The following is a 72,089-nucleotide window of genomic DNA, read 5'->3' on the forward strand; positions in this document are numbered from 1 at the left end:
GAAGAACATGATAACAGTAATTACCAATGAACCCTCACTTGCCATATGTATATTGTCCCACTTACCCGAATCTTTCTCTCTGTTTTTTTTTCGGGGGGGGGGGTATTAACGGCGTTTTGTTCTGAATCATTCAAATCATTTGTGGTCGTTATAAAAGGGAGGTTGATATTGGCAACTCTCTCAAATCATGTAACATTACATAAAGGCTATAAAAAATAACTCACATCTTTACATGTCATAAATTTTGTAGTGAAGGTAGGTTGGAAATCATTTTATGTCATCCACCAGAAAAATAAGCACTCCGGTTTAAGCGAAAGGATGAATACTCATCACTCACATTATCTATAGGCGTCTGTTTATTAAGTTCTCATTAATGAATTTAAAACCGATAAACTAAATACTTACAAATAATCCGTACATGCGCCATTATTTTTTCATAAATTATCATAATTTGTATTGGCTTACGATGAGGTTTAAGTTAGATTAAACTTTTAAACAAGTTAACATTCTGAACCCAATGTGACAATGATGTTATGGCCTAAGCCTTGGGGGGGGGGGGGCAATGGTTGTATTAGCTTTTATTAGGCAGGTGTTAAGTAATGTTAGCTCTCTGGTCGGGTAACGTTAATGGTAAGATTGAAGCTCATGAATGTTGATAGTTGCCTCTCTATCCTATCACAGTAGATCAGGCTTTGAAGATCTACAAATTCTACCGACTATATCAAGTTTAGATTAAAGTTATTGAAGTAGCAGGAGAGTGTATTATCACGTTTGTTTTGGTAAAGGTCTTTACATTATTTCACTGTGTGCTGCTGTGTAAAAAAATCAAACGACATGAGATCATCGACTGAATGGCATGAAATGTAGGATGTGCAAGGAAGAGTATAAACAAAATGCTATTTCCAAGAAGATTCGGCCATGAACTTAGCGAGCAGCACTGTGCAAAGAACATTTAAATTTCCAAACATGTTCTTATTTACGTTACTTTGTCATACTTATCAGCTTGGAGTGTTGTGAAGAAAAAGATACTGCACATCGGGAACAGTGTCCTCCGGAAAACGGTAAATAGTAAGGTCAATGATTATCAAGTTCTGATTTATAGAAGACTTCTTAAGTTAAATCTTATTTGAAGAAAAATGAAAAGACTTCGTCGAGATATTGGTGCGTTCAAAAGAATCTCATGAATGTATAATTTCGTTTTCAGGATTTGGTTTCATAATACTATTCTATTGCGAATTGCTTAAGGACTTGATCAATGATAGACCATCTGTCCCTTGTTAATCGGTTTTGTTGAACAAAAGTTAAATAAAATTATTTAGGTATTTGTAAAATACAAGAATATACACCATGAACTTTTTAAATGATAAGACGAAATAAACTGACTCAAACGCTTGACGATCTCAAAAAAAGTTTGCATTTAGCACTGAATCACAATTCAATTAGATCTTATTATTTGACTGTTCTTAGTAACAAAATAATGAGTTAATTAAGGGGGTGAATACCCTAGAGAGAGTTTCATCTATTGTCTTCATCCAAAATGATCATCAAAGTAGGGAAGATACCGTAGCCTTACTTTTTAATTGCTACTTATACTCTCTCCTTAACAGGGGCGGCGGAACGTATTTTCGTTTGGGGGGGCAAAGCAAAAAAGGGCATTTTGGTGCAAACGGATATTTTCACCATGAGATTATCATCTGTGGGAAGAAGTTGTGTGTTTTTTAGTAATTAAGTTGAGCAAACTTTTTTTAAAGTGATTTCTGATTGATATATATTTATGTTTTATTTTCATCGCCAGAGAGCAGTTTGAAAAAAATCTCAAATCTGAAGTTGCAGGACTCGCTTTTTGGTAAATCATGGACCTAATTACTGTTAAAAGCGCATCCTTGCGAGATGTTGCGAGCACGAATCACGAGCTCAAACTATTGGAAATTTTCATGTCGTAAGACATGAAAAGTAAACATTCCGAGCAGTTTTTGTAATCACGACAAAAGGATGTGAATATAACTAGAGAATTAAGGCGAGCGCAAAGCGCGAGCTGAGATTTTTGATGTACTGCAAAGAAAATGAACCTTTTTATTTAAAGACTGCATTTAGTGAATCATGAATAGTACGGGCTACATATCTAACCAATCGAATAATGCGAGAGCGAAGCTCGAGCTGAAAATTTGTGATATTCTAACCAGAAAACTGGACATTCAAGGCATTTTATCTAACCAGGAACAGAATAACTACATTAATAAACAATAATTAGTGCGAGCCAGAAAATGTGATTTTTTAAACCTAAAAACTGGATATTCCAAGCATTGTTTGTAACCAGGAATAGAATGAGTACCTATAAATCAACAATAGTGGGTTTTCGCCCAGCGTCGTACGACGTAGAACGTACGTGTGCAAAAATCGCCAACTTTCATGGAAACAGAGGCCCGAGCGTTCTTGAGCTCAAATCACGGACGGTTCTTCCGCAAATTAGCGGGCGTCCGCATTAGAACGTAGGATTTGTCAACAGCCGTCAACAGCCAATCAGATCGCTTGTAGAGCGAGCAAGCTGAGCCGATCGATGTAAACACATTCGCCCATCGCGTGCATGCACATGTTGTACTCTACTCTGACTACACTGATAGCTGAAAGCTTCAAAACATGGACTCGAATGCGAGTTTTTCGGTGAGTACCATTTCAATTATACTAAAATCAAGCTAAGTATAATTTCAAAATGTTACAGTAGAAGTTTAAACGAGTATGATTATTGAAATATGATTGAAAAGCCGTTGCATGGCTCGGTCGACGACGCGACTGCAAGACACATGGCACTGCCAGTTGTGTGCACATAGTAGGAACATATACAATGCACATGTTGGCGTGTCAACATTACATGCCAACCATGCCAGCCGGTCGATCCGGCCGCGTTCAGCGATTTGCGAAACTGCTTACAAGCGAGAGTTGAGCGCGACGGACGCACGAACAAAGAGATCGTTCTACGTCGTAGATAGCGTCGTACGACGCTGGGCGAAAACCCACTAATAATTGATGCGAGCGCGCCAACACGAGTAAAAAATGTGTGATATCCCAACCTGAAATCTGGACATTCTATGCATTTTTGTAACCATGAATAGGACGAATACCCTATACTGAACGATAATTGATGCGAAGCGCGAGCCAAAGATGTTGTGATTTTCTAACCTAAAATGTATTATCTTTTACTTTAGGGGGTGTATTTCATTTTGAAAAATAAGGCACACTTCATTTTAAAAAAAAAAGGCATTTTCCATTTTGAAAAAGGGCACATTTAATTTTGAAAAAAAGGGAATTTTTCATTTTAAAAAAAGTGATTTTTTTCCTACGGGGAATTTTGGGGGGCACTTGCCCCCCACCCCCGGTTCCGCCGCCCCTGCTCCTTAATGAGGTATGCAAAGAACGGCATCATACACCTGCGTCACTCGCTTCAAGGCAGTGATGAAGTCTGCTAGAAAGTGTGAAGACATGACTCTATGAAATTAATTACACTTCAACTTTATGCATTAAGTAGTTGGTATTTTTTGTGATGCACCGTTTCGTTCTGACCGAGACTATTTAAGTCAATCGCTTGCAGTATGTTTTTCAAATTCTAGAATAAACACAATTGTTTCTCTGAACAATAAGCGTGATATTTTTGTATATATATATAATATATATATATATATATATATATATATATATATATATATATATATATATATATATATATATATATATATTGTAAAGAAATGGATGAAGAGAACAATGCTAGGCGTAGCTTAAATCAAGGTTCCCCAGAGCTATCTACCCTATGGAAAAATTGGTGCTGCCGAAAAAATGTCTCTGCCGGGAATCGAACCCGGGCCCCCAGCTTTTTCCAATTTTTCCAAAGGGTAAATAGCTCTGGGGAAGCTTGATTTAAGCTACGCGTACCATTGTTCTCTTCATCCATTTCTTTACAATATTTAAATAAAAGAGTTGCCAAAGCTGTTGTACATGTATAACTTTACACATTTGTATACTTTCTCCCATACGTGTACTGTATCAAAGCAATAGATCCAGCTGAAGCATGGCGGCTTGTCATTGTTCGAAACCCACCTTCACCCGACAAAGGAAATTATAATTGGTATAGTGTCGAAAATCTGTCTATCTGACGGTCAATCGCATCGGGGTCGCCCTAGCCACTAACCCGTCTATGTGGTCTAGTGGTTAAGGCACCGGCGTTCAAAGCTGGGGGCCCGGGTTTGATTCCCGGCAGAGACATTTTTTCGGCATCACCAATTTTTCCAAAGGGTAGATAGCTCTGGGGAACCTTGATTTAAGCTACGCCTACAATTGTTCTCTTCATCCATTTCTTTACAATATTTAAATAAAAGAGTTGCCAAAGCTGTTGTACATGTATAACTTTAATACACACATATATATTACATAGCTTATGTAGGTTCGAATCAGTGATAGGTCAATACGCCATCACGTGATCATAGCTGCGAGGATCGCATTTGGTATATTCGTGGTTTTGACGTCACCTCAGTGAATATAACTGCGTTGTATTTTCAATTGCGGCGTTATATTCACTAAGGTGACGTCACTCGCTGCTTACAAGTTGCGTAATCATGTAATTTATTTGATGTACGCGCTATTGTTAATGCGTCGATTGCATGAAGAACGCGCTTGATGTATTTCCCATTTTTTTTATATTATGACGTAGACTCAGTGGCGTAACTACGGGGGCATGGGGGGCACGTGCCCCCCCCCCCCCCCCCCCAATCGGCTGGCAAAAAAAAAAAAAAAAAAAAACGGGGAAGAGGAGAAAAAGAGGGAGAAAGGAAAAAACGTAGTGGGAATGAAGAAATAATTGTTCATTATAATGTTATATTATAATCATGTTATGTTAAAATACATAAGAAACATTTTTTCATAACTTTATTTTGCTCAGGCCTAGATGTCTTCATTGTTCCCGGTACTCGCATTGTCTGTTTAACGTTTTTAAGTCAATATACACCAAATATATTTCCTCGCACTTCGACTTATTTTTGTTTTATGTAGTGACATATGGTTCTTTTTCATGAAAACTTAAAGTGATTGCCCCATTTTAAGGTGTTAATATAAAACATTTCCTGTCCGTGTTTACGTTCGCACTAGTAGATTGGTGAGATATGTCTGCTCTTCATGAATTCCTAAAAATCAGTCCTTAAAATGTCCCCTTTTCTGATCTGAATATCAAAAATTTTCAGCTCGCACTTCGCGCTCGCATCATTTGGTTAGTGAGATACGTATCGTATGGTCTTAGTGAATTCTTACAAACAGGCCTTAGAATGCCTCTCTTCAGGTCTAAATATTCTAAATTTTCAACTCGCGCTACGCGCTCGCAATATTTGATGAGTGAGATGCGTATTATCATGATTACAATGACTACAAAAAGTGATTCGTGTGTTTAGATGTAGCAAAATCAGCAAGCGCTTTGCACTCGCATTAGATGACTATGGTGAGATATGTATACTCTTAATGGATTCCTAATATAGTTCTTAACATGTCCTTGTTTGGGGTAAATATTTACACAAATTTCAGCTCGCGCTTCGCGCTCGCATTGTTTGTTTAGCGAGACAGGTATTTATCATGATTACAAAAATTTGCTTATAATGTCCTTTTTTTTGGTCTGCATATCAAAAATTTTCAGCTCGCGCTTCGCGCTCGCATTATTTGAGCAGTGAGATACATATCCGTTTAATGGCACTGTCCTTAAAATGTCCCTATTAGGTCAGTATACCTGGCTAGTGACTCAGTGACTCAAAAATTTTGCTGGTGCCCCCCCCCCCCCAATGCCGTGACTCACGGTACGCCACTGCGTAGACTGATCAGAGCTGTAGCAAGAATTTCGGGTTGGGGCCAGATGATGAAGGCAATATCTGATGGCGAATCCATATAGACTATATAATATAACAGATATTGCCTGGTCTATCGTTTTAATAAATAATATTTCAATTCCCCCCCCCCCCCCCCGAAGCTATATTTTTCCCTCGGGAGAATATTTTTCCCCAGCGCTGCGCGCTTCGGGCAAAATATAATCCCTTGGGAAAAATATAACTCCGTCGGGGAGAGGAAATGTTATATTCAAACTCTAGGTAGGCAATATCTGTATAATATATATTACATTACTAGTAATATACTCCTACCATTTTTCTTCCAACCCTACAGCCATCAAGGTAGTAATAAGAAATAATCCTAGTCAGCCTGAAAATGATTCAATTCTTCTTTCTTATCTACATGAAACCCGATATGTAACCTTCATCATGTTCACATATATTATGTTATGGTTCATTTGCACCCGAAATTCTATAAATGATTAGTGTCTTTATATTCTTCACTCTTTGACATATAGCGAGTGTAATTTTTCGCCCGAGATAGACAGTATTTTTTTAATGTTTATATAATGCTTGAAGACATGTCTTTTGTCGCAAATGAAGCATTAATCACTCAAGTCAGGTACATATCCCTAAGCATGATGTAATCAGGATAATGAAAATTCAGAAGAAGCATACTCTACCTGAAATTTGACAAGCCTTTGGACTTGTGAAATTGAAAAGAAAACCAAACGATAATAAAGACAGCAAGTAATTCAAGAACTAAGAAGATGACTTATATGTAGAAGGTGTTAAAACTCGTTTTATAGCCCCCATCGAGTTCCTTGTTTTTACATAATCTTATAGGTCTACTACTTTACAAGTCTGAGACATCTTCTAGTGTATGGTATCATAATAGGTATTGAGCATACCTAGACTTTCGAAACGCCCCTCAAGCAGATTATGATGCTTTGTATTTATTTTTTAATTTTTCGTTTGTATACAATAGGACTATAATATATAAATTAACAAATTAATTAAGGAATGATGAATATTACAGCAGTCTTAGTATCCAAAAATTCAAGTACGAAGGGGTTCGACAAATGTTTCTAACCTACTTTGTCAATTTATTAACCAATTTGATCAAACAAAACATTCATAACACCACCATATGGAACTGTAATAATGCAAAAACACATCTTACTAGGGTGAATACGTTATCTGAGTTCTATCAAAATATGATTCTCATGTAATGTCTGCTGTCTCATAGCTGATAAGTGTTAAATGAAAAGACAAATGTTACCGAGTAATCAAAGTTTGTACGATTATTATAATTTGAGTTAAGAAGAAACGATTGCTAAGGAAATTTGTCAATCGAGTGAAATATCAGCCACTAGATTTACGGACTCAGACAACGTTTCTTGAAACTCGCACTACATGGTAGAATGTTATTATCTCTCAAGGCAACCATTAAATATCACTTTCCAGAAACGTTAGATACGAATTCTAGATAACTGACCGACTTTGAATTGTGTAAATCACGAGCTACCCTGATTCCTTTCAATCTTTGCTTTGCATCACATCTTCTTCAATCGTCTTCAATTTACTGTATAACAGACATGCAATTGTTACCAATTTGATCGAGTTACGACTGAAACTGCACCTGATGAACAACTGATTTTGGGGTCATATCATCCTTGTGGTACATCATCCTATGTCAGAACTATGCAGTGAATTTGCCCCTGGCTTTCAGATATCAACCACATAGCAAACATGGAAAAGAGGTTGTCTGTCCCCATTATCATGCAATGTAGTATAATTCGCATTCAGTGTCTAATCTCGAGAGTCTCTTGACCATTATAAGATATTGACCATTTTAGGGGCGATTGTGCAATACAACTGCGATTATTACCATGACCACTAATAGAGTCCCTAGTTTTGGGGCGTAACGGAAAAATGAAAAAAAAAATATCTGAATGAAGGACTTTCACGGAAAAACACAGTTTTCAGAGCCAGCTGTTTGAATTACGAAAAATACAGTGAACATCATGAAAATCATAGCAAAATTCAATAAAATAAGACCGTGTGTAAGTGAGAACGTGTTTCCAAAGCATTAGCTGCATGGAATATCCGGTTATTTAAGATTTTAAATGTTATTTTGTTCATGTCACCAAAAGGGATAGAAAACGGAAAACTGGGTCTCTTTAATTTAGTATAATTTAAACCCAAATACTTGAAACCCAAAACTAAACTGCAACATTTGATACACATAACAAATTCTTTATCGAAATTGAGGCGCTGAACAATAATGCCTGGTAGATTGTTTGATTAGCATTCCCATTTTTTCATTGAAAGAATTTATCTGGGGAGCATTTCATGAAAGGACTTGTCGAAAGTTTTATCTGACATATACCATAGTAACAATGCCTCTCAGCCAATCAAAATAGGAAAGATGTCAGATCTGAAAACTTGTCGGACGAAAATTTTGATGAAACGCCCCCATATTTGTTTGTATTCATGTGAAGATAAGTTCTGAAAAAGAAACCTAAATCGATGGAAGCAAGATCTAATTTACTCCTCTCAATTCAATAAGCGTGTTTCTATTTTCTGGGGAGAATATCAAGCTCATTTTACCCAACCAAACAATATTTACAAAAGGTTTCAATAGATATGAATTAATTAGAAACGTTGTTTGTGTTACCTGATATTGCAATTCTAAGAAATGTGTTGATATGAAAGTTTATGATGATAACCAAATCCTTTTTTATTTTCATTTTAGATAAATCACCCATCAGAGTTGAAATCATTATATATGTACTTTGTGAAAATTACTATCATTATTATCATAATCATCGTCATCATCATTATCATGGGCATGATCATTCACATTATTTAGCATATTTTGAAGCATAGAGATGCATGATATACCCTGAAGAATATTGACATGCTGAATTTAACCGCCGACCAATTTTATAACACGTATATAGGCACATTTTTTCTTAATGAAATTGAGTTGAATATCATTTATCTGGAACATGAGTAAATTAGTCTCACTTGTCCACATTACGCCTATCATTATATTATCTCATAGACCTATAAGGTTTCATCTATCAGATGATGATACAACGAAATGGATCGAATCTAATCACCGAATCGCGCTTTTGCATTCCGCAACGAGAGAGCCGATCGAACATTGATTTTAAACCATCGACCATTTTTCAACTGAAGTTGAAAACAAACATTTCCACATTATGATAACAGCATTCTAACTTCTAAGGATATACCTCAGTTGAAATTATATCTTTCCAACACTGAGCATTATAGCTGCTTCTCGTATGGACTGCAATCCACGAGGGCCGTGCAACAGGGGGTAGGGGGCAATCGCCCCTATATGAAAGGGGAAAAGAGAAGGTTGTAGAATATTCAAAGTACAAGTCTGGACTATAATTATACACCTATAATTCAAGTAAAAAAAATGTGGTGGTGTCTCTTTTATATATCATCTTGCCCTCCCCCTTCTTTAAACTCTATTGGTGTCACCCCTGACATACTACAGAACATGTAAGAAAAACAAAATCGATCATGTCGATCTAGAGATCGAAGACCGCCAAGAAAGATCGAAATATTTTCTTATTTACGTATACATGTACTCTTTGTATAAAATATCAATAATTATAATTGGTCTGTGTATACATTTTAATTCAAATTTATTCGTTTATTTCATTTATTTATTAATTGTCAACATAAGAAATACAGCGACATGTAGTGCTCATCGTCATTTTTTTTCAGAATCAAGAAATAAGCAATTTCATATACGGTTGCTCTTATTTCGGAAGAACAAGAAATAACGTGATTTCAAAGTTAAATCAAAACTAGCTGGCCTATGTGGTTGGATTGTGAGGGGTTATGCGTTTATATATATTTTGTTCTCAATTATTTGGTTTCTTTGTTTAGAGGATGGAGAGAGATGGCTCCTGAAATCGTGGGGGGGGGGGGGAAGCCGGTGACACATTTTAAAAGGTCACTGAAAAAAAGACATACTCCTATTACATTTCAGCTGAATGTAGGTGTGATAATGCCCAGGGGATTTTCGGTAGCGTCCATATGAAGTTTTAATTCTTACCTGAGAATAAGAAAACATCACATTTAGCGTTATCTTAAAAAAAAAAAAAAGATATTACTAAATGTTTGTTTCAGCAATGGTTGGTCAATACAGGTGTTTCATGTTATGTATAGAACGATCAGACATGCATAAAACTGTATGCCGATGATTTTGATTGATTGCTATGTCATTTCCATATACAATTTTGTATTTAGCATTTCGGCTACTTTCAAGTATCGAAAATCAAATTGTAAAATAGTAGAATTTAGTACAAAAATATTGATTATTTGATGATAAGCAACATTCGCTCTGTCAATTTTCAGACAACATAATTATAGCCGTTTTATTGAATAAAGACGAATGAGGTATAATTATGTATCGGTTTAGGCATGGAAGAACTTCTTTTCAAGATGACTTGATTACAGTATTATCAGTTCGCTCTATTCTCATATTCCGTTTTCAATAATTATAATAACAAAACCTCTTCCAAATTCTATGACTAGTATTCTGAAAGTCAGTCTAACTTAGACAATGTCCTAACTCTGTGCTTAAATTATGAGAAGTCTAAAATATCACAGTTTTGTATAAAAAAAAATGTGTTTCTCTTTTTTCATCATACTTGGATGCCAAAGAAAACTAATTCAGTTATCATTTCAAGACAGTTATTAATGATCTGTGACTACAAATGAGGAGATAAATCGAACGTGTTCTGTTTAACATTTGCAGCATAATTGGCAATCCATATAGTTAAACCACAAATGCAGACCAGAGTTTAGATTTAACCCAATACAGAATACATTTCTATAATTTGTAGAACATATAAAATAATTATGACAATGTAATAACGAACAACTTTAACCACAACATCCATTTTACACGCTTGGATGTTTTCCTTTGAAAAAACAGCGATAAGGGTTACGCTTCGCGAAATTTATTCATAAAAAACGCAAAGCCATTAAGAGAAACCGGATGCTTAAATTTGCTATTGGAAAAATTAACTTGTCATTACAACGAGATAAATGAGGGCTTTGAAGTAGACGATGATCGGAATTCATAGAATTTTCATTATTGCTGTAATTGCATTGCTGGTATAATGTGTCATTCATTATAACAAGTATTAAATTGTATTATGCTATACGACACAGAGATGGGGCCAAGATATTTGATGGAAGGGCAAGATGAACTCTTATCAACGAAAGGTCACGTCATTTCTAAATCAATTAAATTCTTATAGTATTTGAAAAATAAGAAATGTGACCACAATACATGGGTCTATATACCCCCCCCCCCCCCCCACCCCTTAAAAGGTAAATACCTGTAGATTTCAAAGTTGTCGTGGTTCGAAAATACATCTTGCCAAAGCTTCTAGTACAGGATCATATACGTTCATGCCAATTATGCTTCTCCTGTTTTGATTTGAGAAGAAATGATGTTGATGTTGTTATGACCAATATTCTTAAAACCACTTTAAGAAATTCATGTACATTCATACACGGTAAACGCATGGTACCATGAATAGATTTGGCTGTGCGGTAGCCTTGTGCTGGTGGTTATTAAAATAACTCCTGGAGAAAAATCTTTGGTTGCCATGCAACAACAAAGATGGAATGTTTTCGCATTATGACATGACATGACAGTTGGACTTAAGCATTCAATAAGGCCTTAGGGATCGTAGGTCACTCCGTTCAGCTCTCCAATGATATTTAAAGTGTTTAACTTAAATATTACAATTTTTATTTGTGGCATAACGCACGCTATTAGAGAGGAAAACCAGGAAATTATTCTGGTAATCTAATTTTAGAAAGCAAATTGTAGTGAAACACTACTAAATCTCGCTTCCTTGTTGCAGATATAGTGATAGGAGTAACCATGTTTGTTGACTCGTAACATATCAGTAATTACTTTATATGTCATGTATAGTTTTAATGTTGGAATTAACGGGTGTATAAATTTCTTCCTACGAAAGATTTTGTCCCCCCTCCCTGTGTTTTCTTTCTATTTCTCTCTCTCTCTCTCTCTCTCTCTCTCTCTCTCTCTCTCTCATGCACACACCCACACGCATACATTTTATGATATAACTACAATTATTCTTTTTTTCGTTCTCTATAACGTGCATTTCTAGGGTTTTGTATGGTAACCCATTCACTCTTGAAGCATGTAGTACAATAGTTTATCATCAAACTATGAGAGTATATCCTTCCTGTGTTATCTAAGTAAGATGTTAAAGAAGGGGAGTATATGCTCCATAAAACCACAGTCTCCAAATCAATTACATATTGTTAGGTTATTTGCTGACAGTCCTGCATGAGGATATTCCTATATTCTAAATTGCCAATGCCTTTCAAGAAAGCACTAATTGATCACTTCTTTTTTTCCATGACATTTGCTCCCTCGATAATTTCTCTCCGATGGAAACTCTGCACGATAAGCCAAACATAAAACCCAACCTCTCAAACTTAATTAACCATAATGCTAATCATTTCATTAATCTTAACCAAGAACTTATTTCTAAACCTATATATATAACTCTAACCCTATATATACCCTCTGAGATATTACGACCAGAGCAAATGTAACAAGAGCATGTGTCGTGTCACCGTCTCGGTAAAATTTCTGTACAGCACTGTTGTTTTTCTTTCACCTTCTTTATTGATAGTGTCCTATCATTAATTTTCTAAGCGCGGTTGTTGATTGCAATGAACAATATAAACACGTTACCAAATTTCTAAGGTTTTTGGAGGATGAGACAATCAATATAGGTTGTTCACATGCACCAGCATTCTACTCGCATATGAAATTAACATGATTTCTATTAAAATAAATTTTGAAAATGAGTTTTGTCGAAAAATATTAATTTTTACTACAAATTCTATATTTTTTAATTAAAAATGTACAGGTGTTTGTGTACTTTAAACGTCTTAACGGTGCCATGCAATTAAATGTTTAATTTCAATGAATATGGTTAAAATCAGCATTCACTTTCGAAAGAAATATGGATGAGTTAAAGAAGACTCTTTCATGAGAGATATTATGTTGTTGTTCTATAATTTTTAATAACGCAATATCCAGAAATAGACACAAAGCGGATTCCACTGAGAGATTTTCAGTCTCTTCAAATACGACTCTCGAAATGGGGTGATTGCGAAATAAAACTCTTCTGATTGGAATGATGCCACTCAGTGCGCCTCAATGTGAACACCTGAATAAATGGAATATATCTATTTCTTTAATTTAATTTCTTCAAATCATATTTCTATTCGGTCATAATTGAATGAAAATTCACCTCACTTCTAGGAAAGTTTAACACCCCCCCCCCCAAAAAAAAAAAAAATCCAGACTTGTGTGAATTGAATCGTTATTATAAAAAAAAATATCCCTGTTTTATCGAACCGTCTATAGACAAGATTCTAACTCAGGCTTCTTTCCGGGGAAGCCAAAAAGTGGCAAGTAAAACATGAATACTACATATTATAAAAATATGAAACACCAATTTAAGGTAAGCCTATTCAATAAAATATCTGCAGTCATGATGCGCCATATGAATAAAATACTTAATTTGATCTAAAAGCCGTCAGCACAAAAGATCGATGGCGCCGCTAAGTATGTTAACCTACTTAGATAATAATAGAAAAGGATGCATATCTTAATATCACCCAACAGTATACATGGTATACCATAGACTGGAAGTCAACTGAAAATAAACACTCAGTACACATGATATTTTACAGAAAAAACGCGATCAGTCTAATACTCGTGGGTAGAAAAAAAAACACAAATATATTATTTTTTCATGCTTCATTCAACTAGTAATATCGAGAGGCTCTCATTAAAAAAAAAAACTTTTAGAAAAATCGAAACAGTACGTCAGTTATGCTGCCAAAATAAAACTCCAATCCTATATGATTTTCATACCCTAACTTATCCTTCATCTGATTTATTGTATATATTCGCATTTTTATGTATTTTTCTTTAGTTTTTGCTAGAGAACATTTTGAGAAGAAAACAAGTGTACAAATAATTTGCCATTGCTTGCCATTTAATTCCATACCAGGCATCAAAACACATAGGCAATATGCCTCAATAACATAAAAGGTAATGAACATCAACACAATCTGAATAATGTCGTGAGACATAACAAAAGACTACATATGCATTAGAACTGTGGCATACTGAAAGATATGGTCACGTGAACACCAGGAGGGTAGTAACTCCTCCCTGGGGCTGTTGATCACGTGACCCACCCGCAGGATAGTAGTTCCCACGGGTATTTCCCCTAAATCTTGGTAATCAACATCTTTGGAGCATATACTTTGATATTAATATTGGTGATCTGTCAGGTTTCAAACAATTTGTTTCTGAACACAAACCTTCTATATATTGTATAAGGCTATCCTTTCATGCTCCTTACCATTTACGTGTAACAACCAAAATTAGCCACATTATGTAATATGCTTCATTAAGTCTGAAAATACATATGACATGTATATCTATATATCCATACTATGGTTGTATCCGCAACTATCTGTGCACGCTTTCTTGATAAACGCTGTAATTGCCCGCCCAACCTTCCAACCTTATGCAGGCCAAAGAGCTACCTTCAGATTTCCTGTGCTCCTAATTACCAACATAAAATCAATATCTCTCCCAACCTCCCAACCAATGCTGACATAATTCTTCCCAACCTCCCAACCATGTCCTGTTTCACAGGAGTATCATAAATCTTGAAAGACAAAATTTCCTAAACATTTTCCATGTAGCTAATTCGCATCATAGAGCTCAAGGACTCAATGTCTCTCCCAACCTCCCAACCATGCTGACATAATTCACCCCAACCTCCCTACCATTAGGTGATGTCTCACATGAGCATCATAAATCGTGATACACAAATTTCCTAAACATTTTCCATACTCCTAATTTCCCTCATAGAGCTCAAGGACTCAAAGTCTCTCACAACCATGATGACACAATTCTGCCCAGCCTCCCAACCATAATGCAGAGCTGCCAACCTGAACAAGAACATTTCAGTACTGTATTTTCAAGGCCGAAAATCATTATTTTGGTGAGGAAATTGGTATTTTCACAGGAATACCATAGGACAACACATAAACTGACACTTAAGAAATCAGTATTTTGCAAGAAACCACCAGTATTCTTCTCTATTTTCAGTACTAAATACGGAAAATCAGTACTACTTGGCAGCTCTGATAATGTAACGTCCCACAGGAACATTATAAATCTTGATACACAAAATTTCCTAAACATTTTCCGTGCTCCTTATCTGCATCATAGAGCTCAAGGACTCAATTTCTCATCCAACCTCCCAACCATGCTGACATAATTCTGCCCAACCTCCCAACCACACATTAAAATCTCACAAGAATATCGTAAGTCGTGAAACACAAAATTTCCTATTTATTTTCCATGCTCTTAATTCCACCAAAGAGACTCAAAACTCAATGTCGCTCCAAACTTCACAACCATGCAGACATAATTCTGCCCAGCCTCCCAACCGTGGTGTCTCACAGGAACATCATAAATCCTGATACACAAAATTTCCTAAACATTTTCCAAGCTCCTTATTTGCATCATAGAGCTCAAGGACTCAATGTCTCTCCCAACCTCCCAACCATGCTGACATAATTCTGCCCAACCCCCCAACCATAGACTTAAATCTCACAAGAATATCATAAGTCGTGAAACACAAAATTTCCTAATTATTTTCCATGCTCTGAATTCCATCAAAGAGACTCAAAAACTCAATGGTCGCTCCAAACCTCCCAACCACGCTGACCTACTGTCGTAATTCTGCCCAGCCTCCCAACCATCATGTCATATTTCTTATGAATATCGTAAATCGTAAAATTCCTGGATATGGTTATTCTCAACAGTAACTCAGCTCTACGTGTAAAGTCAGTTGGTGTGGTAACACACAACAATCATTTAATGTTACACTGCAATGCTCACAGTCATGTAGCCCCTACACCACTAGCGTACCTACGGGGGGGGGGGCAGGGGGGCACTCGAGTCTGCCCCCCCCCCTGACGAGCAACAACCCATACAAAAGACATATACCTGCCCCCCCTGACAAGCTTAAAATACCTTTTTTGCCCCCTCCCTGACGAGCTTGAAGACCTTTACTGCCCCCCCTGATGAGCTTGAAGACCTTTTTTTTTTTGCTTGTCAATTTTTTTTATTGAAGAACATTTTTTTTTTTTTTTTTGCTTGTCAAATTTTTTGGCGGCCGATTTTGCCCCCCCTGTGGAAAATCCTAGGTACGCCACTGCCCTACACACTGTAACCTCGTGTGTCTAAATTTTGTACTGACGTTATATAGGTCCTCTCCTCTCGATATTATAAAATAAAACCCTGATATTATAAAACAAAAATACATAGGGTGGGAGGGGAGGGAAACTTGTTGCCTCGATGGGATTTCAAACTGCAATGGCTTTATACGAGCAACTGTCATGATAAAGCCGGGGTAATAGTATGGAGCGCTTAGAATCATTTGTATTAAGCGCGATATGAATGCTGCATATTATAATGCAAGTTCCCCGCTGTTATTAATTCACATGATATGCAACTAGTGATCAGATGCACGTTCTAACTCAATTTAAACTATTTACATAGTTAAGCACCTGACTTATTCTTCAATAATGCTAACACTTGTCTCTCTCAAAATTTTACTGATCACTAACAATGATCATTACCTTTTATGATAACATCCTTTTACACTTAAAATATCACAGTTATTTCTGAAGAACCAGCTGCTAAATAGAAATGCTTTCTGGCAAATTTCCCTTTTTGGGTATTTTGTTTTTCATAATCAATTTGAAACGGTATACATTCTCTTTTTCATCCATACTAAACAATGTCTTGTGTTTTTTTCACAAATACCAAAATAATGCCCATCATAATATTCATATTTCGTTCTTTAAAAGATTTTTCTTCTGTAAGTATACATTTAGGAACTCTTTTGTATCGGAGAAATAAAATCTAATCATAAATCTTGACTTATTTCCGAAGTTTCAAAGATTTTATTACAGTGAATTTGGCCTGCCTTTATGCAGCAGCCATTGACTACGTCAGTTGGTGGTAATATGAGATAGAAATTATCAAACTAAAAGAGCTCTGAGGTATAAGCTCGAATTTATACAAGTGCACTGTCCGCCCAATGAACTACTTTTGGTTTCGAATTTCTTATATGAATTTCACGTTGTTTGAATATGACCCCGTACCCCCCCCCCCCCCCCCGTCGTTTGTAATTTGTGTAAGTAAGTTAACCGTTATGGGATACAACGGTTTGAGTAAGTTATGAGTACCATGTTTGTGATTACTTTAGATATCTCTCTATCCTTTTGCTGTAGAAATGCTCCAACATGAGGTCAATTTCAATTCGCTTATGTTATCTATTGGCTGTGGTTTCAATTTGAGCAAGAAAGTTGAGAATTTTCATAGTAACTCAGCCTATGAAGAGACGATTTTAAATGCATCATAATGAATACGAGCCCAATTTGATTTTTTTTAATGATGCTAGCAAAAACAAAAATAATAAAAAATACCATGCGGTGGCTTACTTCAACTATACAAAGGTCCATTCAAAATTTGAGGCGCAAAATTGTGGGGTGAAGGGCCTGTGGAGTGTGGAACGTTGATTATTGGCAATTTTCTGAGGCTTTAATTAGTCATGATATAATTAAGCCACTTCCCCATAGTGCCGACATAATATTATATATTATTCACCATACCCATTTTGACTTCTGACCGCAACACTATAATCATGCTAATGATAATAATCATATGCATAAGTTATGATAAGGTTCATATTCCAATAAAAATTGAAGTGATTAGAATGTTCGGACAATGGAGATTAATTCCCTTTTCCCTCCTTTTATCTGCAAAAGTATAAATAGTGGGCCTACTGACGCGAGGGAACATCGAATTCGTGAAATGCGATATCTGTTCATCCTATCGTGATAATGAAATTTCTTGATTCTTCTACATCGTCTTTGAACACCCCACCCCCCCCCCCCCCCGGTCTGGTGTGCAAACCCTTCACTCGATATGCTAGAGTTAAAGCGGTGTAACTGCGCAGCCTACAATAATTTATGTACTGAAGGCCCTCTCGCTTCAAATTGAAACAGCAATGTTTATAAATGCTAGTCTTGTGTGAAGACCCACTTATTGATCAAAGTTACAATAAGGGTCTGTGCCTGCAGACTCCCCCTCCCCCCTGAGAAGGCATGACAATTCCAGGATGACTGCAAAAGACCCTCAAGAGCAGAATCGCTTCGTCAATTTTACTGACATTTTCATGTTACTATCGATTACAAACCGCTGGCAGAGTCACTCAGACCAGTAACATCATGTGAAAGATAATTATGAAAAAACATCAGAAACCACGCTGGCAGAGTCGCTTAGATGTATGCAAGATCGACCAATATCTATCTATTGGCTAAATTGAGTTTGAATATGGGGAAATGTTACTTGCTTTGTCATAATTATGCTCATCCTGTGAGAAATAATATTGATCAAAATTCTCGTTTATTTTTCTTCATTTACTCGAAATGAAGTATGGTTAATTACTTCCTCCTCTTCTTCTTCTTCTTCTCCTCCTCCTTCTTTTTCTTCTTCTTCTCTTTCCCCCTTCTCCTTCCAATGCTTCTCCTTCAAAATGATCTCCAAAGGGCTATATAACCTTTCACATCAACTGGATATATCAAGTGATGTGAGTTAGATAAAACCGATCTCCTGCGGGTTTGATTACATTTTAGGAAATTGGCAAAGCCGATCTCCTAATATTTATATAAAAGTTAGGTCCTACCTTAATTCTTGCTCGCCAGAAGATAGAATGGGATCCAGCCGCTCAGAATCTCAGATAAATTGCACAAATCCGTGAATAGAAATATATACACTTCACAATTTCAAATAGATTAGAAAAAGGGATAGATGTCACAAAATGTCTCGCGAAGTAATGAGCTCATTAAATATGCAGAGAATATAGACTTCGAATGAGTGGAAGTGACGGTAAGGAATAAGATTGGAAAATGCAGAGAAATAATTAAGTATAAGTTGATCCTCCACAAGATTTGATTCAATCCTCACTAGCAGCTGGATGAGATGGTCAGCATGAGTGGACAGGACGAAGGCAGAGAGTAGAGTGATGATGTGGTAGAGAAAACAAGTTGTTTTTACCAACATCAGAAAAGATGAGACAAAGAAATAAGCGTCAAAAAGGGAGGCAAAACAAAGTTGAAAAGAACAAAGAAGAGAGAAGCAGACTGTGAGAAAAGCAAACATGCCAGCATCTCTGTAGTGATGTTATATACCTGCAAGTTCATTGCAATAAACAAGGGACAATGAAAGGATGTTTGCTCCAAGTCTAAGAACAAAAGAAAGGTTGTTTCTCAATATAAGAATGTGTTTGCCAAGTAGATTTGGACAGGAAATTGTCTTGCTCTGTGAATGTACAGTCTTGTAGTACATACACATGGCGTGAACAAGTGAGAATATATGAACTTGGAAATAAAAGAAAGAATTTATATACATATACAGAATGTTGAAAAATAAATGAAAATATATACAAGGAAAGAATATATAGATGTAGATAAATAAAAAGATATAGTCAAGTCACTACAGTAGCTCCCCCCTAGATTTGTACCGAATAGAAATGTAGTAACAAATCGACAAGGGAAAGTAAAAGGGAACTTGGCTATATAAAACAAGAAAATAAAAGGAGTGGAAACATCAGTGAATTTTGAGACATGTTTCAACCGTCTCCGAAAAATTGAACGTATTTGGCAGGAAACCTGACATTGCGACCAGAACGGGTCTTACGAATTTCGGAAGGCATATGCTTGTCATCAGGATCCCTTGCCAAGTCCGTGGATTTGGATTGTTGATGAACTTGGTCAGGTGGATCTTGATGATGAAATGGAGTGGTAGCCTCCTGCTCGATGAAAGCCGGTTTCAGTCTGTCGACACTGACATTTTCATGTTTACCATTATAATCTATGGTAAAATACTTGTCAGTGCGACGGATGACTCGGAAGGGTCCTCTGTATGGAGGTTGCAATGGCTTTGTAACAGCATCATCTCGTAGAAAGATGTGAGATGAAGAATGCAGTTCAGGATGTACCTGTGTTCGAGTTTGCTGTTTTCGAGTAGGAGTGGGATGTAATTCCCGCATCATTCTCTTTAGTCTATGGGCATAGTTAGATGGGTCATCAGCAGAATCAATTTGTGAAGGAGCTACAAATTGTGCAGGTAGAGTGACTGTAGTCCCAAACACAAGTTCTGCAGCAGAGCATCCAATGTCCGCCTTGATTGCTGTGCGTATACCTAGCAAGACTAAAGGGAGTGACTCGGTCCAACGGACCTTGTTATGAGCTTTGAGAGAGGCTTTAAGTTGGCGATGAAAACGCTCCACTAAACCATTTGCGGCAGGATGGTATGCTGTTGTGCGGATGCGTTTAGTGCCAAGGAGGTTGGTGAGTGAAAGGAAAAGTGCTGACTCAAATTGCCTACCTCTGTCTGTTGTGATGGTAGTAGGTGCGCCAAACACTGCTACCCATCTGGCCACAAATGCTCGCGCTACCGTCTCCGCAGTGATGTCTGGGATAGGGATAGCTTCTGGCCATCTGGTGTAGCGATCAACACAAGTAAGAAGATAATTGTTACCCTCTGATGAAGGAAGCGGGCCTACGAGGTCAATGTGCACATGAGAGAAGCGTGCATCAGGTGAAGTGAAAGTACCAAGTGGTGCTTTGGTGTGCCGATGTACTTTACACTTTTGACACTCGAGGCATGTTTTGGCCCATTTTCTGACATCAGCGTTGATGCTAGGCCAAACAAAGCGCTCTGTAATGAGCTTTTGAGTAGCTCTGATTCCTGGATGAGAAAGTCCATGAAGGGAATCAAAGATAGCTCTTCTATGTTTGACTGGTACCAAAGGCCTGGCAGTACCAGTTGATATATCGCACAGAATTGTAGTGCTAGAACCTGGGAGAACAATCGACTTGAGTTGAAGTGAGGAATCTTTCAACTCAGTTTCATCTTCCTGATCCTTTGCGATGGCCGCAAAGTCTATGATTGAGGAAGAATCAACTCTGTCAATATACAGACGAGAGAGGGCGTCTGCTGCTGTGTTCTCCTTACCTGAAATGTGCTGTATATCAGAAGTGAACTGAGAAATGAAATCGAGTTGTCGGATTTCACGTGGCGAATGCCTATCCGGTTTCGATTTGAGTGCATGGGTAAGAGGTTTGTGGTCAGTGTAGATAGTAAATGACCTACCTTCAAGAAGATGGCGAAAGTGCTTGATACCCAGATATGCTGCAAGCAACTCCCTACCAAAAGTGCTGTATTTGGTTTCAGCGGGTTGTAACCTCTTAGAGAAGAAAGCCAGAGGTTGCCAAACTCCATCTACTCGTTGTTGGATAGCTCCCCCAACTCCTACGTCAGAAGCGTCGACTAGTAGGCACAAGGGAACATCAGTGCGAGGGTGCACAAGAACAGTAGAGTTAGCCAATTGATCTTTAGCATGATTGAAAGCAAAAAGCTCTTTCTCTCCAAGATCAATTGGCATGTTCTTTTTTGTTCTGTTTTTCAACAGATCAGTCAGTGGTTGCAGCACCTCTGCACAACGAGGAATGAATCGCCTGTAGAAGTTTATCAATCCCAGGAATTCTCGAAGTTTGGTGAGTGACGTAGGCGCGGGAAAATCACGGATGATTTTCACTTTGTCGCTAAGAGGGCGGATTCCGGTGTTGTCCACCATATGTCCGAGAAAAGATAGCGATGAAGCACCAAACTGACATTTCGAGGGATTGACGATGATGCCATACTCCTGCAGGCGATCGAAAAGCTGACGGAGATGTGTCACATGTTCATCCTTAGAGGAACTGGCTACCAGTATATCATCCAGATAAACATAGACAAATGGGAGGCCGCGAATGACGGTGTCCATCAATCGCTGGAATGTTTGTGCTGCATTCCTAAGGCCGAATGGCATTCGAACGAATTCGAATAAGCCGAATGGAGTGGTCACGGCAGTCTTGTGAATGTCGCTAGGCTCGACTGGGATCTGATGATATGCCCTAACGAGATCAATTTTGGAAAAAATTGTCTTACCTGCAAGAGTTGAAGAGAAATCTTGCAAGTGTGGGATAGGGTATCGATCCGGGACCGTGCGAGCGTTGAGCAAGCGATAATCACCACAAGGCCGCCAGTCCCCTGGCGTTTTCTTGGGAACCATGTGCAATGGACTTGACCAGTTGCTCTCAGATTGTCGGATAATGCCAAGTTCAAGCATGTGCTCAAACTCTGCCTGGGCAATTCTCTGACGATCTGGAGCAAGTCGACGAGGGCGCGCTGCCGCAGGCGGGCCTCGAGTTGGGATGTGATGCGTGGTAGTATGTTTCACTCCTGAGTGCTTGTAAACCGGTCGTGTGATATCCGGATACTGACGGAGAATGGAGTGAAACCGCTCCGATGAGTCATGTTGAACATACATCGGGCTAATGGTACCAGTATATGAACCACATCCCTGGACTGTAAGAGTGGTTGTGGTGTCTATCAATCGGCGGTGTTTGATATCCACCAACAGTCCAAACTGGTCAAGAAAATCGGCACCCAAAATCGGCGTGGGTATATCTGTCACAACAAATATCCAGCGGAAAACACGCCGTAAACCGAGATTAATTGTGAAAGACTTTTGTCCGAAAGTCTTGATTGGCGATCGATTTACAGCTTGTAGTTGGATATTTGTTGCGTCAACCCTAGCCGGTTTCCCCAATTTGGAATGAGGGAAAATACTCACCTCAGCACCTGTGTCGACGAGAAAGCGTGTACCAGTGTACTTGTCGTTGACAAAGAAAAGGCGACTGGGTTGGGTGCTGCCAAGGGGGTTAGTCGCCGCTATTCCTTGGCGGGACCGTTTCCCTGGGCCTGTCTTGCCGAGTAAGAGCAAGGACTAATGCACTTATGAGCACTGGTCCCATGCTTCCAGTGATACCAGCACTGGGCACCTGCATGTTGCTCACTGCGATGCAGGCCGCGTGAAACCGCTTTGCGCTGTCGACTACAAGTCCCTCTCTGGTTTTTCAGCATGGTTAATGCTTGAATCTGCATTGTGAGCTGGTCAACCTGCGCAGAGAGTTGGTCGATTGGAGAAAGGAAAGATTCAGGAGTAGAAGAAACATTAGGGATAGTCATGCTGTAGGGTTAAGAAAAATTGAGGAGTAGAAAGGAAACAAAAAAATAGCGAAGTGAGAATAGAGAAGTGAGAGCTCGAGAGGAAGCGAAAATAGCGAAATGAGAGAGAAATTAATAGAAGGCGATAAAAGAAAATTAAGGTTTCAGGATCACGTCGGGATCACCAGTTTAGGAAATTGGCAAAGCCGATCTCCTAATATTTATATAAAAGTTAGGTCCTACCTTAATTCTTGCTCGCCAGAAGATAGAATGGGATCCAGCCGCTCAGAATCTCAGATAAATTGCACAAATCCGTGAATAGAAATATATACACTTCACAATTTCAAATAGATTAGAAAAAGGGATAGATGTCACAAAATGTCTCGCGAAGTAATGAGCTCATTAAATATGCAGAGAATATAGACTTCGAATGAGTGGAAGTGACGGTAAGGAATAAGATTGGAAAATGCAGAGAAATAATTAAGTATAAGTTGATCCTCCACAAGATTTGATTCAATCCTCACTAGCAGCTGGATGAGATGGTCAGCATGAGTGGACAGGACGAAGGCAGAGAGTAGAGTGATGATGTGGTAGAGAAAACAAGTTGTTTTTACCAACATCAGAAAAGATGAGACAAAGAAATAAGCGTCAAAAAGGGAGGCAAAACAAAGTTGAAAAGAACAAAGAAGAGAGAAGCAGACTGTGAGAAAAGCAAACATGCCAGCATCTCTGTAGTGATGTTATATACCTGCAAGTTCATTGCAATAAACAAGGGACAATGAAAGGATGTTTGCTCCAAGTCTAAGAACAAAAGAAAGGTTGTTTCTCAATATAAGAATGTGTTTGCCAAGTAGATTTGGACAGGAAATTGTCTTGCTCTGTGAATGTACAGTCTTGTAGTACATACACATGGCGTGAACAAGTGAGAATATATGAACTTGGAAATAAAAGAAAGAATTTATATACATATACAGAATGTTGAAAAATAAATGAAAATATATACAAGGAAAGAATATATAGATGTAGATAAATAAAAAGATATAGTCAAGTCACTACAACATGATTCGAAATAGAAGCCCTTTGGATTTCAAAATGGTCTGCAGTCCGTACGCTACTCATGCAGTTCTCATCTACGTTGACAAAAAATGTTGATTATTTTGTCTGTGATAACTGTACACAATCATGTATACAAGTATTCATTTTATCTGTTAAAACTAAGATAATATTCCCCCTCCTCCATTTATTCCCCGATCCATCAATGATATTCTCACTGGGATTTGTCACTCCGTGATTAAAGAGAAATTCCAGTATTTGCAGTAAACACTGATTTCATGAGAAAGTCTGTAAAACAAGGCTTAATTGTCAGTATATCATCGAGGATCTAGATCTGGTACAGTTACATAAACTGAACTTTGTGAAATCTTGAAATCTACGCTGAAAAATGTTCACGCTGAAGATCACCAACACAGATAGGCACACGTGGGACAGTGTATTATTATTGCTAAAATAAAGACCCGACGGAAGTGACCGAATCCGCGCTTATTTTGCTTATTTCTCAGCAATTACACAATTTCTTCCAGAATCCTTTGGCACATATTTTTTATTCATACAAACAGACACTTAGGTGGTCATTATATTAGATTCTGTAAAAAGTCATTTTTAGATCGTTACCAAAACTGGAATAAAACGAATAAAAATACATGGTTGGTTTTGATTGACTCCACAGTAACGTCGTGGTGAATGACGTTACATTGCATGTATCCAATAACCGATCTCCCACATGAATCCTGCATTTGAATTATTACATCCTATCATTACCTGAATACAATTTGAAATTACCTATATACAGCAAAGGCTGGCTATATTCACTGCAATAACTAAATGAGGCGATCAATTTGGTAAATGATCAACGACACAAAAGTTGGAATTTAGAAATCGACCGTATAGGAGAAAATGAGTGTGGAAGAAGAACTGTGGTACTGGCAGAAAGAATATTCCACCAAATTTCTCTTGAAAGCTATATAAAACCTAAAACATAAAAGCGAACGATTTCTCTTCACAAAATTATAATCACAAAAGTTTATTTTATTTATTTTTTAATCGGGGTCACGAAGTAATCCATAATGGGTAGTACATGACACCCTGGTTCTAGGGGCCTTATTTGGGTCGTTTGATTTTTTTAAAATAGTTTGCAGATACACGAGCGACAGATCTAGTCCAGGATAGAAGAGGCATAACCTTGCTTTTTCATATATACAATATTTTTTCATGGTTTCTTGTCAATTCGAGGGTGCTGATTACGAATCTGAATGATGCCACTCGTGTAACCTTGAGCATTTTCCGCAAATTGGCAAAATCCAATATGGCCGCCAAAATATGCAAATTACCCATGAAAATCATAAAATTGCCAGCAGACTGGCTACAAAATGTATTTAATTGTGTTGCAGGAGTGAAATAATCTCTGAAAAAACGATTTTTGAAAAAAATATTTATTTTCTTCATATTCAAAATGGCCGCCATATACCCTATTATGTACAATGTGAATAGGGAAAAATATTTTTCACAAAAACATTCCCTAAACTGCAAGTAATTGTGATATATGGACGAAGTAATGTATGTAAATCATCAATGTTAACAAGATATATCATTTATCATGTCATGTATGGGAAAATTGTTGTATTTTATATTCAAAATAGCCGCCACTAGCCCAAAAAGTATTATGTACTATAGCAAAGGGGGCAAAAACGAATCACAAGAGTGAGCACTAAAATGCATATTATTAAAGTAAACGAGTGGAATACTGACTAAAAACATAATTGTTCACAAAAAATATTATTTAATATGCCATGTATGTGATAAATGTTGTATTTTGATATTCAAAATGGCCGCCAAAGGCCCTAAAAGTATTATGTACAATGGGAAAGAGGACCAATGAAATCACAAGAGTGAGCACTGAAATGCATTTATTTGTGATAAATAATTGGGATACTGTCTAAAAAAGCATAATTTTTAACGAAATATATCATTCAGGTTTTAAGTTTGTGTTATGATACTTTATTTTGACTTTCAAAATGGCCGCCATAGACATATATTGTATTATGTACAATGCGAACTAGGAAATTTTCACAGGAGTGAGCACCATAAATGCACGTAATTCTGATCTATGAGTAAAATATTGTCTGAAAGTACAATTTCTAACAAGATATATCAGTTCTCCTGCCAGTTAGGTGAAAATACTGGATTTTGAAAGTCAAAATGGCCGCTACAGGCCCTAACATTATTATGTACAATGTGAATGGGGACAAATGATTTTAACAGATTTTCGCTTTGCTTGACTAAAAGGTGGTGTATGAGTGAAATATTGTCCGAAAACATGATTACTCACGAAATATATCATATTATATAAAATTTAAGTGATTAATGTTATATTTCAAAATTGAAAATGGCCGCCATATGCCCTTTTGTGAAAATTATCTTTCCTCATTCAAATTGTACATTATACAGTAAGGGCCTATGGCGGCCATTTACAATTTCAGAATGCAGGATTTGCCACCTTAATTACACCAGATATGATATATCTCGTTAGAAACCATGGTTTTAGACAATATTTCACTCTTACATCACAATTATATGCAATTCTTATAGTCAAGCAAAGCCAAATTCTGTCGAAATTATATGTACCAAATTACAATGTACATAATACTTTTAGGGCCTATGACAGCTATTTTGAATTTCAAAGTACAGCATTTATTACCTCCATGAGGAACATGGGATGTATTTATTTAGAAATCATATTTAAGACAATATTTTTACTCGTACATCACAGCAACATGCATATTTTATGATTACCACTGAAAATAAGTTTCCCTAAACGCATTTAGCATAATTTCGTTAAGGCTTGTAGCGGCTATTTTGAATGTCAAAATACAGTATATATCACTTACATGGCAGAAGAAATGCTATATTTTTAAAAAATCATGCTTTCAAATAATATTTTACTCATACAAAAGGATTATATGGATTTCATAGTCAAGCAAATCCAAATTCTTACAAAATTACATGTCCCCATTTACATTGTAGATAATACTGTTAGGGCCTATAGAGCCATTTTGAATTTAACAATACAGCATTTATATCATGCATGACTAAAGAAATTATATGTTTAGCTAGAAAACGTGTTTTCAGACAATATTTTACTCGTATATCACAATTACATGCATTTTATGTACTTATTCTCGTGAAAATGAGTTTCTCCATTCGCATTGTACATAATGTATAATGGGCATATGGCGGCCATTTTGAATTTCAAAATACAGCATTTATCAAATTGCATCTCAAATATTATATTCCGTTAAAATTGAATTTTTAGCCAATATGCCACTCGCTTATCTTAATAATATGCATTTTAGTATTCACTCTTGTGATTTTCTTTTGTCCCCATTAACATTATACATAATACTGTCAGGGCGTTTGCTGGCTTTTTTAATACTAAAATGCTCCATTTATTACATACATGACATAACAAATGATATATTTCGTTAGCAATCATGTTTTCATCCATTACTTCCCCCAAACCACAATTACTTGCATTTAGTGCTCACTTTTGTGAAAATTATTTTCCCCATTCATATTGTACATAAAGTTGAATACAGTGGTCTATGGCGGCCATTTTAAATATCAAGAAAATACATATTTTTTCAAAAATCGTTTTTTCAGAGAGTATTTCACTCCTGCAACACAATTACATACATTTTATAGCCAATCTACTGGCAATTTTATGATTTTCATGGGTAATTTGCATATTTTGGCGGCCATATTGGATTTTGCCAATTTGCAGAAAATGCTCAAGGTTACACGAGTGGCATCATTCAGATTCGTAATCAGCACCCTCGAATTGACAAGAAACCATGAAAAAATATTGTATATATGAAAAAACAAGGTTTGGACAAGTTTCTATGGGGCCTATCCTGGACTAATCAGTGATTACGACAGATGATTGGGACAACAATCCACCAGTCGTAGATGGGGCTATTCTAAAAATTTTGGTCAAAATAACAGACCTTCCAAGAACAATCCCTCACAACGAACTTGTAATTGTTACAATGTTGGCTCCTGCAGAAGCGAAATATTAGTATTTTAAGCGGGTACATTCCTATCCTTCCTAACACGTCCCTGACTTGTGCGACAATTATGCAGGAACACCAATAACATGACCTGAAACTTTGGTTCCATTATCCACACAATATATTCAGATTGCTTCACTTACCCTAGGTCTATCGGTTCATGACAACAGGTTGAGATGGAATTTCCTCACAATTCTGTTTCTTTTCTTTTTATGATCTTGAGAAAGTGTTCATGGTAATCCGGGCCTATAATTATTTTTCAATATTCATTTTTTCAATTGACTTTTCAATACTTTTCAATTTGGACCTCCAGAAAGTCACAATACTAAAATGCTATGCTATTTTGAATCCAATATACTGACATTTTATGTTAAAATCTCCCCAAAACAGTTTTTCTCTTCATCAAGCAAACAACAAAATATGTGAAATCCAAACAGCAAGTTTTATGTTTCTATACTTCAAAAAATCTCTGCCTGACACTTTCAATGATGTATTTTTATCTGACAACTTGACCCGCAGATATGAAACTAGGTCTTCTATTACATGTAGTATGCGTCTCCCTTTATTTAAATATAACTTTTCTCATACAACTATAAAATATTCAGGACCTAAATGTTGGAACAGTGTACCATACAACTTGAAAGCTTGTAACACATTTGCATCATTTAAACGTAATTATAAATTTTTTATTCTGAAAAGATTCACATTTACAACTTAGAATGCCTGCTTAGGGGGGGGGGGGTTCCTTTCTTTTAAGTATTTATTTGTGATTTGTTTTTATTTTGTTTTGTCTTTGTTTATATCTATCTTTTTTAACCATATGACCCTGGGAGCGACCTCGATAGGTATTTGACCTTTGTTGCTCCCCCACATTCTAGACATATATTACTATTTTTTTTGTTTGTTCATTTTTCTGCTTTGTATTCTGATGTATTATGTAAGTTTTCTATGTACTGGTGTCTTTGACATCTTTTTATGTATACGAATGTGGAAATAAATTTTTATGAACTTTTATGAATTTTATGAACATTTTCGGTTTTTACATGTAGGGTAGTCTTAGGGTAAGTTCTCTATTTTTCTCAGTTAACTCCTCGCCGACATTAATGTGCTTAATTGTATGTCTGTAATGAAGACCAAAATATTTTCTTGCTGACAAATCTTTGTTCTGAAAAGGAGTTTCTCGAATTAAAATGAATTAAAGTCAACCTAATCCTATGTGGCACTCTGGTTCAAAATCGGTCTGAAAAAGAACTTGTGAATTAGATGGATAGTCTAGCCGGCTAAAGCCGGATCCAGAATACAGCAGCCAGATTGGTTACCCGGACTAAAAAACATGAACACATCACCCCAATCCTGAATTCTCTACATTGGTTACCAGTGCAGCAACGCATTGTCTACAAAATGCTCCTTCTAGTCTACAAGTGTATCCATAATCAAGCTCCCTCTTATCTACAGAACCTCGTCTCCAGTGGCGTACCTAGGATTCTCAACAGGGGGGGCAAAACCGTCCGCCAAAAAATTTGACAAGCAAAAAAAAAAAAAAAAAAAAAAAAAAAAAGGTCTTCGATCACAAATTAATGATTTCGTACCAGAAAAAAATTGACAAGCAAAAAAAAAAAAAAAAAAAAAAAAAAAAAAAAAAAAAAAAAAAAAAAAAAAAAAAGGTCTTCAAGCTCGTCAGGGGGGGGGGGGGGGGGGGGGGGGGCAAAGATACGTTTTTGCATGGGTTGTGACTCGTCAGGGGGGGGGGCAGAGTGCCCCCCCCCCCTGCAGGTACGCTAGTGCTCGTCTCCCTCCGATCCTCATCAGTTTCATCCGCATCCAGACGTCTCCGCTCCCACACCACTGCGCATCTTCACCTGCTGCCCGGACCAAGAACTAAAACCAACTACGGTGACAGATCCTTCTCAGTTATTGCCCCGAAGCTCTGGAACAATCTCCCCATTAATGTACGTGAGGCATCATCGTTAGAACTGTTTAAGTCCCTCCTTAAAACCCACCTCTTTTAATAAGTTTCACTTGCCTATTTTCGCTTCTTTTGTGTTCTGTATGAAATTATCCCCCTTAGGTAATTTGCATCATCATATTGTGTTCAGATTTTTTAAGTCGGATTGTAAGCTTAGTTATTAGGATTATTTAAATTTACATACATGATTATCGACCCGTTATATTTAAGTTGTGTATTCACCGATTATCTCTTTATTTGTACGTATAATTAATTTTTCGTAATGGTGTTTTCACTTTCAGTTCCTTTGTTGTTCTTTTTCTGAGATATCTTGTATTTTCCCCCTTCTTTCTTAGCGCTTTGAAACTTTTGTATAAAGCGCTCTATAAATTTTGTATATTATTTGTATATTATTAAAGCTTTGATGAAGGATCAATACTGAGAATTACACTCAAGTATAATCTAACAATCCATTTATACAAAAGAGTAGTGGCAAAATTGGCAATTAAATCATTATTTAATTGTTAAAATTCTAATTTGGCATTGTTCTGTATCCAGCATCAAATCTTATCAATGTATTCATTTTTCTTTACAAAAGGATCTTTGAGCACTTATCCCGCAAATTTATATCAAAAAGCTACAGAGGTTATACCCAGAAATGTTCAGCTCATTCTATGCTTTGGAATAGGTTTTATGTCAAAAAGTAAAAATAAAAACAAAAAAACATGCAGAGTTTGATCCAGCACCCAATCACCCATTTTATTATAATCTAGAAATGATCTGGCATAGACATAAATGTACATGACCAAGTTCATAAAAATAAAAATGGGCTCCAATATTTAATAGGTGGTCAATTATTATATCTAATAGGATTAATATTTACAATAAAAAAATTATCACATATTTCACAAGCAAAAAGGAAAATACTTTCTAGTTCAGGTCTTTATTAATTTCACAGTGATCACGTTTGAACATATTGTAACAAGAAATATTCTAAATTACATATCTCATCATTTTTTTTTACAATTAAATACAATAAATACTCAGGGAAACAGGACAGTCATAAAAAAATTCATATACATGTATTTGGATCCAAGTAAGTATGATGTTTGCTGTCATTTAATATCACTGCCAAAGTGTCTTGATTGTGATAATATAATGTACTTCTTTTTCTTATTTTCAGCCAACAAGAAATTACTATAGGATCCAGTTATTAGTAAATTATTTCAAATTTATGGACTGAAATCCACTAACTGAAAGAGATTGAAAATTAGAAACTGGTGGCAATTCCAATGTTTGAAATGCAAATCATTTTGAAGGAAAAAATATACTAATATACATAGCACAGAATATATACAAGCTTACAGAAATTACATTTTATGAGAAACTTAATAACTTAGGGTGGCTAATTCAAGTTCAATGTACAATCCTTAATAATAAAAAAAGATGAATACTTTCTAGATACTTAAATTCCAAGATGTTCACTACAGACATTTTACACTGTATAAAGCTTTTTATTAAGTGTTTTCAGTTTTCTTTAAAAAAAATGAAAACATAATATGACATCTTGAAGGAATTCCTGCATGTATGTGGATGAATACATTGATTCATAACAAGGATATGCTTTGAATGTGGCTTGATGAATATTTCCATCTAACTCCAAACATTAATGTTTCCTATAATAATAAGTTGCGTTCAGTCTTAAATGTCATGGTCTAGAAAAATAATTGTCCCTCCCCATAGTTTATATAAAAACAATCAAGCCTTTATGATATGAGTATCAAGTAACTTGTTCACTATACAGGTAAATGTGTTTACAAAACTATACTGTAAATGCTCATTGCATGAATGCTAATATTTTAAAAGGGTTGGTTAACACTGTCTTGACATTACAAAATTCTGAGCAGTAAGGTCCCTTTTTCTCAAAATAAAGCCCATAAAGAATTGCACCTAAAAATCATTAAATGTTCTTTAAAAAACTGAAAAATAAAATGTCTGGAAACACCTTCACCATCCCTATTTTATTCCATATACTCCATTGTTACAATCAATATCCACAGGAAATGAATTAAATTTTGATTTTGCAGTCAGTTATCAGAAAAGTGTTTGCATGAATCTGATTTTTTTCTTTCATTTTTTCAAAAATCAATGTGAAGATTATTATATACAACACACATCAAGCCGCAGGTTATTTTCTTTAATTAAGACCTTTTTAATATAAACATGTCTTTTACACACCAACAAATAAAATAAATAAATGGAAAAAAAGAAAGAAAACAAGACAGACATGTACCACACCATTTCCAATCATTGAGATGCAAGCACATTACATTCATTCTATTTTGAAAATATATTATTAGCATCCAAAAATATTTTACACATTGAAAATAGATTTTGCTACTAAATAGGTAAAGTGGAAATATATTATAAATAAATTAGAGTTTCAATAAATATGCCTAAGATATTCAATAAATATGTTGGTCAATTTCTGATGTTGGGGTTGATGTGCATTGTAGTTACAATGCGCTTATTAAAGGTAGCTGTACAAACGGATTAGAGGAAATATCCCATTATAAGAAATCAATAAATTCAAGGATGGGCATGTACTGTACGGTTACATAATAGTATGAAGGACTTGTATGAACCTACATGTCCATTAAGCATTTGACATGTACAAATATAGCAGCCACATGTACCAGTATTTATATTTTCAGTATATAAACAAAAATAAGTTAGTTTTCAATTGAAGCAACAATTGCACATGTGTTCACTGTAGGTGCAAATATAAGATGGCAAAAAGTACATTAATGAATGTGCCTAGGAAATTAATTAAAGATGTGTAAAAAAAGAAAAAGATTACAAAGACTTCTATGGAATTCTATAATGTACAATGTAGATTTACTCTGAAGAGGGTGATTGTCAACAACTAAAAAACACCATTGTATTTGAATGTGAAATAAACAAAATACACTTGCATAAGTCTGTATCATAAAGGAGTAGCAACCGCACAATGATATTGCATATTATTTAGGGACTTGGTTATCACCACCTTAAATAGGACAATAAGTTGCGATTCCCCATGAATAATTGTCACACAAAATGTTCATATATACTCCATGTATTCATGTTTTGAAGATGACAAGATCTTTTAGCACAGTAATAGCCTTGCATACAGACAAAATCATGGGGGGAGGGGTAAGGGGTTAGAGATGAAACAATACAACCCAGGTGAGTTAGATTAGTACTGTATATCTGGGCTGTATGGCCTGATGTCAATGATCAACTTGAGATATACATGTTTGCAGGTGTCAATATACCTGTGATAATGTATGTCATATACATATGGTCTATTCATTGAAATTCACTGAAATGTCAATACAATGAAATTTGGGTACAGTATCATCATCATATCATATAGCCCTACTCACAAATGGAGGGGGGGGGGCTGGGGTCCATGACCAAGGAAAAAAAAGAAAAGACAAAAAAAAGGAAACAAAGAAGTGTGATATTATTGAGATACAATGTTATTTTCTGAATACTAAGTCAAAATCTAACTAAAATTATATTTCAAAACAGATCCAAATTTTGTTCACAAGTTTCTTAATTCAGACTTCAGAGTACAGCTGTACATGTTCTCAATCAAGAAAGAATAATCTACAACTGTTAAACGAACTCAACTATACATGTATTGAGGTCAATAATAGTGATGTAAACCTACATGCACAAGTGTATACATATCTAAAATTAATCAAAATTATGTGTTCCTAGGCAGAATATTAGATGCATTAATAAGTTAAGACTAGAGGATGAAACCCCTACAGAGAAGTGTAAGAACACAGCATGCAAGGAAACACTCAGGCACATTCAATTAAATGAATCATACAAAAAACATTGAATTGATAACCAGGTGTACTATGTACATTGAAAAGACAAGAGGCCTGATATTGGGTAACAAGTAGCATGGTGATGCAAATTGCAATCAATCAAAATAGATTAATCTAATTAATATATGATCCACTAACACTCAACAAGCTGCATTGAAACAAGACAAGAAAACATAAATGTGTTAACATACCTTGAGCAGAGTAAAGAATGCTTTAATATACTGTACCACTATCAAATCAGTCTCTTTGTACTCTGAAGAAAATTTAAAATGTTTTCACAAGGAATTTTAAAATTGTTTTACAATGAGTTAGACGTTATTTTCGCAAAGTAAATTTAAACAAAATAATGAAAAGAAAATTAAAAAAAAGAAATCTACAATATATTATAATCATTAAATGTAGCCTAAACTTATAGCATACCATGCAGGTTGATTATCTACTACATGTAGATTTATATTTCCAATGGTAATACAGTGTACATAAGATTATTTATGATTAGAAAATACACATGCGAATGCAATTTAATATAGAAATACACACAACGAACACCATAATTTATTCTACAGTGCGTATCAAAAAAAAGTTTACACTTAGAAAAAATCCTGTAAAATTATACATTTGTAATATCCTGAAGATTTTTCCACATTTTAACATTGGTACAGATCCATTTAAGCAAATGACGATATAACTGTCGAAAAATATTTCCGCTTGAGTGAGCACCACTTACTTTTGAAAAGTTTGTGAAAAATGATTTGCGCAAAACTTTGAAATAGTTATGGGAATAAAAGTAGACCTTAATCATGAAGAACATGTTGAATTTAGCTAGTAAAATTGATTTGAAGATATCTTTTACCTTTTTAAACTTGTTTCCTTGCCCAAAACACTTTGAAGAGTGCATTACGCCCCACACACCGAGGCCATCGTGACGCTATTTGCTTTACACTGAGCTGTGATTTACATGAAATGGCTTAGGCTTGATTTTCATTTTGTTAATCATTGTCAAGCTTGGAAGAAGTGTGGAGACTGGAGAAACAAGTATTAAATGAAAAATGAAATGTAAACCCACTTTAAATGATAAAAACTTAGTGAAAAATGCTGGAGATGTCTGATATAAACTTTTGTTTAGATTCAGTTGTCCTCAAATCAAGCTGGCACAAAAAGGGTAAAGGTTGTGCTTACTAAGTGTTGAAATTTCAATTTGGGTGGCAAAATCCTAACAAAATTCTTGAATGTAAAATCCGTTTTATTTCAATTGACTTAAAGTGCAAGGGAAATGTATGAGAAATGTTTCGAAGGTAAGTTTGTTTTTGCCCTTTCCCCTTGACACAGCGTGAAAACAAGCATTTTTGCGCAAACAGATTTCTGCGAGCTTTACAAAAATGGACAGTGCTCACTCAAGTGTAACATTCTGTCAAAACTTTTACTTTCATTGGATAGATGAGACCCAAACCTAAGATTATATGTGAAAAAATTACCCACATGTTGTATATTTTTTAATTCCCAGGGCTTTTTCAAAGCGTAAACTTTTTTTTGATATGCACTGTAGAAGGATTCTGGGTGAATTATGATTGTATTAACAGGACACTGGAAAAATTATCAAATACTCTCCAACTCAAGACTACTTTCTGTTCTGTAAGTTCAGTGTACTTGAGTTTAGAACTGCATATCCTGAAAGGACAAGTCCATGCCAACCAAAAGTTGATTTGAATAAAAAGAGAAAAATCCAACAAGCATAACAATTAATTTCATCAAAATTGGATGTAAGATAAGAAAGTAATGACATTTTAAGGTTTTGTTTAATCTCACAAAACAGTTATATATATGCACATCCTTGTCGGTATGCAAATGAGGAGACTGATGATTTCATCCACTCACTTTCTTTTGTATTTTATCATATGAAAATACATATGAGATATTCTAATTTTCTCCTCTTTGTCAAGTGAAAAAAAGATTAATACCTTCCTGAACATGTGGAATAAGCATTGTTTTAATACTATACGGTTCAGTCAAGTTGGTCCTTATTGTCAAATTATTGATGAAATTTTCAGTATTTTGCTTGTTTGATTTTTCTCTATTTATTCAAATCAACATTTTTCGAGGGTGGACTTGACCTTTAAAAAAATACAAAAGAATACAAGTAACCTTACAATTACTAGAATGAACAGTTATTTTTCACTCTTAATTTGAACTTTATGTTTTCATTAATGGTATCAATAAATTTTCACTTCATTTTCAAGCAGAACAAAGCTGAATAACTCATCAAATGAGGAGCCATGTTGAATACCAATCAATCTTTTTGTATTTGTCTGGATCACTTTCAAGAATCTTCTGAAAACAGCCTCTCTTTTTTCGTCCCATATCATGAGAGGCCTGTCTAAAAGCAGAAAGAAAAATCTCTATACCTATTTGCCATGGGTTTACACATAGAAAACTAACTGATAAAAGGAGGCAAGAATTGACTGTTTTTTAATCATATGTAACAAAAGTGGGAGCATACATCAGAAACTCTGAATATATTTTCTTAGAATGGTGAAATTTTAAATTTATTCAAATTTTAAAATGTAGCACTGTACCTGGTCCAGGTTCACAACCTGGGAGCAACTTGAATAAACTATTATGCAACAGAATCTTGAGCGTTACTGTACACTGTATATGTTCATCCATGGTGGATTTGTCAAATAAAAATGTGAAAGTCCATAATTTGAAGAAAATAATACATATTTTAATTTTTTGTATTTACCTACATGTACACCAAGATCAAAATGACACGAATCGTAAAATCAATGATTGTATTTTATTGGAATTACATTGTGTATAATGTTATCTGATGAGATCAAAGAAAAAAAGCACTCAAATTTCAGCTCAGTAGAATTTACCAACTCCCCTGGATTGAAAAGGTAAATAATAAATACACTGATACACATTACAAAGACACATCATGTGCATGTAATTGGTAGATAATACCTGAGAAGATTACTTATAATCTATTCATCCATCCATCCACCAATCCAATCCAACCATCCATCCATTCATCCATCAAAGCAATGAATAGCACTCATCAGGAGTTATAAATAAAAAGCATAGAAAATAGAACACCACAAAAAGCTAAAGGATACCTAGAAAAGTGGAAGATATTCTCTATTAATCAGATGCACTGTGCTCCTCGAAACTACAAATCACTTAATCTCAGGTTTAAAACGTAGGCGTGGTATTGTCTTGCACTGGCTCGCTTTCAAATTCGATCTTGGAAAGCTCTGGTTCAGGAGCTGTTTGCTCATTTATTGCTTCCATAGGAGCCTCCACTTCGTTTGAAACTGGATATACAGTGTTAGAATCCATCACTATCTGAGCATCCTTTTGGTCAATCTCAAGCTCCTTAGATATTCCTTCCTTTCTTACATCAACCTTCTTCAAAATAGCTTCACTTGTATCCATATCTTCAACATTATTCATGAATACATCTATGGACTCTGCCACTGCTTCAGGCTTTATTGGTGCTTCCATTTTCACTCCTATCTTCTTCATTTCTTCTGTCTTGGCTACTGCTTCCATTTTTACCATTGCTTCTCTCTTCTCCACAGCTTCTGAATTTACTGTCATGTCCTTGGTCTTTCCTTCTGATATCTCGGTACTCTCAGCTTGACTCTCTCCCTGTTTGAGAGCCTCTTGGTCACTGCTTTCATCTTCTTCTTCTGGATGGTAGATCTTGAGTCTGACATGCCAAGCAATACTGGTACAGGCGGAGATGGTCTTGAATTGATGGACAACGTTCCTTGGGATGAAATAGATATCATTATCCCGCAGTCTGATTCTAGCATAGCGTATTCCTTGTCTTCTCAACTGGTTCAACTTCGCATCCTCCACCCATTGAACACACTGCAAATAAACAGATATGAGAAAAAAATGCTAGCCTATACATTTCTTTCAGTTTGGTACAGTCTGGCACCTCAGTTTCTGTCGGTAACCAATGGGAACCAATTTGACTTTGTCAGAACAGGTGCACCAAAGAAAAACAAGTTAAAAGTCTAAACTGATTTGAATTTGAATGCAATCAATTTTATCATTCAAGTAAAATTCTTATGTGAATGAATTTCAAAGCTTAAATGACCAAAATGAAACTTTGGTAAGACAATCTGCCTGCAGGATTTCTAAAATTTCTCGCCAGAATTTATCAGCCTCAAGCATTATTAAGTTATCCGGTCGTGAGGCCACACTATTTTTATTTACCAAGGATGGCACCATAGCTTAGCACCACCTCGAGGAGAGCGGCAAAGTTGTAATAAGTATGGTGGGCTACACCAAAAATTTTGACTTGAATAGTAAAATTCATTGCATGAAGATCTAAACCAAGTTAGATTTTTAATTTATCATTATTGATGGAAAGAGCATCGACTGAAGCAACACTATTTTGCATATTTAATACTTGAATTATGATCAAGTCAAATCACATGTTAATGTAAAAAGTGAAATTAATAAGATCTAGGCATACGCAAGTTAAGAATTTTAACTTATTTTTATATAGTGCACAGTACGTGCTCCGATTGGAGTGTCACCATCAGATCCCGGTTTACAAAAATGATCATGCTAACCCATCACTATCATATGAAACAGATACCCATCTTCTCAAGTTTGCTCTACATTTCTCTGGCCACCATCTGATTCACTTCATGGACTGCTATAACCATTGCATTTGTAGTGTCATCTTTGTCATATTAATTTTGTAATCACAACAGTTCTCTTGTATATTTAGTAAATAAAAAAGGAATCTACATATTAACCTAAACCCCATTAAAAAAAATGACACTATACAAAAGTTACAAATATTTGCTTGTACATAAAAAAATTCTACATCACTCATCAGAATTCATGGCTACATCCTGATGGGGCCTGGTGTCATCCAACTTGCTGCTCACAAACAATTGAAGGGACAAGCCTGGTCAACTAAGTACTCACATGAGCTCTAGCAATAAGGACACCAGGTAGCCAATCAGACAAATGAGTGATGACAAAACAAAATTAAGATGTGAACAATTCACTGAAAAAATAATAGTTCTTTTTCCTTTCCTCATGAACTACATTTTCTGCCTGACCCAGGCTAAGGAAATACCTGTTGTTCTCACACAAATTTTGGTAACCATATCGATTATAATCTTATGTGCTTTCTTTACAATGCCATGTTTTCTCTGATGAACTGTTGAACTGCAGCATGAATATATTCATGAGAGCTTTATATTGGATAGCTGCAGCACAGGTGCCTTGGTATCTTAGCATTGCTTTTGACTTCGCCAGATACAGATTACTCTGTTTAAAGAACTCTGGAATCTCATAGTATTGATGGGGTCAAATCACAAAGAACAGAGAGTGGATTATGCTTTAGGTGGGTGGGTCTAACTTGCCATTTAGTCCCATCTATATTATGGAGTTCACATTATTTTTCTCCTGAACTAACCTGTGAAACTGGAGGTTCGTGTAAATCTAGCTGCATAGCTTCTGTGACATCAATAAAACTAGCTGAATGGAATGCAATCACATCTTTCACTTCTCTGTTAGGTCCCCTGTATGTTGAAATAAAATGATTGTCATATGAATGAAAAACAATATTGGTGGAAGTTATTCAACCTGCCAAGAAAGCAAGAGGGCTTGTTGGTCAGCAAGTTAAAAACATCATTAGCAATGAGAGAACTAATTGCTTTAGGTTGTCTCTGAGGGACTTTGCAATAAGAATAAAGGTCTGTAATAACATGGATCATTAGGGGACCGAGTTTCAAATTGTGAGCCATCACACCTATTAAATAAGTGAGTGCTTACAAGCAATGCAATTAAATGAAATCAAATTCAATTCCATTCAAAGAATGAACAAACAAACGAAAGAACAACAGTTATAAATATATAAAATTTCCTTTGCATTTTATATGTAAGAGGCATGCTCAATAAAGCAGCAAGTATGTACTGTATCTGATTTGGAGTATTGTAGGTTGTTCATTCACAACAATCACATTGAATACTGCATCTCATCAATAAGTTCCACAGGAGCAATATAAATTTGGTGGATTAACAGGTCTGACATTTGTTGACATTTTAAACATAAAAAATAGAATTGTTAGCTCACCCATAATCATTGACATGTACTGCTTTGAGGACTCCTACAGCAGCTGTAGTGACCCTATCAAATCCTTGGCCAACATGGTCAGCATGACATCGGGTTCTATCCTCTACCAGTACTTCCCGAGGTTCGGATACACGAGGTAGGTATTGAAGATTCTTCAGCTCATTCAGGCCAGTTCTATTAAAAAAAGAGTCACAATAAATTTTCAATACCGGTATATAAAAAGAATTGCAAGAGTACTATCTGGAATAGTTGTATTGTAATTTAAGACTGGGTCATATCAATATGAGAACCAATTCTCAAACAAGGCCATCAAGCCCCAGAGCAGATATGGCAAAGCTGGGGTATGGTCAGGCACCAATAAAACCATACAATTCTCTCTATTCATTGGATAAATTAACTCAAACAGGTACGATTGCATTAAGCTGACTGATAAAGCTCGGGATGAATTGTCTTTGGAATGACACAATCAATGTTGTCTTGAATTTCATGTTCAATAATGTCACACAAAGAGTAAACTCAATGTTATTAAGACAGATAACTTTAAAATCCTACCCAATTTACAAATGAAAGTAAAACTGTACAGCATTATCATGATTGCATAAAGGATGAAATTTCTCCTTTCCAATTATTTCCATTAAGTTTGTTAAGATGTATAAATACATAATTCAGTTCAAACTGAAATAATTATTTTTTTGAATTGCAACTCAAGTGAAAATCTCTTATTCAATATTTTAGTAGCTAAATAATTAAATATCTGTATAAAAACACACTTGCTAAACCATTACACTGTTGTATGTGCAACTCACCTTCTTTTCTTCATTGGTGATCTTGGTAAATCAGCTGGAGGTACAAGTTGCTCACCAGGACGAACCCATAAGATTGGTCCATCATTACTCTCTATCCTGGACTCCATCTTAACTGCAGACATGGGACCCCAAGGCATGGAATGCTTTAAGAATGGATTCTCCTCCAGCATACACAGAAAGTGTTCAAAGTAATCTCCGACCTCCTCATTGACTGTACCCACTAGACTCATTTGCAAGAGTGGCCCTGACCTGCAGGTGCCATTACAGTATGTCTTCTGTACCTCAGCATAGTACTCAGGCATTGTGGTGGATACAATATCAGACTTTCCCATAAGCTCACGTTTGACAATTGTCTGTGGATGCTTGGCAGCAAAATAACCAATGAAATCTGGCATATATGTGGCAGCATCATGCACTATCCCCATCACATGTTCAGTAACACCTTCTGTTTTTTCCCCAAAGACAAGCTCAAAATATTCCTCAACCAACTGCTTCATATCATCATCTTTCAAGTGTGCAATTTCCTGAGCATAAACATGAACAACAGAAGCATCACCATTTGGTTGGTGCTCAATGTGAATGTACTTTGAAAGTTTTGACTTCTTTTCCTGACCAGAGTCTTTATTAGAGACATCCACACTGTACTCTTTGTCTATGAAGAACTGATTTAAGAGCTTGTATTCAGGGCTTCTGTCCTTATTGAAGAATAAAGGAGACTCTGGCTCTGAATGAGGAGTCTGCTTCATGGGTGAGGGCGAAGGAGATGATGAAACTTGGGGTGAGACAGGGATATTTGATACTCCGGAATGCTCCTTGTCAGCATCACCTTTCTGATGTTCATGAGCTTGATGATGGTGGTGACGATGGTGATGGTGCCCTCTGTGATGGCGGTGATGCTTGTGGTGTTTCTTGGGTTTGTGAGTTATGATGTCAGATTTTTTTATATGGAGCTTGAGCTCACATAACCCATCCTTTTTCACAATCCTGGCAGGTGGTGTGGTAGATGTTCCTTGAGTGATGATAGGTTTCCCTTCAGCTGGAATGAAATAAATAAATAGAAAACTGTTTTCAATACTCATTGTTTCAGTAACAATTTTCATTCAACCAATATTCTTAATATGTAAAGTATATCGGATGGCTCATAATTGGATGCCTAGAGATAATCCAAGAGCTAGCGCCAATATTTCACCATTCACAGATGAGTGTAATATTGGTCCAAACGAGTGGAATATATATTTTCTAGTATCCTGTGAAATAAAGCTATCCATTATAATTATTAGGGCCGAGCCATTACAAGGTAGTTTTTACAATTGACCTTCCCTGATTTTTCAGCACAGACAGGTGGACTGCTAAATAAAGAAATTCAGAGTCCTCAAAGACTATGAATATCAACCAATCAAAGGCCTATATATATATCAAAACTACTTTTACATGATACTAAATATTTCCAAACCTTTACGGTAATCAACAAAGAAGAGCTACGGAAATAACTGTACCTAGCAGCAGGATTTTTCTCAATTTTCTTGCTTGAATTTATTGGCCCCTAACATTATATTTTAAGTGCATACATGTAGGTGTGGCCATGTTTATTGTTTGTTTGCCATTAAAGTTACTCCACTGCAGAATTGCTGCTGATTATCTAAAGGCCACCGCACACCTTACTACCTGACTGGTCTACCTGACTGGCTTGCGACTGAGTGAGGGGAGATGTGACGACACAGCTCTTGTTAGCTTGAGAGTCGTAGACAAAGCGCAAGAAAAATCGTAATGATTTTGACATGTTGAATCCTTACAACTGGATCACAAGCTCAATCCATCTTCCAGCCAATCAGACATCAGAATACCGATGTGTACATGATATGCAATGCACATACGCAGTAGTTAGCATCATTTTCTCAGTTGCTATGGCAAAAACAAAAGGTGCGTGCATGAGTCGCAGATCATGCACGCGATTCAATATCGCAGCAGTGCTGACTTTGAAAACTAATTATTCACAAAAAACATAATTCACATGATACAATACTACGTTTACTGACAAGAAATAACATTTGACCTTGATCATGCGACCTAAGACTTGTCAGTGATACTTGATTACCCCTATATCCACAGTTTATAAACTGTATCTATAAACTTTAAAAGTTATGACAGCAATCTAATTTACCTCCAAAATGGCCAAAGTTCAATGACCTTTAATGACCTTTGAATCTGGTCATGAGACCTGAAACTCGCATGAGATGTTCAGTGATACTTGATTACTCTTATGTCTAAGTTTTATGAATTAGATCCATAAACTTTCAAAGTTATAATGGTAATTTAACAGCAAGGCCAAGTTGTCTAAAGTGCAGAGTTGACCTTAAGTTTTTAACCCCTCAAGCCATGCCGATATCATGGGTATGAAAATTATCAAAACCTTGAATGTGAATAAGTTGGCTGGCCCGGACGGGATCCATCCTTAAGTGCTGAAGGAGTTGTGTGAAGTTATCGCAGAACCACTAACAATGATATTCAACAAGTCAATGCATAAAGGTAAAATCCCATGTGACAGGAAAAGAGGAAATGTAGTTTGTCTTCCCAAGAAAGGGAATAGAGCATAAATATCAAACTATAGACCGGTGAGTCTTACATCAGTAGCAGGAAAGCTAATGTAAGATTGTGAGAAATGTTGTGGTAGATCATTTGCAAAATAACCAATTGCTTTATTACAACCAACAAGGATCCGATTCATCCATGGACAATCATGTTCCACACAGCTTCTGTACATGTACATGTACAGTATGTGCTTGAAGAATGGACACAGATACAAGATGAAGGGAAACCAATCAATGTGTTGTACTTCATAGATTTTTGCAAAGCATTTGACAGTGTTCCCATGAAAGGCTTCTACATTAACCAGAAGAACACAGAATTCTGGGCCAACTTCTTATCTTGATGTGAGAATTTCTGACAGGAAGAGTTCAACAAGTAGAGGTGAACATGGGCCCCTTTCTCAACACCATCATTCACTGTAAGTCTAACTTCTTAACTAAATCTGAGAGAGTGAGCTACTTGTCCGCTAACCCTTTCCCAAAGACCTCTGCCACGATCGGGACAACAAAGATCGGGATCTTTTGAATATCAAATATGAATTGTGTAAAATTGGGAGTTGGGAGAAATAAATGGCCAAACTCATATTTCCAAACTCTTTTTGAGGGGTTTAGTAAAATAATCGAATTGATATAGATTCTACCACGTCACACCATCCGTAACTGGACTGTTTTCAGACCCTTATCAAAATTTTGATAAATTCTATCTCTAATTACTGCATAGTATTTGTCAAATCATCTGTATTGGTATCTAAAGATTTAATCAATTTATGTTACACTACATTTTGATGTTTGGAATCATAAAAAAATGTGTAATTATAATCCTTTTACAAAGAAAACCTTTACATTTTACTTCCGTAAACTATTAAAATTTGATATCCCAGGGGTACCCATCTCAACGTCCACATGTGATTTTTAGTCATGACATGAATTATTCACAATTTCTTTTTCTCAGCAATTTAATGCTCCAATCTTCGTGGTTTAAGTATGTGTGATTGTGTGGTGCATATTTTGCCTCTGCTATTATTTTGATGAGATGCTTCCCAATTCATCACAATAATTGCAGTTTTATAATAATTTTGTTTTTTGAAAATTAAGCTGTTTTGTGACTAAGGCTACGTCTCGTTTGCTCTTTCTACTGATTGTAACAATATCAAGGGATTCTATTTAGGAATCTGTTTGTGAAACAGGTTTAGTAAGATTGGAACAACTCCGTGGTTGGTGGATAAAGATATGACTAACTTGTTCAGATGTTGAGAAACTGCCCCAAGTAACTATCTCCATGGTCTCCAGTATCAAGTGGAATACCACAAAGGAGCATCTTGGTCCAATATTTTATTTTATTTATTTATTTTCCACTCGTGGGATTGAACATCCTATCAGCAAATGCTGTTTTTCGTAGGGGTCCATATATGTATACTCTTCTTAGTCTTTATCAATATCATTGACCTATCATGTGCTGTCAACAAAAGCACTGTGCCTTTGTTTGCTGATGATACTTTACAACATAGTGACTTATCAAAGATCAACAACATTCAAGATGACCTGAATAGACTGCAAATATATTCAGAGAAATGGAAGCTGCCTTTAAACAGTGGTAAATGTAAAATCCTACACATTGGAAGGAATAATCCAGAAGCAAAATTTTACACTCTACATGAAATCAGTAACTACTGAAAAAGAATTGGGAGTAACAATCGACAACCAAATGAAATTTCATCAGCATGGGTCTTTAGCTGTTAACAAGGCATACAAGCTGCTTGAGGATGTGAAGAGTTCTAACTTTCACTCAGCTATTAACAAAACTACCTTGCCAATTCTCTTTTTTTTTCTTCAATTTTTTCAATTCAATTTATTTATTTCAATCATAAATATCATCAATTATATATATACAAAGTAACATGAAACAATCGAGATTTTAATCTAATGAATGAAATTGGAGACTAATATGAAAGTTAAAAAAACTTGTAAGTCATAGTCCCCCAAAACAGGGAAAGAAACACCTGGTTGAACATGTTACAATATAATACAAAAACACACACACACGCACACACACCATGACACGCATGATACATAATGTAGGTACTTAAAATAAAGAGTTACAAGGAATAGGAAGAGACGAGCTGTCTCTTCAATAAATAGGCCTCTACAAAAAAAAAATTGTCACTTGCTCTGTCGGGCAAAATAAATTGCTTGCCCGATAGAAAAAACTGCTTGCCCCATTTGTTTTATAATTTTTTTTATTATGACAGCACTACTCTTATTTCTAAAGGTCATACAAAATAACAACAATTGAGAATCATGTACAGTATAAAAGAACACACATTTGAAAGTATATTTTCAGCAACGTAGGCCTGAGTCATTACGTTTATTTTGAATATATTTCGCTATTTATAAATGGGGCTTAATTTAAGGTTTAAAAAAAACCTTCACCAAAAGTTGCTAAAATTTCATATTTTGCATCTTTAAATCCAAGAAATGGTTATCTGTTTGCAATATTTCCTTAGAATCGTTTTGATTTAGTTGGAAACTATAAAGAAAGCCAGTGAAAAATATTCAGCTCTTTATTGACTCTGAAAAAGATCGTTTTATGATGTAAAAAAAAAAAATCAAAAGTGGAGTGGCTAAAATTTCAAATTTTGCATCATGAAATGGTCATTTATTTTCCATATTTCCTTGATTTTTTTTAAAAATTAGTTGGAAACTATCAAGAAAATTAAGAATATTCACATCTCTCTTGTATTTTCTTCATTATTTTATGATGTTACACTCGGTCAATATTTTTTTCATTGTAGTCCCGCATGTAGACTTTCATGGGTTTTTTTTTTCATGGTGTTGCAGCATTGATCCTTGATCGTATCGTTTAATCGTTTTACACTTGGTCAACATGAAAGTCTACATGTGGGACCACAATAATAAAAAACATTTACAGAGTGTAACATCATCAGAAATCAGAGTAAAGAAAGAGAGTCAAGAAAGAGCTGAATATTATTCATTTTTTCAGTAGTTTCCAACTAAATCAAAACAATTTCAAGGTAATATGGAAAATAGATGGCCATTTCATGGATTTTTGCAAAATGTGAAATTTAAATTTTAGCCACTTTTGGTGGTTTTTGCATCGGCAAATTGCTCAAGTAGCGCATGCGTAGTCATTGCACTTATAGAACGTAAGATGCGATGGCACGGTTTTTCGAACGAGGTACCTGGCGATAAATTATTGGTAATTGGCGCTGATTTCACATCAGTATCCACTGTTTTTTTTACTGGTTTGACATAATCTGAGAGATAGTTGTGATTATCCAAAAGATATTAAAATTTAGAAGGTCTACTGATATTTTATTTCCAAAACAACCACTTGCCCGATCGGGCAAGTGACTTTGAGAAATGCTTGCCCGCACATCATTTTCACTTGCCCCGGGCAAGGTTTGTCGCGCCCTGCCTTAAAAGATGACAAAGTAGTGCATGACAAATACGGGTACCGTTGTGTCTAAAAGAGTTGAGTAAGGACTGAGATAAAACCTTTGGGTAATGGTATTTTATACATTCGTGAGCGGGTATTATGGGAATGGATAGATTTATTAAGAGTAAACATTTGACAAATTATTTCAGGTGCAATACCATTATTAACATTAAACATCATTATGGCAATTTGGAATGTATAAATCGTAAGTGTTCGTAACCTAAAAAATAAAGGAAGAGAGTGAGCTTGAAAATGAGAATTTGTACATATTCTACATGTAAGAGCTTTCTCTTGCAGTTTGTATAAAGATTCTAAGTTGGTTTTCCCCACTGCTGCCCAGGTAATGGTACAATAATATAAGTATGGTAAAATTAAACAGTTATACAACATAAATAATACATTTTGAGGTAGGGATACACATTATTTACGGAGGATACCAATGTTTTTAGATATTTTGTTTGCAATATATTGTTGATGGTCCTGGAAAGATAGAGTATCATCAAGAATTATTCCTAAAAATTTAACTGAAGTACACACATTCAAATTAACATGGTTTATTAGTATTCTAATATTATTACAATTATATGGGTGGGATTTTCTATTAAAATATAATACACACGTTAACTTTTGTCATTGTTTATAATTAATTCATTAGCATCAAACCATTGTATAACATTTTCTAATTCTCTATTTACCTGTAATATTAATCTATTGAAATCTTTATGACATGCAATTAAGTTGGTGTCGTCGGCAAACAGTATAAAACGAAATAAAGGATGAAGAGCTCAGATCATTTATATAGATCAAGAAAAGGAGAGGACCCAGTATAGAGCCCTGTGGGACTCCACACTGGATCCTCTTTCTATCGGAAACAAAATTATTATAACATGTGAAATGGAAACGATTACTCAAATAATTTTTAAACCACTGTAAGGCTACACCACGTATACCAAAAACTGTAATTTATAAAGGAGAATATCATGGTTGATGACATCGAACGCTTTAGATAGATCAAGAAATAAGCCTAATGTATGAACTTTGTTTGTTAATTTATTTTGGATGTAATCATGAAGGTCAATTAAAGCATGTGCACAGGAGGATTGTTTTCTAAAACCGTAGTACTGAGAGTCATCAAGGAGATTATATTTATTAATATGATTAAAAACCCTATTGTAAATCAATTTTTCTAATATCTTAGAAAAAACAAGGGAGCAAAGTTATAGGGCGATAGTTAGAAAATATATGGGGATCCCCTTTTTTAACTATGGGTATGATTTTTCCTACTTTGAAATTCATAGGAACCTTACCAGAAGATAAAAAGGACAGATTACAAATATGTACAATGGGTCTAACAATAAAATGAATAACATGTTTAATAATACATGTATATTGCGTTAGTCCTTCAAAATCTTGACTTTTGGAAGAATTTATATATCTAACTATATTTAAAACCTCAGTCTGATTCATTGGTTGGGTTAAAAAATATGTAATTATTGCAAGGGACTTTCAAAAAGAACTAAAATGGCACTTATGGTTTTTAATATGTTGAGATTTAATTGTGACAGCAATGCTAGAAAAATATAAATTAAATTCACTTACTATCGATTGAGGATCTGTTAACTTTTTTTCTTCTTTTAAAAAATAACTAGGATATTGACATATTCTTTTCTTTCCTAATAGATTATTAATAACTTCCCAGGTTTTAGACATCTTATTTCTATTCTTTTGTAATAAATCAAAAAATAGTTTTTCCTTGCAGACTGTAAAATGGAGTTTAATTTATTTCTATACTGTTTATATTCATATTCACTGATATTATTTCTTTTTTAACAAAATATTTTATATAATCTATGCCTTTTATTTATACATTTTAAAAGTGAAGGGGTAACCCAAGGTTTTCGTGGGGTATTCTTTTTCTTTATTTTACGGGGAGCAAATTCTGTTTACAAGTAGTTTTAAATAGATTTAAAAAGGAGTTATATGCCTTATCTACATCACATGCTGAGAATACTTCATTCCATTCTAAAGTAGCTAAATCTTTCTTAAATGAACTTAAACTTGGAGGATCTGTAAGTTTTACGTAGAATAACGAGGTTGGTTCTTCGTATAATTTAATAGAAAGGTTGGTTATTTGGAAAATGGGTAAATGATCAGTTATTCCACTATAAAAAAACACCAGAATGAATATCTTTGTTGACTACAATTGTGAATATATTATCATTTATCTCTTCAAGACATTAATTAGACCACATCTGGAATATGGGAGTGTCATCTGGAATGGTAGATTCACAGAAGATGCCAAGAAGGTAGAGAGAGTACAGAGGCGGGAAACAAATCTTGTGAAGGATTTGAGAAACTTCCCATTTATAAAAAGACAAGTGGAACGCCTCTGACAGTCTCGCCTGCATTACGCAATTTAATATAGCAGCAGTGCTATCTTTGAAAACTACTATAAAATAATCATTCACAAAAACATCATTCATATAATGACATAATACCACGTTCATTGACCATAAATGACATTTGAACGGAGACTTATGACTGTCAACTACACCCATGTCCACATTTCATTCACTCTATCCATAAACTTTCAAAGTTATGATGGCACTTCAACAATTACCCCAACATGGCCTAAGTTTATTGACCTTAACTGACCTTTGACTTGGTTTTGTGACCTGAAACTCACAGGGGATGTTCAGTGATGCTTGATTACTCTTATATCCCAAGTTTTATGAACTAGATCCATAAACTTTCAGAGTTAGGATGGTAATTCAACAAATACCCCCAACACGGCCAAAGTTCATTGACCTTTAATGACCTTTGACCATGGTCATGTGACCTGAAACTCGTACAGGATGTTCAGTGATACTTGATTACTCTTATGTCCAAGTTTTATGAACTAGATCCATAAACTTTCAGAGTTAGGATGGTAATTTAACAAATATCCCCAACACGGCCAAAGTTCATTGACCTTAAATGACCATTGACCATGGTCATGTGACCTGAAACTCGTACAGGATGTTCAGTGATACTTGATTACTCTTATGTCCAAGTTTTATGAACTAGATCCATAAATTTTCAAAGTTATGATAGTAATTCAACAAATACCCCCAACTTGACCAAAGTTCATTGACCCTAAATGACCTTTGACCTTGGTCATGTGACCTGAAACTCAGGCAGGATGTTCAGTAATACTTGATTAATCTTATGTCCAAGTTTCATGAACTAGGTCCATATACTTTTTAAGTTATGATGTCATTTCAAAAACTTAACCTTAGGTTAAGATTTGATGTTGACGCCGCCGCCGCCGTCGCCGTCGGAAGAGCGGCGCCTATAGTCTCGCTCTGCTATGCAGGCGAGACAAAAACCAAGCACCTGCACGTATCATCTCATCTTGAGCAATGTGTCCCTAGAGTTGATCACTACATGTACAAGTACTTGGGTAAGGGATGCACATTGGAATACAGTACACTGTCAGCACTCAGCAAAGCAAGTCGCACACTGGGCTTTCTCAGGGTGTGTTTATATGCTTGCATTGCGGAGACGGAATCAGTGTTTTTGAACGTCATTTCAGAACACCGATTACAAATGTGGTTTAGGGAGTGTAAACGGTAGCATCTGTATAAAACTTGCGTGGGAGTTGTAAACAAGTAAACAATTAAATAATTGAACACAATTCTATTGCCATGCTCACAGCCTCACATTAATTCTAAGTTCTCAGACGCTGCACAAGTTTTAATCACTAAAATTTCAGTTTCATACCCACCCTTAAAGTTCTGTATTTGCGCAAGAAGCCACGGCACTCACTCACATTTTTTTATGAATGAAATCTGTCTTGGGCCGGCCTGGGGCGCGGGCAGCATGAACAAAGTTTACATACGATGCAGTGACGTTATGCTTGATAAAACAAGCTATGAGCTTTTTGCTGCGCCTTCGTAGTACTTTACTACTTACTTGATTTCTATTTCCCCAAAATGAAACCTATTGTGTAATCATGATACCTATTCGCCATTAATTTGAAGTTTATTTTGATCCTAATTCGAGTCTCACTCGTCTGTTCGTGCTGAGATAATTTATGCATGATGAATTCATGAATGGAATTTATCGTCATCGATCGCGCATGCGCATTGTGCTTTAATCAAACCAGATCAAAATTGATATCTGAAAGGAAAATCATGACGCGATCAACGTGAAATAAATCTTGCTTTCATTAACAATATTTTTTATTATGACCATAGAACATCATTTAATTGTAATATTTTAACAATAATTTGCAAATGATAATCATTAATATGAATTTAGAGCTTGATGTGAATCATTTGTATTTCGTTTCCATTTTTAATGACGGACATCACAAATTCCGTAACAAGTGATGGTTGCACTTGTGTAAAAAATTATATCATGTCATGATTGATTTTCAAACATCGTCATTGCAGAAACTCTTCTCACGATCGTAATATCACCATAGAATACAATTTTACATATAACGCAGAGAAAATTACGTTTGATATTTATTCCCATCAATTTGAAGCTTGTTTGTGCCCAACTCTGCATTAGAATTTATAAATGGAAAATTATGTCATCAATCACGCATGCGCAATGTGCTTCTTTATCTCGGAGACGTCCAGAGTGCTTCCATATTCCAACATAAAATGATAACTTTGCTGACATTACCAATAATTTAACAATACCGGTAATCTACATGTATATCCAATAATCATTCATATAAATTCAGAGCTCAATGTGAAACATTCGCATTTATTTCAGTCGAGTCAGTGCTCTGCAATTATTCTGAGTCTAAAAATGGATTATAAAAAATATCATTATCAGGATTAATTCTCGAAAATCGTCATAACTCATATTCCACAAACTTTTCTCACAATTGTTATATCAGCGTAGAATACCACTTCAAATGACCATCCTGAGAAAATTACGTATTATATTTATTCCTATCAATTTGGAGCTCATTTTGGATCCAACTACATCTCGGCCAAGTTAGTCTCCGCTAGTATAGCACTTGTTGGGCGGCAAGCACGCCCGTCGTTTTGGGAGAGAGAGTGTAGTAAGGGGCTGTACATGTAGTGTGTAGGGGAGATCGGGGTTAGTTGGAACGCAGGGTAAGTTGAAACATTGTAATTTTCTTTAACGCCTTTAAATAAATTAATTAAATACTGCCCCCAATTTATTGCTATTATCAAAAGCCATCCACCATATTACAGACAACACATGTGCAACAAGCCTGGTAAAGTTAGAAAGGAATTTTTGTTTTTTCACCTTCTGAGTAATTTTTTTCTCTTTCAGAAAAGTTTTATTATCTCAGAGAAGCTTATAGATCAAGTTGGCCAGTTTGAGGGTATAATAGACACTTGTACCAAGCTACAAAATAAGGTTATTAATATGCCATAGTTAAGTCCCTAATTTGTGCTGTAAGCTTATAAATGTCAAATGGGCCTCCGGGGTTAGTTGGAACAACACTGGAGGGGTTATTTGGAACATGTTCCAACTTACCCCAATAATAATTATTCAAACAATAGATATATATATTTCGTACTCTTTTGAACATGTCTTTTAAGCCATGCTTGTTTTGTTTCTCAGTTAGGTATGAGTGCGCATTTAAGGTCTATTGTAGGCCCCTAATGCAATATTAACCCTTATCAAACTGGGGGGGTCAATTTGAGCCCCCCCTGACAAATTTTGTCACTACGCCATCGCGCTAAAGTTTTTGACCGCACCGCTCCCTGACTTTTTTATTTTCAAGTCTTGCACATCATTTGCGACCAAATTTGCAAAGCCCAGGTGTGCGGTTTCGAAATTACGCAACATTTTGTACGCGCATGTCAGACCCAAAATAGCTCAAAAACGTGATTCCATAAACAAGGTCAATGCAAATTGTGTTTTTCAACCCAAAATCATAAATGTACAATTATTTTTACTTTTGTTGGTTCAAATTGATTTATTTTATGCTATTTATGATCGCAAAAGGGTCCCCAACAAAGTTCATTGGAAAAAGCAATAAAAAACAAAGAAATACAAACTTTAAAATACAAGGCAAAAGCAATTTTGTGTCTCGCCCACAAATAACCAGAAATATCATGACTTGCGAGGGCATGCAACAGAATTGTATAGAAACTTCATTGTGAAATGACTCGGATGGAATAACACTTGTCATAATAAGCCTTGCATGTACACTTTAACGTTGACCTGAAGATGACCTTTGACCTTACCATGTGACCTCCGACTGCAGCATAACATGCAGGTCCCCCAAAGTCCATCTACCATCCAAGTTTGGTTGAAAAGTGACTTACGGTTGTGGAGTTAGGTGTCATAAGTCTTGCATGTACACTGTAACGTTGACCTGAAAATGACCTTTGACCTTACCATGTGACCTCCGACTGCAGCCTAACATGCAGGTCCCCCAAGTCCATCTACCATCTAAGTTTGGTTGAAAAGTGACTTACGGTTGCGGAGTTAGGTGTCATAAGAGAGTCTTGCATGTGAACTTTAATGTTGACCTAAAAATTACCTTTGACCTTACCATGTGAACTCCGACTGCAGCATAAGATGCATGTGCCCCAAGTCCATCTACCATCCAAGTTTGGTTGAAAAGTGACTTACGGTTGCGGAGTTAGGTGTCATAAGAGCGTCTTGCATGTAAACTTTAACGTTGACCTGAAAATGACCTTTGACCTTACCATGTGACCTCCGACTGGAGCATAAGATGCACGTCCCCCAAGTCCATCTACATGTACCATCCAAGTTTGGTTGTAAAGAGACTTACGGTTGCAGAGTTAGGTGTCATAAGAGAGCCTTGCATGTAAACTTTAAGTCGTTGACCTGAAAATGACCTTTGACCCTACCATGTGACCTCTGACTACAGCATAACATGCAGATCCCCTAAGTACATCTACCATCCAAGTTTGGTTGAAAAGTGACTTACGGTTGCGGAGTTAGGTGTCATAAGAGAGTCTTGCATGTAAACTTTAACGTTGACCTGAAAATGACCTTTGACCATACCATGTGACCTCGGACTGCAGCCTAACATGCAGGTCCCCCAAGTCCATCTACCATCCAAGTTTGGTTGAAAAGTGACTTACGGTTGCGGAGTTAGGTGTCATAAGAGAGTCTTGCATGTAAACTTTAACGTTGACCTGAAAATGACCTTTGACCTTGCCATGTGACCTCCGACTGCAGCATAACATGCAGGTCCCCCAAGTCCATCTACCATCCAAGTTTGGTAAAAAGTGACTTGCGGTTGCAGAGTTAGGTGTCATAAGAGAGTCTTGCATGTAAACTTTAACGTTGACCTGAAAATGACCTTTGACCTTACCATGTGACCTCCGACTGCAGCATAACATGCAGGTCCCCCAAGTCCATCTACCATCCAAGTTTGGTTGAAAAGCGACTTATGGTTGTGGAGTTATGTGTCATTAGGTTTGTGACGGACGGACGACATTTGGATCCCTAAGTCTCGCCTTCACCTCTGGTGGGCGAGACAAAAAAGTACATTAAAAAAATATATTTTTTGCAATTTTTTCGTAGATATTTGTTATTAATATAAAAATGATACTCTCACCAAAAATTCAAAATATACACTTCCAAGTTAAGCTACATGTATACAATGTAGGTCAGTTGAGTTAAGGCAAAAACATACACACAAACAAAAATTGGGCAACTTTCATATGCTTATTTGCATAATTAATTAATCAAAAAATATAAAAAATAATTTTTTGTCATTTAAACTACATGTACGGTAGGTGCAGAAGTACATGAAATTGCTGATATGTAATTGCATGTAAAATCAAACACACATAATTCTACTACACAGTCGGCTTGCGTGAGTGGCTGTATAATACTAATAGAAAACAAAGTTCAACAAATCAGAATACACATTTTTAATATTTTGAACTTGTAAAAAATAAATAATTGGAAGCTAATATCGTAAAAAGGAAAAACGATTTCAGCCAAATTTTACCTATTATATTTTGTAGGTAATTGTGTATTTATGGTGAAAGTGTTTGATATGATTGAATTCATGAAAAGTGTTCGGTAATACGATCCACTACCATATCAAATCATAATATATTTTTGTTTCGGTCCAATTAGGCCTATGCTTGATCTGTTGATATGAAAAATTTGGCACTTTACATGCTTTACATTTTTAAAGTCTCTTAGTCTTATTCAAGTCTTAAGACTTAACTTTATGTGACTAGAGGATTCAGACATTTCAGACCTCATGATTGTTTCAGACATGCATGATATGGGTTAGAGTCTAAATACATTATAAACATGATAAAATAATAACACCACCCATCATCATGTAAATTTTACGTCATTCTCAACTCAACAGACAACACCCGGACCGGTCCTGATTTTTTTTCACAAACATCTCAATTTCACTCAATCTGCAGATTTATTTGGAAACAAAGTCAAAGACCAAAGACTAGTGCTTAGCCTTAGCTTTTGCCCCCCCCCCCCCCTCACTTCCCAATCATCATGTTCATAAACAATGGCAATATTACCAGGCTCATCCCCACGGCTTGAGGGCTTGTGTTTCTGCCTGCTGGGTGACGGGGAAAGTTCTGGGTCGCTTGTGCTCGAATACCGTTGCCTATAGTCACTGTACATGTCCTCCATGTAGCCCGAACTGGACAAACGTCGGTAATCGTGTTGTACTCTTCGCCTCTTTCCATATTCTGGACTGCTCAGAACTCCTTCTTGCGATTGATTGTTATCCGTTTTCACATCTGAAAAGACAGGAATGGAATTTCCTTCTTCTGGGGCCTTGTTTTCCACATCTGAAGTGAAGCCTGTACCAGGCCTCGCAACGGTTTCCTCCTCTGCCATGTTTTTTTTTCTAAGAATTATCAGAAAAATGCTGGGAAGTGATAATCGTAAATACGGAATAATATAGTGGTATACGTTACGGACGTCGATTTAAATTACAAACTATTACGGTGATAACGAAATGTCGCAGGAACATACCAGAGCCCCCGTCTTTCAAAGATCCGATCTTGAAGGAGGGGGGGGGGGTGGCTTATAGTAAAAAAAAAAAATGAGGGGGCACGTACAACATGGCATACCGTATATGTGGAAAGTTCTTAAAAAGTTCTGAGTGAGCAAAACGATCGACCTGCAGGCAGGGCCCTGGGGGCCCTGGCCTGGGAACGATTTTAGTGGGGTACGTGTTGACATTTGCTATAAAGTCTCACCTCAAAGATGGGGAGGGCACAATGGAGTTTTCTACTGTTCTTTTCTATACACACACATGCAAGGAGAGATAAGAGAGAGAGATAAGAGACTAGTCTCTCTAGAAGCGGGATCCATATCCATTGGCGGCGGAGCAGAGGATTATCGATTTTTGTGTTTGGGGGGGGGGGGGCGCGTATTGTTGCGTTCCCCCCCCCCCCCCCAAACACAAAAGATAATCCTCTGCTCCGCCGCCAATGTCCATATCCCCGAGAGCGCGCCATAGCTCCCTCTGGAGCGAACAGCGTATTTTTATTTTTTATATATATTATTATTTTTTATATTTTCACTCCAGAAGGAACCACAATGCACCCCAAAGACACAAAGCCCACCTCAAAATGATTGCCCCGACCCACTCCAAGAGGAGTGCGACAATAGGGACCTGGTGGGTGTTTCATAAAGCTGTTCGTAAGTTAAGAGCGACTTTAAGAACGACTGGTGATCCTTTCTTGTGGTAAATATGCACTGGTCATTCAATGTTCATTGGTGATAGCTTAGCGCGTAAGAAAGGTTCACCAGTCGTTCTTAAAGTCGCTCTTAAAACAGCTTTATGAAACATCTTCCAGGGGTCCGTTGCAGAAAGAGTTGCGTTTAAACGCAAGTAAAAAAATCAATCGTAAGTCCCAAATGCGCGCTGTTGATTGGTTGAAAATCAAGTTGCGCGTGATTTTTAGAGTTGCGTTTGATTGCAACTCTTTCTGCAACGGGCCCCAGACCATCTCCCTCGCATTTAGAGTGTTTAATAACTGTATGCTTGAAACTTTCTTTGCCCCAGCATCCCTAGAAAATAAACTTGTCCCATTTCCTGAAATGGTTTGTTAATAGACCTCTCTGCAGCTAGTTTTCTTTCTTCTAGTCTATATTCTTGTATTTTTCCTTAATATGGGTCGGTGCATGATCTTTTGTATTTCTACTATTTTTTAAAATCACATACTTTATTAGGATTATTATGTGATTTAATAATTGAGCCTCTCCTTTCGTTGAACCTTCCACGCCTACGTGTACACCTTTTTTATCTATAATAACAGGGAGTTGAAGCATGTTCCCACATTCTTTCCATATAGTTTTTATCTTATCACATGAAAAAAATATATGATCATATGTTTCTTCTTCTTTACTGCAGAATGAACATAAATCATCTGTTGTCATTTTAAATAAATATAAATATTTTTTTGTGTACAGTATATTGTGTAATATATTATATTGAAATTCTCTGAGTTAACTGTTCAGAGTGGATTTTCGTGGTCTTAGAAAAATATCAGAAATATCTTTTTTTGTTATATTTTATTTTTCCTCAAGCTTTTTAAATGCTTGGGGTATATCCGTTTTCACAAGAGTATCATATATTCTTTTTGATGTGATGTCTTGCAAGTCAAAATTCCTGCCCTTTAATTGAAAATCCAAAATTAACCCACTATCTATGGAACTTTGACCCTCTTTTTTCAGCGAGTCCTTCCAAAAGTATGGAATGTTATTAAAAATTTCGACTATCTTTTCTATTTCAAAACGATCCAAACCCATTTTTTTGAAAGGTCGAGATAGACTTCATCTTCCCATCTTTATCTACAATATGATGGAGTTTATAAATATTCTTCAAAAACAGCTTTTCATTATAATATGTTTGTCCTTTCAAACGGATGAACCTATTATTGAAAAATGACCTCATTTATTTTATTCTTCTATTCTTTAAGTAGAAACAATTTCTTATTAGACCATACATCTAACATTTCTGTATAAAATTCAGGCAGTTCAAATCCTATTAAATTCATTGTGAGGTTACTAAAAAAAATAGCAATCCTCCTATACCGTGTGCTAAGTATCTGAAATATTGTTTCCATTTCATTTTTGGCTCTCCCATTATAAGTCTTTTAATCCACATAATTTTTTTGTGTCTTAATGAATAACTGAAAATCTGTCATTTTTAGACCAGCATTCTCATAATCTAAATTAACAATGTCTCTTTTAATTGTATCTTTACCACCCCATAAAAATCCAAAGATCAATGTATTAAGATCCTCAATTACCCATGTCGGGACAATTAAGGGTAAGGGATGAAATGTATATCAATTTAGATAGTACAAATGTTTTAATTAACTGAATTTTGCCCATTAATGTCAAATCCCTTTGATTCCACCACATCAAAATTTTCTTTATTCTACTAAGTATTTCTTTGTAATTTATTCTTACTTGACTTTCTCTATCTAATGAAAAATATATACCTATAAGATCCTAACCATCTGCTCCACTTTACCAAAAGGTAAAATTTAATCTATTTTTCTATGGTGTCCCAGTAACATAATAAAGGTTTTATCTTTATTCATCCTCAACCATGACGTTTCAGCAAAACATTCGAACAGCATATCTAACTTTTCAATCGACTGAGTGTCTTTTACATAAATTGTCATATCATCTGCGTATATAGAATTTGCTTAACTTCTATATTCCCAAACTTAATTCCGTGAATTTCTGGATCAAGTCTTATTCTGTTAGCCAAAATTTCAATGCATAAAATAACAAGATAGGGGAATAACGGATCTCCTTGTCTTACCCCTCTCCCTATATCAAAGTAACCTGTTGAAATACTGCCATTAAAAACACAACTTTCAGGGGTTTTTTTACAAAGTACTTATCCAATTACAAAATGAGGGTCCAAAACCAAAAGTTTGCAATACTTTAAATAAAAAACAATGTTAAACCAAATCAAATGCCTTTTCAAAATCAATGGCCAATAGATATGCCGATGTATCATTTTTTACCGAGTGAAAGATCATGTCATCTATAAGTCTAATAGCTTCCCCAATATTCCTTTCTTTTTAATATCCTACTTGGTCGACATTGATTATTTCATGCAACACCTCCTTTATTCTTGTTGATAGTACCTTCGCCAAAATCCTGTAGTCTACATTTAACAGTGAGATGGGCCGATAATTTTAAATATGTAATGGATCCTTTACTTCTTTATGAATTAAAGTAATAGTTGCTTGTCTTTGTGATGGCGAAAGTTCTCCTCTTATAAAAGCATTGTTTAAAGCATCAACTAAAACATCCCCAATCAGCGGCCAGAACACTAAATAAAATTTTACGCTAAGCCCGTATGATTACCCGGTGATTTATTCAACTTCATTCCTTTTAAGGCAGCTAAACATTCACCTTCCGTAATTTTCCCTTCACATGATTTCATCGATTCGTCTGATAATTTTGTTACATCGGAGAAAAAGTCATCGTCAAGGATCTTATCGTCTCTCTTTGCATATAACATGTTATAAAAGTTCTTTATTTCATTTTTTATTTCATTTTGATCAAAAGTTATTCTATCTCTTATTGATAATTTACGTATATTTGTTTTCTTTTTGTTGGATTTCATTAACTAAGTGAAGTACCTGGTATCCCTTTCCCCACTTTAAAAAAAAAAGCTCTCGATCTGATTTTAAGACCTTCACTCACATAATCATAACATGCCTTTAATTCTGTCTTTTTATTCTCTAATATAAATCGATTGCTTGTTTACTCATATTTGTAGTTAATCTCGTTTGAATACCATCGTACTGATGAAGGGATTGAGTCGATTGCTTCGAGATTGCATTATTCCCAAGAGGTTATCAGTAATTGAAGGCTATTCTAAAACAACTAGTAAAGAAATTATAGATCCCGTTCACACAATAGTCTAGTAGGTCCTACTCATGGTGAGAATTAAGTAAAACCAAATTGAAACCCCCAAAATATAAGTGGACTTGGCAAGATAACGTATCTCGCCATGTCAACATGAACATTTTAAAAGTCGACTTGGCAAGATAACGTATCTCGCCATGTCGACATAATAAGCTTAATAAGTAGAAATGGCAAGATATCTCGCCAAGTCGTCAAGTCGATGGCATTTTAAAGGCTCCGTACTATATAGGGGTAATTGACGTCTAGAGGGTAAATTTCAGAGGGGAGGTACAGTCCCCGGAGATAAAAAATATGGAGATCAAGGGGGCGATTGTCCTTTGGGTTATAGAACCCCATGGACTCGTATCATTTGACCAAATAATCGTGATATAGTCCCCAAATCCTAAAGTGGGGATTATTAGAATCACACCTACCAGAACGCATGAAAATCACTTCCTTTCTCCAGAACACAGTCTCCAACTCTCGCACAACTCTGTGGCAAAATGATAACACACACAAATGAAACACATTGTATATAAACACTAGGGTTCTCTCCCTTCTCTCCCTATTATATACTCGTGATACAGTCCCCACTCAACGGGAAATCAAGCTTGATTTTCACGGCGGTGGGGACAGTTTCAACAGTATATATACTCGTGATCCAGTCCCCACGCTATGGGATACACGGTTCACTTTGCACGCAGTGGGGACAGTTTCAACAGTATAGTATACTCGTGATCCAGTCCCCACGCTATGGGATACACAGTTCGTTTGGCACGCAGTGGGGATAGCTCCAACAGTATATTATACTCGTGATACCGTCCCCTCACAACATAAAATCGTGCTCGTTCAACAAGGGGATGGGGACAGTTTCCCGATGCATTGTGACAAGGATAAAACATTTTAGAGTATGGCTGCGGAAGCTGAGGGAGGGGGGGGGGGGACTTCAGCCCCTACCTTTTTCCAAAACATTGTGAATCATTCTGAACTAAAATCCTATAGAAATGCCTTCATATAGCATAAAAGTGCAAAGTATAAATTGTAATATAAGTTCAAAGTCTTTTTTTCCAGACCCGGTTGTTTCAAAAATTGTAATATAAGTTCAAAGTCTTTTTTTCCAGACCCGGTTGTTTCAAAAATTATAATATAAGTTCAAAGTCTTTTTTTCCAGACCCGGTTGTTTAAAAAATTATAATATAAGTCCAAAGTCTTTTTTTCCAGACCCGGTTGTTTAATATTATAATTTTTTAAACAACCGGGTCTGGAAAAAAAGACTTTGAACTTATATTATAATTTTTTAAACAACCGGGTCTGGAAAAAAAGACTTTGGACTTATATTATAATTTTTTAAACAACCGGGTCTGGAAAAAAAGACTTTGGACTTATATTATAATTTTTTAAACAACCGGGTCTGGAAAAAAAGACTTTGAACTTATATTATAATTTTTGAAACAACCGGGTCTGGAAAAAAAAGACTTTGAACTTATATTACAATTTTTGAAACAACCGGGTCTGGAAAAAAAGACTTTGAACTTATATTACAATTTATACTTTGCACTTTTATGCTATATGAAGGCATTTCTATAGGATTTTAGTTCAGAATGATTCACAATGTTTTGGAAAAAGGTAGGGGCTGAAGTCCCCCCCCCCCCCCCCCTCCCTCAACTTCCGCAGCCATACTCTAAAATGTTTTATCCTTGTCACAATGCATCGGGAAACTGTCCCCATCCCCTTGTTGAACGAGCACGATTTTATGTTGTGAGGGGACGGTATCACGAGTATAATATACTGTTGGAGCTATCCCCACTGCGTGCCAAACGAACTGTGTATCCCATAGCGTGGGGACTGGATCACGAGTATACTATACTGTTGAAACTGTCCCCACTGCGTGCAAAGTGAACCGTGTATCCCATAGCGTGGGGACTGGATCACGAGTATATATACTGTTGAAACTGTCCCCACCGCCGTGAAAATCAAGCTTGATTTCCCGTTGAGTGGGGACTGTATCACGAGTATATAATAGGGAGAGAAGGGAGAGAACCCTAGTGTTTATATACAATGTGTTTCATTTGTGTGTGTTATCATTTTGCCACAGAGTTGTGCGAGAGTTGGAGACTGTGTTCTGGAGAAAGGAAGTGATTTTCATGCGTTCTGGTAGGTGTGATTCTAATAATCCCCACTTTAGGATTTGGGGACTATATCACGATTATGCCGACCTTTGGACCTCTCGATGACATTTGATCTCACTAATTTTACACACAGTACCGCGGACTATCGGACCCGCGGACTATCGGACCCGCGGACTAACGGACCCGCGGACTATCGTACCCGCGGACTATCAGACCCGCGGATTATCGGGCTGTAACCTCCGTTACTTGTAGCATTATCAGTCAAAATCAGGGCCTTGTCAACGGAAATTTGGATAAGCAAGGGTGAGATGCCATCACTAATAATTTATTATTATTAGATTATAGAATTAGTAGGCTAAAATATGTGTACCGTAGGTCTTTTCTAATGTTAGATTGTTGTTCCGGTACTTGTAGTCTGTAAAAACTGTAGAAGCGCGCCACGACCCGTGTCGATGTCGTGCCGGTACCACCCAAGCCCAAGGGTTCATTACATGCCGCCGCGCACAGAAAATTCAAGCCATAGAAGTCGTGTGTTGTGGACCCAAGAAGTGAGATCCCAGCACGCGCGACCCACTAGTTAGAAATCCACTGCCAAACGCGGTTCGTGGTGCGAGGTTAGTATACTCATGAAGCTATTAAGAGAAGGAGAACCATCTTCCAATTTCTCTCTTAATCCTTTGTTATCGCTTCCTTCGGGCGAAGGAACGATATCTAACATCAATCGGCGAGCCGCCAGGCGAAAGTTAGACTTAGAGCCCGCTTACATAACGCGATAAGCCCCCTCGTAAAATCTGAGGTCAGAGATTTTTTGAAGGACCATGCGAGGCACTGCCGTAAACGACGTTCTCCCACATAACTTCTCTCCGAGCTCAGTTTTTGTTCAAAATTGAAACACGACTTGCAGTTCTTCTGACATCCATATCTCTTCGTACGGATTCCTGATGTACGTCTTTTATGTATGATTGAACTTCTGAGATGATCCCCTTTGCATACATACCAAATACGTCACAATCTGATTTGACTCAACAAAATTACAAACGGAAGAAGTTGGAGATTGGTCATTTTAGGTATGTCTGTCTTTCTCCTTATTTAAATCTTCATCTACCCGTTCCTGTTTTAGAAATTATAATAAGGTGAAAGGGTAGACTTTGAGCTCAATTTTAATGCAAAAATCATTTGTTAGGGTACGATGGCCTTGATAATATAACGATGAATCTGCGGGGCATTTCTCTGGCGATTGTCGCATCGTGAAGTACCCTCCGGTGCCCAACGTACTCCTATTTGTGTAAGTTGAAAGTGAGTGTAATGAATGACGGGAGCTCCGAGCTCAGCTCGGGTCTCTGGATCGTTTTTGGAAAATAGCAGGGGCCGCGGAGCGAATAAATTTAATTTACAAACAGTAAAAAGGAGAACTAATTACAAAAAAAAAATTAGTCTACATAATAAAGAACTTAAAAATAACATGTTTGGGACCACGAAGAAGTATACCCAGTTCTGTGTCAGGACAATTCATTTTAAGTTACAAAGTCATTTGGAAAAATTTACCAGCGAAGTTCTACAATTTTTAGTAAAAAAAAATAATTATTACTTTAAAAATATCATAGAGAACAAAATAAAAGATGATTACAACTATTGAATTGATATTTTTAGTTGAATCTAAAAAAAAAAAGGAAGCTTCCAAAATATAAAGTGTCCGGACACCCGACCCCCCCCCCCTCATTTCTAAAACATTCTATTTCTATTCTAAAAAAATATATTTAGAAACACCAAATGTCATGATTTTTGTCAGATTATGGGATTTTTTTGTTTGTTTTAAGATTGTACTTTTTTCGTTCATATCCTTTTTTCTTCATCATTCTATCCTTCCTCTTGCCCCCTTTTTTTTGTATTCCATCTATCTTTATTCCCTATCTTTCTTTCCTGATCTTCTCTCTCTGTTCATTTTTCTTTCTTCTTTGTCTTACTCTCCTTCCTTTTTTAAATTTCCTTTTTTACCTTCATTTTTTTCTTTCCTTAAACTTTTCTTTACTTCCTTCTCCCTTTTCTTTTCGTTCTCTCTCCTTCCATTATTTTCTCTTTTTTATTCTCTCCTCCCTTTATTTTTTCCTCCCTCTCTTTCATCCTTTCTTTCTTTCATTCTTTATTTTATTATTTCCTTCTATTTTGTATCCTTTTTTCTTTCTTTCCCTCCCTCCCTTCCTGTTTTTCTTCTTTTTTTATTTCTTTCTTTCAAAGAATGAAGGAAACATTTTTCTTTTATTCGTTCTTTCTATCCTCCTCCTTTTTTCTTGCTTCTTTTTTTAATTTTCTCTCCCTTGTGTTTTCTTTCACACATCTTCCCTTCCTTCTTTTCTTTTTCTTTACTTAATTCATTTCAAAGAATGACGGAAATGTTTTTTTTTTCTTTTATTCTATCTTTCATCATTTTATTCTAACATTCCTTTTTTCCCTTCATTTTTTCTTTCTTTCCCCTTAAGTCAACTCTTTTCATTCCCTCCTTCATTCTTTCGTTCACCCCCCCCCCTTCCAATTCTGTATATTTTTTCCCAAGTCGAACACCGTGTAGCCTCCTTTGTTGATCTTTTTTTTAAAGACCTGGCTCGGTCGATCCGCTCATGCAGCGTACTTTGTCGATTGTCCCGTATTTCTATTTGTGAAATCTGGTCACCCTGTATTCAGCTGGTTCCAAAACCAGATTTTCGTCTTCGAAATCGTGAGCCACCATGTTTGCATAAAATTCGTGAAGCCGATGTGAAATGCATTATGGGTGAAAACGCTACTGCGCAAGCGCAAACCCGAGCTGTCGACCGCGTCGATCAACTTTCCTTATCTGATTTACGAGCGGCCTGTGTAATGCGCCGTGAGGGACCCTGCTGAGAGGGGATTAGTGGTGCCGCGCATGGGGCAAAGCGTTTGAGAGAGTCAGATCTCCTTCTCTTAATAGCTTCATGGTATACTAATACTAACCTCGCAATACGTGTGAGTGTGCCGGTACCGACTACCGGTACGGCGGTACCGTACCGTATAGCCTAGGCGGTGGTTCGTGCAGGCTCCACTGTATCATATGGTAGTGCCTAGTGGATCATATTAGTATTATTACCGAACACTTTTCATGAATTCAATCATATCAAACACATTATTCTCATAAAATCACCAAACTTTCACCATAAATACACAATTACCGTACCTACAAAATATGTTACTTGTTAGGCCTACCGAGTACCGGTATGTAAAAATTTTGCCGAAATCGTTTTTCCTTTTTACGATATTACTTATTTATTTAGCTTCCGATTATATTTTGGTCACTTGAAAAGTTATCGTATTACCGAACGTGTGTTTTCTATGGGAAAAGTTGAGAAAACAACATAATCACTGATGAGCTATTTTGAGTTTGACCATATTTTATCATTTTTAGAATTAAGACTTTGAAAATATGTTTTTTTTACCATTTTTCATCATCTTTCTATTCAAGTTCTCTTTGGATTTTTTATGGAAGGATGTTGCAAAATTTTGAGCATATGAGTACTATGACTATGAAATTATTTTCTGATGCATATGATGCGCGCGTTCGGTAATACAAGGCCGGTCGGTAATACAATCACTCACTATACCGCTATAGCGGGGGGGGGGTTCTTATTTTTATTTGGCAACCAGTCAATTTGACTCTTTTCGCCATCATAAATATTATAAAACAAACGTTAATAATAATATAATTTATATCATTTTCTTTGAAAAAAGTAATTGAATAAAGTAAAATTCAAATATTTATTTCTTTTTCCTTTCTTTTTCTCTTCTATGTCTTCCTCTTTTTTTCTTCTTTTTCTCCTTTTTTTTTTTTTTTTTTTTCGCCACCTAGCCTTGGCTTGACTCCTTGAGGACTCCATGATGATGTTTTTTAATATTTTGACATATACTTCTTCATCATGGAGCCTTGAACCGCCAATTTCAAAAAATCGCATGCGCGAGGGTCCGAGCTCGGACCGGATTGGTACCTCGCGCATATCGCATCCGCATGCGATGTTTTGAAATCGGCAGCGAATTATTTATACGTGTGAGGAACTTCATGTCGGCTCTAAATCACCAATTTTGAGACTGATAGAAGCATGGAAAAGAAGTGAAACTTTGTGTAAAGTAAGAATATTAGTTTAAGTTGTTTTTAAAGATCGTGATGTTGCATGAATTTTATACTCCCCCCCCATAAAATCCCACCTTTGTCACTCGGAATATCAGATAGAATTCACGGTCCCGAAGTTCGGGTAGGTGGAGCGTAGTGTAGCGGTAGTGAAGTGGAGTGGAGCCTGCACGAATTTCGCTCGAGGTAAATGCATATGAAGGTTCCAAAAATTGGTTAATAAAAAGGTGAAAAATTTAAGGTTTCTTACCAGACCGATCTCGTGTAGATCCCTCGATCCGTTTGTCAACAAAGCAAATACAATAGGTCTGACCACTGGTTCACCCCGACCATTCGCCATACAGGGAAAGGTACGGGGTAGGATACCTCGAGCGAAGTTCGTGCAGGCTCCACTCCACTTCACTACCGCTATGGAAAATGTGGAAAGGCCGGAGGTGCTGATGAAATATCTGCAGAACATGTGAAATACCTTGGTGAGCATGCACGTCGTCTCATCCTACTTCTTCTCAACACATTCTACAAGTCAGCATACTGCAAGCATTCCGGAAAGGTCTCATAAAAGTCATAGTACCTATACATAAAGGAAAGGGGAAGGATGCTGAAGATCCAAAGGGCTATAGAGGAATAACTTTATCATCAGTCTTGTGTAAGCTTTATGAACTATTCCTAAAACCACAAATACAATCCCAACTCAGCAGCAGTGACACCCCAGATGAGTTGCAATTTGGGTTCAGGTCTGGGTTCTCTTGTATACTGACATCTTTGTCCTTGGAGCTGATCGTCGAAATCAACATTGCAACCAAAAAGCCATCGTATGTGTGTTTCCTTGATGCAGAAAAGGCATTTGACACTGGCACGCTGGCCTCTTCCACAAGCTAAATTCTACAAATCTTGATCCTGAGATCCAAGAAGCCATCCAGTCTCTGTACAAGGACCTTGAAAGCAGGGTTTTGTGGAAAGGCAAAGTTAGTGGGACAATTCAAGTCACACAAGGTGTTCGGCAAGGGGGTGTCCTCTCACCTATCATACTATACACTGCCTTTATTGATGGATTAATCAAGACACTTAAAGGGGAATCCAGCCTTGGCCATAAAATGTTGTGTTGGGAAGGAGAAAAATAAATTAAACAGAATGGTGAAAGTTTGAAAGAAATCGGACAAGCAATAAGAAAGTTATAGCTGCTTTAAAATTGAGATCACTAATAGTAGGTAGATATCAAATTGGCAACTGGGTAAGTAAATTATGACAAGGGGCAAGGACAACTTTCCCATAGGCCATGTACTTTATTATCAGGGATTTGTGGTTTTCTCCTAAGTACCCATTCCCCTGGGGCAGTAATCTAAATATAACCCAGGTAGTATATTGTTTTATGTCCTCATGAAAGAAAAATATAATTTGAAATAAAACTTATGGGAAAAATGACATTTTAGCCATAATATGTATTGGAGTACATAGAAGAGTAGTCCTTGCCTTACATCACTATGACATCCCATATGCGGCCAATTTGAAGTCTCCACGGGTATAGTGATTACCAATATTTACAACTTTTAAAAATTCATAACTTTCTTGTTGTTTGTCCAATATTGTTCAAACTTTCACCTATCAACTTGTCTGATCTTTCTCTTTCTTATAAAAACAAGTTTTTATTTGGGTTGGATTCCCCTTTAAGAACAAGAGATTGGGCTGCTCAATTAACAACAGGTACTCAAGAATTATAGTCTTGGCCGATGATGTGGCACTAGTCAGTAATTCAGAAGTAGAGATGAAGGAGATGATTCAGGTCACATCTTAATATGCTGCTGAATGGAAATACCGCATCAATCCATCCAAAAGTGCAGTTGTTTTCACTCCTGGAAAGAAATCTATGTCAAGTATTTCCTTAGAAATGGATGGAGTCGGAGAATTGATTTCTCAAGTTGAAGCCTACACCCATCTTGGCATCAAGAAATCTGGAACCCGCCTTGATCCGACTGACAATATCATCAAGAAAGGTCTACACACCTTCTATGCCATGTCGGGTACAGGAGCCTACACTGGAGGTCTTATTCCATTGCTCGTTGTCAAACTCTGGCTGACATTCTGCATCCCACGAATGCTTTATGGAGGCGAAGTTTTGAAACTTACAAAGGCAATGTTCCAGAAGCTAGATAAATGTCAGTCTCATCTATTTAAGAGATCATCGGTGTCCCATTGACTGCACCAGATGAGATAGTTTTTCTGTTGACTGGCCTCATTCCTATCTCCCATCAAATAGAGTTGAACAGACTCCTTCTACTGGGACATGTTATCAACCTGAGCCATGGACGTTTTGAACTCAAGACCTTTCTCCATGCCTTTGCTCTCCTCACTCCTTCTTTAAGAACTTTGAAGGATCTACTGCTTAAATACCAACTGCCTGACTTGAACTCACTACTTGAATCGACACCTTCATACCAGCAATGGAAGCAGGTTGCCAAAAATAAAGTTCATACTGCGGTGAGAGAGCAAGTGGAGAGAGGAATATCCCAGAAATCTTCCCTGAAGTACTGGATGGGAAAATCAGAAGTCAATGTGGAGGTACTCTATCCTCCCGGTCCAGTCCAGGATGGCTTGAGACAAGCGTTAACGTATAGAGCACAACTTCTCTCTGGGACATATCTAGTACAGGCAAGAAGATGCAAGATCGGAACGAGTATGAACTCCCTTTGTCCTCCCTGTAAGCTTGAAGATGAGACACCTGATCATTTCATAGAATCCTGCATCTTTCTTAAACATATTAGAGATGATTTCATACTGAAAATCAAGGAAAAAAGATCATTGATGGTATCTGGAGCATTTTTCTAATAAAGCAGCTGTTAACTACAATTACAATTTCACCCAAGCTGTTCTTATTGCCTATGACTCAAAGCTCCCACTGGATATCAATGCTAAGCTATTAAAAGTGACTTTGATATATATCACAAAAATCCATAATAGCCGCTCCAGTGCTCTCCTGGCCTGACGACTCACTAACATTCAGTCTTCATGATACTTCACATGCGGGTTGGACCCGACGATCTCCGAATCAAGCAGAGGGATGAGAACAGAGAGAGAGAGCTATACTACGCTCCACCTACCCGAACTTCGAAACCGTGAACTCGATCTGATATTCCGAGTGACAAATATGGGATTTTATGGGGGAATTATAAAATTCATGCAACATCACGATCTTTAAAAACAATTAAAACTAATATTCTTACTTTACACAAAGTTTCACTTCTTTTCCATGCTTAAGTTCTATCAGTCTCAAAATTGGTGATTTAGAGCCAACATGAAGTTCCTCACACATATAGATAATTTGCTGCCGATTTCAAAATATCGCATGCGATATGCGAGAGGTCCGGTCCGAGCTCGGACCCTCGCACATGCGATGTTTTGAAATCGGCAGCGAATTATTGATGTCACAGGCGGCGGTGGAGGGGGGGGGGGGGACACATACAATACCCCTTAAATTTCAGGAGGGGGGGAGAGAGTTCCCCCTAAAGAAACAAAAAATAAAAGAAATAAAGACTGAGAAAAAGGGAAGAAATAAAAAATCAAAAGAAACTCAAGTACGCTAGGAAGAAAAAAGAAAGAGAAAGGGTAAGGGAAGAGGAAAGCAGACAAATGATGCATGTATACTAGAAATAAAAAAGATAAGCAAAAAAAAATAGCCATTTGGACTTTTTTATTTTTTAAACACGTTTATCTAGACGAAACAAAATTGCCAATCTGTCGAGGCTATCGAGACATGTAATACCAGAATGCATCACAAGTAGTGTTTCGTCCATCCGGGTGGATGAACCTCTATGGCTTCGTGATATTTTTTTCTTTTTCGATTTGTCACGATCAAACACCAATGAACGAACCAAAGGAGTGACGGTCACCGGAGGTGGAAAAATCAGTGAGTTTTTATTCATTTTTCACATGATTTTCAGCACTTATATTATCTTTCTAATATAAAGTTATGTTTTGTATCACACTTGATCTAGTTTGATGAGGTCGTGATTTGGGGGCAAGGGATGGGGACGAAAATAGACGATTTTTTTGTCCATGCTAAGGTATAGTGCCGACGAACGAGGTTATATTGGCTATATAACCTCGTTCGTAGGATGAGTGGGTCTGACCCTTGAACCACTTTGTTATGACATCGATTAGCGATGTTACAAAATGCCGTTTTGAAGAACAATTTATAGATAAAAATTATTATTTAACAAATACTGAAATTTAATACGTGATTATGAATAATTATTATTATGATGATTATTTATAATCACGTGATTATGAATAATTATTATTATAATAATTATTTATAATCACGTATTAAATCAATATTTAGTATAATTTGTTAAATAATAATTTATCTATAAAATTTGGTGATTTGAAGCCTGTTCCCAGTTCCCCACACGTAATCTTATATGGCGAGCACAAATTGCACACGGTCCGTGCACAATTTCTTGCACTTCGAAGTGAGATAGTGTGTAATTTCCTTATGATTAAATGTGTTGTTTACAAGTTTTACATACACTGTTAAATGTTCCTTTCTCTGAGTAATTGTTAGGGCATCAAATTTTTTTTTATTGATCTACGCCTAGATCTAGATCTGTTTCATTTTTTTTTATTATCCTCCAAAACTAGTCTAGATCTATATTCTGTATTTTTATAAAATACATTTTAAAAAACCTTTCTCATCAAACTTTTCACTAATTTCCATTGTCTATATGAATATGATTCTAATCCATTCATTAATTTTATGAGTATATTATTTTTTTTCCTTAAGTTTATAATTGTGAACCCAGAGCCTTTGACTTTGGATTCAGAATAGATCTACAGACAGTTCCTTTTTTTTCCTACTGTTACTGGTAATAATAACATTTATTTCAATATCTTACCAATATTGACATTTGTTAATTTGAATTTCATGGCACTTTTTTCCATTGTTAAAGAAATCAACCAAATTATAGATACTCTTTAATGTACAATATATACATATACAGTACAGTTGATATGATAGGGAATTTTTAATTTGTTATCATTGAAATTTTGTATACAATGTAGGCCTTCTTTGTTGATAATGTTTGAATATGCTAGGTATGTTGTTGTTTGATCATTTATTTCACATTCACATAAAAACAGGTCATTACAATATAATATTATGAATGCAAATTTTATATACAAATTGATACAAATAAAAATACATCTAAAGAAATTATTGTCATTACAAAGCCTTTTATTCAAAGAGAAAGGGTATGACAGCAGTTGAAAATGAAAAAGGGAAACTGAAATAAGGCCAAAAGGCCCTGTAAAATAAGTTTCCTTATACAGTGCGTATCAAAAAAAAGTTTACACTTTGAAAAAGCCCTGGGAATATAAAAAAAAAAATACAACATGTGGGTAATCTTTTCACATATAATCTTGGGTTAGGGTCTCATCTATATAATGAAACTAAAAGTTTTGACAGAATGTTACACTTGAGTGAGCACTGTCCATTTTTGTAAAGCTCGCAGAAATCTGTTTGCGCAAAAATGCTTGTTTTCACGCTGTGTCAAGGGGAAAGGGCAAAAACAAACTTACCTTCGAAACATTTCTCATACATTTCCCTTGCACTTTTAGTCAATTGAAATAAAACGGATTTTACATTCAAGAATTTTGTAAGGATTTTGCCACCCAAATTGAAATTTCAACACTTAGTAAGCACAACCTTTACGCTTTTTGTGCCAGCTTGATTTGAGGACAACTGAATCTGAACAAAAGTTTATATCAGACATCTCCAGCATTTTTCACTAAGTTTTTATCATTTAAAGTGGGTTTACATTTCATTTTTCATTTAATACTTGTTTCTCCAGTCTCCACACTTTTTCCAAGCTTGACAATGATTAACAAAATGAAAATCAAGCCTAAGCC

At 36.2% G+C, this 72,089-nt stretch overlaps 1 protein-coding gene across 1 annotated transcript; it reads right to left on the reverse strand.

Annotated features, from left to right (window-relative positions):
- Positions 1–33,693: 33,693 nt before the first annotated feature.
- Positions 33,694–42,771, reverse strand: LOC129255403 (lysine-specific demethylase RSBN1L-like). Its single transcript, XM_054893756.2, has 5 exons — positions 42,657–42,771; positions 40,992–42,027; positions 40,186–40,359; positions 39,526–39,631; positions 33,694–37,952 (listed from the first exon to the last, which is right to left on the reverse strand). The coding sequence occupies exons 1-5, from the start codon at positions 42,769–42,771 to the stop codon at positions 37,269–37,271; spliced, it is 2,115 nt and encodes a 704-aa protein (XP_054749731.1). The 3' UTR covers positions 33,694–37,268.
- Between the last annotated feature and the right edge of the window lie 29,318 nt (positions 42,772–72,089).

This window comes from Lytechinus pictus, chromosome 3, assembly GCF_037042905.1.
Source record: "Lytechinus pictus isolate F3 Inbred chromosome 3, Lp3.0, whole genome shotgun sequence".
NCBI lineage: Eukaryota > Metazoa > Echinodermata > Echinoidea > Temnopleuroida > Toxopneustidae > Lytechinus > Lytechinus pictus.

Excerpts from the sequence above, each read along its gene's own strand:
- LOC129255403 (XM_054893756.2), bottom strand. The coding sequence starts at position 42,771 with ATGTCAAAATCATTACGATTTTTCTTGCGCTTTGTCTACGACTCTCAA. Across the intron at positions 42,028-42,656 it reads CAGTCAGGTAGACCAGTCAG|CTGAAGGGAAACCTATCATC; the intron begins GTAGTAAGGTGT and ends ATTTCATTCCAG. Across the intron at positions 40,360-40,991 it reads TCACCAATGAAGAAAAGAAG|AACTGGCCTGAATGAGCTGA; the intron begins GTGAGTTGCACA and ends TTTTTTTAATAG.